General features: G+C 38.3%; 7 protein-coding genes across 10 annotated transcripts; 5 read left to right on the top strand and 2 right to left on the bottom strand.

Moving 5' to 3' along the window:
• Nucleotides 1–7,246: 7,246 nt before the first annotated feature.
• Nucleotides 7,247–26,441, bottom strand: LOC137105598 (poly(ADP-ribose) glycohydrolase). The gene is made up of 17 exons (XM_067488004.1): nt 25,918–26,441; nt 25,734–25,819; nt 24,888–25,630; nt 24,486–24,608; nt 23,900–23,986; nt 23,561–23,635; nt 20,644–20,736; nt 19,830–19,984; nt 17,672–17,751; nt 17,524–17,584; nt 17,256–17,331; nt 15,859–16,006; nt 12,002–12,080; nt 11,009–11,117; nt 9,529–9,634; nt 8,451–8,579; nt 7,247–8,176 (listed from the first exon to the last, which is right to left on the bottom strand). Exons 1-17 carry the CDS (start codon nt 26,025–26,027, stop codon nt 8,049–8,051), a joined length of 2,388 nt encoding a protein of 795 aa, XP_067344105.1. The 5' UTR covers nt 26,028–26,441; the 3' UTR covers nt 7,247–8,048.
• Nucleotides 26,442–27,113: 672 nt separating this feature from the next.
• adam9b (ADAM metallopeptidase domain 9b) lies at nt 27,114–35,442 on the top strand. Of its 2 annotated transcripts, XM_067487982.1 has the most exons (22): nt 27,114–27,300; nt 27,616–27,722; nt 27,809–27,885; nt 27,975–28,050; nt 28,133–28,209; nt 28,660–28,852; nt 28,942–29,004; nt 29,231–29,302; nt 29,400–29,569; nt 29,658–29,748; nt 31,043–31,170; nt 31,407–31,578; nt 32,125–32,214; nt 32,343–32,538; nt 32,749–32,860; nt 33,074–33,254; nt 33,435–33,521; nt 33,626–33,731; nt 34,099–34,228; nt 34,312–34,411; nt 34,578–34,615; nt 34,734–35,442. In XM_067487982.1, exons 1-22 carry the CDS (start codon nt 27,228–27,230, stop codon nt 34,855–34,857), a joined length of 2,463 nt encoding a protein of 820 aa, XP_067344083.1. In that variant the 5' UTR covers nt 27,114–27,227; the 3' UTR covers nt 34,858–35,442. The 2 variants fall into 2 exon arrangements, with proteins under 2 accessions (XP_067344083.1, XP_067344084.1); XM_067487983.1 differs by lacking the exons at nt 27,114–27,300; nt 27,616–27,722 and having other exon boundaries at nt 27,822–27,885; nt 28,133–28,186.
• Nucleotides 35,443–36,045: 603 nt separating this feature from the next.
• LOC137105585 (L-seryl-tRNA(Sec) kinase) lies at nt 36,046–38,229 on the top strand. Its single transcript, XM_067487981.1, is given in 7 exon segments — nt 36,046–36,408; nt 36,795–37,041; nt 37,369–37,570; nt 37,683–37,758; nt 37,832–37,925; nt 38,014–38,179; nt 38,181–38,229. Coding segments are annotated over 7 exon segments (1,053 nt in total). The 5' UTR covers nt 36,046–36,189.
• Nucleotides 38,230–38,344: 115 nt separating this feature from the next.
• Nucleotides 38,345–42,463, bottom strand: LOC137105583 (zinc finger protein Pegasus-like). Of its 3 annotated transcripts, none has more exons than XM_067487978.1 (4): nt 42,338–42,463; nt 41,176–41,338; nt 40,899–41,087; nt 38,345–40,649 (listed from the first exon to the last, which is right to left on the bottom strand). In XM_067487978.1, exons 1-4 carry the CDS (start codon nt 42,410–42,412, stop codon nt 39,718–39,720), a joined length of 1,359 nt encoding a protein of 452 aa, XP_067344079.1. In that variant the 5' UTR covers nt 42,413–42,463; the 3' UTR covers nt 38,345–39,717. The 3 variants fall into 3 exon arrangements, with proteins under 3 accessions (XP_067344079.1, XP_067344080.1, XP_067344078.1); XM_067487979.1 differs by lacking the exon at nt 42,338–42,463 and adding an exon at nt 41,606–41,705; XM_067487977.1 differs by lacking the exon at nt 42,338–42,463 and adding an exon at nt 41,533–41,698.
• Nucleotides 41,923–46,000, top strand: acadsb (acyl-CoA dehydrogenase short/branched chain). The gene is made up of 11 exons (XM_067487980.1): nt 41,923–42,105; nt 42,379–42,541; nt 42,632–42,732; nt 42,844–43,050; nt 43,194–43,364; nt 43,531–43,656; nt 43,739–43,831; nt 43,945–44,034; nt 44,158–44,295; nt 44,622–44,721; nt 45,180–46,000. Exons 1-11 carry the CDS (start codon nt 42,073–42,075, stop codon nt 45,254–45,256), a joined length of 1,299 nt encoding a protein of 432 aa, XP_067344081.1. The 5' UTR covers nt 41,923–42,072; the 3' UTR covers nt 45,257–46,000.
• A 2,277-nt stretch (nt 46,001–48,277) lies between these two features.
• hmx3b (H6 family homeobox 3b) lies at nt 48,278–50,512 on the top strand. Its single transcript, XM_067489368.1, has 2 exons — nt 48,278–48,849; nt 49,172–50,512. Exons 1-2 carry the CDS (start codon nt 48,570–48,572, stop codon nt 49,762–49,764), a joined length of 873 nt encoding a protein of 290 aa, XP_067345469.1. The 5' UTR covers nt 48,278–48,569; the 3' UTR covers nt 49,765–50,512.
• Nucleotides 50,513–51,353: 841 nt separating this feature from the next.
• On the top strand, nt 51,354–55,027 carry bub3 (BUB3 mitotic checkpoint protein). The gene is made up of 8 exons (XM_067488571.1): nt 51,354–51,514; nt 52,001–52,195; nt 52,286–52,355; nt 52,440–52,591; nt 53,117–53,275; nt 53,449–53,626; nt 53,844–54,060; nt 54,792–55,027. The coding sequence occupies exons 2-8, from the start codon at nt 52,001–52,003 to the stop codon at nt 54,799–54,801; spliced, it is 981 nt and encodes a 326-aa protein (XP_067344672.1). The 5' UTR covers nt 51,354–51,514; the 3' UTR covers nt 54,802–55,027.
• The last annotated feature ends 210 nt before the right edge of the window (nt 55,028–55,237 follow it).

Here is a 55,237-nt window from a genome sequence, read left to right as displayed (position 1 = left end):
CTTGTCATGGAAAGTGACCCACAAGACAGCTCGTATGGGCAGAGCAAATAGGCTTTGTCTCCGTAGGTTACAAGTACCCAACAGAGAGACCAACTATATATGTTCAGTCTCTAATCTGACTTAACTCCCTGTTGAGTTTGCTGCTGCAAAGGTAAACATTCACTAACAAAGAAAAAAACCCCAAAACAATTCTGATTTGTGAGACGTGTGGGCCAAAATTTGCCAATGTAAAACTTGTACACAAAGCAGAACATTACGTCAATGTGATTACAGAATGCAAATGAGTTATAACTGTACTGTAAAGATAAGATAAACCTTTTTTCATCCCACAGTGTTACAGCATTGTGTTTCACAGTGTTTCCATGTTACAGCAGAAGCTAAAGATGTGCAAATGTGCGGCAAGAATTTTTTGTACAGAATGAAAAACAAAAATTCAATTTAAAATAAAATGTATACAATACAAAAAGGAAATCAACTATACAAATAAGTCCAATTGTACAATCCTACAATCGAACGAACAAATATTTCCGAGCAAGTTTATCTTGCTCTGCTTTAATATATCATTATAATTACCAATGAAGTACTTGATCACGAATAAGATGTTTAACAAAATGCAAAGATAAAACAATCTATCTTTGGATTTCTCATTTCAAAGTCATAAATCCCAAGAGTTATGATACGTGCAATCACTTTAGCATGTCATGTTTTGATTAAAAAGGATGTCTCTGTAAGGACTGCAGGGCTTTCACAGATGAAGTACAATTAATATTCAGTAAAAAGCCCAGCAGGGGCTCACTTTCTAACCAGGAAATCCTCAACCCCCTGTGCAGCCTTGCTGGCAAATGTGTTTTCAAAACACTGTAATTAAAGCTTTGTCACAGAAGAACAGACGTATGATAATAGTTTGGTCCCTCAATTTATTTTCAATTAACAGTCACAGAAGCACAAGCAGAGCTCTTAAAAGAAGTCATGTTTGTATGGCTATATTTTACACTCCCCCTCATCATGTTGAATGACCGGGAAAAATAACATTTGTGTTATGTGCTACTGGCATAAATCTGAGAGGCCCTTGACAAACCCTGTGAATGGCTGAGCCAACAGGTCAGCTTTTCCAACACCAATCTCACTCTCAATTTAGCTGTTAAGAGATAATAACTGCAACATAAAGGAGGAAAACCACATATCCTTGCATTTAAGAAGCTGGAACAACCTACTGCTTTAGACTTCGGGTTAGCAAAGGATTTAAATGATTACTAGAATAGATCAAATCAGGTGTTGATTATTTGCCATCATTCCTGATTAACATCATATTAACACTACACCTGAGCAAAATAAACACACTCCACGTTTTTTGGCCTTAATTCGTTTTTTAACATTAACAACTGTTGCAATGTGTTGAAATCTAATCATGTCCTGAAAATGATCAAGGCCAAAAGCCAGTCAAATGTCTCCTTTGAAATGTGTGGGAAGCATCTGTCTCTGGCCCCATTGAAACCCAGAGAGAGTGAGACATCTGTCTAAAATGGTAACAAGTATCAAAAGATCAACATATATGCACTCAGCTATACATCTCCCTTTAACACATGGCCCTGTGAAAATAAGGTTAAATTTTAAACCATTTTGCAGCAAAATAAATGTTAACTTTTATTTCCACTAATAAGCTTCCCATTGCACTTTGAAATCTTTGCCAAGGAACAGACTATATCTTTCTTTTTGAAATGATGATTGGACATGCAGACATGGAACAGATGGTGTTATCGAACTCATGGGTGAAAGGAGGTGGAAGGAGCAACAAGTGTGCAATTAAAAGGCCTGAATAGAGAACTTCAGTTCAAAACATACCTGGAAAGCAAAGCATGGCAACCATGTACAACAAAATTAATAGTACATATCTGCCACATTTTGACATCTAGGATCCTAATATATGGTAAAACTAAGCACACATTAATGCTAATTAACATTTAAGAAATTTTAGCTGATAAGCAAGATGTCCCTTGAATGATCAGTTTCAAATACACACTTGGAGGTCATTATCCTTCCACAACTGGCCATCTGGCAGTTTATTTTTACACTAAACATGCAGAGGTTGTTAAGTTTTAGTGGAGATAAATCCATAGGCTGAAGTTTATAAGAGTTATATGAGATATGGTGCAAAACAAGTATAGGGCTAGCAAACATTATACAGGCAATGAGGGAAATAAACTAATCTTTTGTTAACTTTTAGTTAATTTTCAATTAATTATTTCAGTCTTTTGAATTGAAATAATGAGATGAATAAATAAACTTTATGAAGTGTTTATTAAGTTTTCAAGAAACAAAAAAATGGTCAGGAGTAAAAAGTTTTTGGTAGTTTGAAAAAACAAACACACAATTGAAGCTTTCTGTTGTCAAAACATTTTAAATAGTTTCTTATCATAACCTACTGCCAGATTCTTAAGGCTCAATCATACATTTTGCCTTTGTGTTTGGATACATGATGTAAATTTCAGCTACTTGTTTAAACTGTATGAACCTGAGCATGTGTCCCCATCTATGTCCGTCTATGAACAAGAGCTTGTGAAAAGCATAAATTGGCCTTAGAGATCAATCTTTAGCCATAATATATATCAAATAAAAATATCTACTATATATACTCTTGACATGTGGTTGCTCACAGTATGTGTAATGTAAATTTTTGCCTATGAGGTACAGCCCAAAAATTTATGTCACCGCTGACTGTCTGCAGAGCCAGTACACTTACTGCAAATGAGCAACAAAAATGAACTAGCTTGTAGTTTACACATTAAAAAGGTATATAATAATTATTCCAACGTCCTTGAGACTCCCCTTGTGAAGCAGTTACACATACTACATACTACACATACATCATGCTTCGTAGTGTGCATACTGAAATGCGTACGTTCGCATTCCCAATTGTAGAATGAACTAAAGCATGTGCAGGTATATACATGTTCTTCAGAGGGCAAACAAAAAGTATGAATTGGGGTTTCAAATACAACAAGGCACTGGGAGCAGCTGCAGGTTTTGCCTTTGTGCTAATTGCAATAACTTCACTCAATTAATCCTTGACCTATGTTCTTCCCATCAAGTGGGGAACTGATGAAACAGAGAAATGTAAAAGCAAACGAGGTGTAAGAGTTTTCTAAATTAGTTTTACTTATGTAAATTTTATTTTTGGAATTAATTTTGTTTTCTCAAGTTCGGTCAATTTCACAGAAATTTTTTACTATAAACTAACATTCACCCCAAATTTATTTAACTTGTGTTCTCAGGGCAGCTGGGAAATATAAGTTTCTATGTTAAACAAACATACAATGATTTACAGTGCATCAACTTTCAAGGGATTTTTTTCTACACATGTTACTGTGGCAAACGGGCTACTCCTTACTCCTGTGTGTGAGCAACGATAGCCTTGCCCCATCTTTCATTCAACCGGAGTCAGTATCAATCACATAACACTCCAAAGACAGATAGGCAATTTAATAACAGTAGGAGCAAAGATAACTTCACTCACTCAATCCTTGACCTTATGGAGCAAGAAGTCGGTTTGGTTAAAGCTACAGCTATCACATAAAAATGGATTTCTTTTGGATCAATTGCACTGGAAACATTTTAACTAAAATGGCAATAGAAAGCTGTCAGTAATAAATAATGGCTGCTGTTATGGATTTGTACACCGCCTCCACCCCCTTTGGAGGAGCCCATATTTAAGAGTGTTTGTGACTGCAGGCTATTTAGGCAAAATCAGAGACAATGCAAGCATGTTTTCGGAGCGGAAAAGGAACTGCCTCTGGATAAGGAACCATAGAGAAGAGGCACAAATCCCATGAAGCGACAGCAGAAATCCCATTGCTGAGGCACCACACAGGACGCCGAGGAAGTGGTGGAACATTTGGGTCACGCAAAGTTCAACCATAATCAGATACAGCAATGTGACTCGAGGACATCACAGATCATATCAGGTTGTTAATTGTGATGTTACAAATTAGATTAAACAGAAGAGCAGTACTTGTAATTTCAAGAACATGAGCATGCCAAGGCAAACATCCTGCCTGCAAACGAGTATGGTTGTATGATGGCTTATTAAACTTGCTGATGGCAGCAAGAAAATATGAATGTGTTCCAAGATAACAAGCAGTACTGCAGTTAGCCCACTGCCTTGTGAATGTTGCTTAAGCACAGCTTTACAATTACATATTTGGTTTAAGTGTCTTGCTGAAGTATGTAACCATAAATAACATCTCTAGATTCACTGTCTTACTCCAGTATGTTAGCTGGTGTAACAAGGTGCACCTGTGCTGAGGGTCTTGCCAATAAACATTTCTTAATAAATCCCTTTGCAAACTAGTGCACAGATTAATTAGAGTAAGAAAGGCAGTGAGCCCTTTGATGTCTAAAGCTTATTTTTATTTTAAACACTTGATTTGTATAGCAGTGTTGTCCTACTGTATACGTTTCAAAATGAACTAGCGATAAATACATTGGCTTTAGCTCAAAGTTACTCTTGAATGTAGCGTTAATCCCCCTACCCTGATATTACATTGGAGAGCCTAATCTTTATCTTTGTTTTTTGTATTGAGGTGTTAGCATTGTGCATTAGACTATCTAGGCTACTACCAATAAAGACTAAAATGGCACTAATTCATGACTACTGTTCCAAGATTTATCCCATATGTACCATGATGCCCCAGGTGTATATGCAGTATGCATCTTTTTTTATTCCTTAAATAGATTTTTATCATGTAAATGACAAAGTATGAATAATTAGCCATGGAGAGCTCATGACAACAAATTCTATTTTTCATTAGGATTTCAGTCCAAACAAACACAAGCCAATGCTTCCAGGGTTTCATCAAACATATCAATATTCAGTTGATAACGCCTTTAATCTGTGGCCAAGAGAACCCCACATTACTCCACCAAACACTACAGGGAGTTTCCACTAATGATCAAAAATTATACGAAAACATGAAGTAAATAGGTGATAATTAATTTAAACAGGTCTCTCCATTTATAATACAGCACCCTACATTACCATTACTGACCTTCTTGGATGGCATCAAAGCAAAAGCTGAAGAATTATACAGCAATGTCATTCCAACTTCAACTGTTTGATGCATTTTATTTTATCTCTGAGGTCACAAATAATCAGTAATTAAGGTGCATGAAGTGCTCTAAAATCTCCTGGTAGATGGCTTGATGAAACACAATGGACCAACACCAGCAGATGACAAAGCACCTCAAATCAACAGGACTGTGTAAACCATACACTGGACCTCTGCACTCTTCCTCCAGACTGAGGAACCTTATTTTTTATTTTTTTATTAAATGCAACATTGCTACGGCCCAGTTATTTTTAAGACACTTGCTGACATTGGCTCCCGTTCAGGGGTGGCTTGATACTAGGAATACAACAGTTGAGGCCCATTTCCTAAAGAAATCTGGGCGTTGTGGCTCTTGATGCACTGACCTGAGCCTTACTCTACTCCTCCTGAAGCTTTCCCAAGTTTTTGACAGTCTTAAGTCTTCTTAAGCCTGCGGTGATAAGTGTGGCTTGTGCACCTTTTTCTACCACTTTACCATGAATATGCTTTAATGCAGGAGTCTAAAAACACCCAGCCCGTTCAATGATGACCTTCAGTGACTTAGCCTCCTTGTGGAGAGTTTATCATTATCTTTTGGACAACTATGTGGTTACACGTACTGAACTAAACAGAGAGATACACAGTACTTATACTGTATGAATGGTATTACTTTTCTGCAACTCAAAATTAAATATTCTAATTGGAGATACTGGATTTTTGATTTTCATTAACTATAAGTTGTAATTATCAAAATTTAAAAAACAACAACTTAAAATATATAAAAATCTAGTGTTTATACAGTGTATGAGTTGCCATTTTTAAATAAAAAATGAAAGACATTTAATTTTGAGGGGAACTTTTACTCTGAGTTTTCATGGTGGTAGGGGTGAGTCTAGTGGCCAGGGGGCCTGTTAACTTGTTAGCATTTGCTAACTCATAGTAGTAAGAATAGTAGTAGAAGTAAAAGTATCTTCGGTACAGTTGAAATTGATAGGAATACAATAGGTTTGGAAAATCAAACATTTGATCTGATGACTTGACTGAATTTCACCAGATCACCAAAATTGTTACACTTTTTTTTCCTTTAAGAGGAGCGAGAATGTCTAAATGTGTTAAGTTTCATGAAACTATAGTTTTCTATAGAACTACCAAGCTGCAGCAAAGCAAATTATATTTAAAAGACTAAACACTGTCCATGTTTGTGACTTTATGACAGATAATAGCCAAAAGGTCAAAGACACAAATGGTGTTCAGTGCACAGAGATCAATTCAGTAGGATACCCCTGTGTGTCTATGGTGGATCCCCTTGGGAGGGATGTCACCAAAGGCTTTTTTTGAACTCAGCAAGCTACAAAGTGAGACCACCTACTTGTACCCTGATTCCATGAAGGCAGACAGCCCCAAGCTTAGAGACACCTACACCTCATTTACTCACTTACAGGCTCCCATGAGTCTATTCAGTGCCACGCACACTGGGGACAAAATTAATTTACATTGAACTAAAAATATTTAGTCAATACACTCTGCTACATGAGCGATGTGTGAATTGACAGATCATTAGGCATGTAGCGAGATAATCTCATAGAAAAACCATTAAAATACCAGTGCATAAATAGAAAACTGCAATAAGAGTTTAAAAACATCATCAGAATCAAAAAGGTGACATCACTTTACTTCTTTTATAAAATGTGCAGCCTAAATTGACATTTAGACATTTGGCAGTTTAGATTAAACATGTTTTGTTAAACTGTATTAGTTAATATGCCAAAATTTTAATATTGTGACCCCAGACAGGTCAAACTGGGTACCAAGAATGTGTCACCATATGGAACTCAATGTACAATCTCTGAGACCTCCATCTTCTGCTTAATGCACATAAAGTTATGTTTTGCTCCACAGACAGAGGAATCTCACAGGAGCCCCACACCCTGGCTCTCACCTCTGACTGGATTTTCTATGATCTACTTTTTACTTAATGAGGTGTCATGTACAGTTTATATAAAAGATATGACCTTATTAAACTCAGAGTGAAAGGGGGAAGCCATAGCTGGGGAAAGATAAATGGCAAGGCTGTACAGAATCTCATTTTGCCTGTAACATCAATGGGACGAGAAGCCCTCATCTGATGGTTCAGAGATCTATCAGCTGCATTTGTGACACCATTCAATTTATGGATCAAATTTATTAAGCATCTGAATATTACATTCAGTTAAAATTAATACATTTATATTAAGGGAGTTGGAACATGTATTAAAGAAATTCTACAAATAACATATTTACAGTAGCATGTTTTAAAACATAAAAACAAATCAAAAATGTTCCTGTGTTCTTTGAAATGTGCATCACATATTGCAAAGAATCCAAAACAAATTCCTGTTATTTTAACTCATATTTTGATAAAAGTTCACTTACCAAAGAGTCAAGCTGCTCTTTAAATCAAATTGCTTTCCTAAGATCACTCCAAGCTATCCAAACCACGTTCTTGTTATTTTTTAAACTTTATTTCTGACAGCCAATTCAATTAGGCTGGATGTGTGTGGGTGTAAAAAAGGCAACATGACAAACTCAGAAGATGGATGGCAACCTTTGCTTCACCATTAAAAATCACTATTGCATCGTATTAAAGAACAATCCATCGGCATTTGACCAGCAGCAGCAAAATGAACACAGCTCAGAGGGCAGCCTCAGATTGGGTCATAACTAATCACAATTTGCAGTTCAGCTGATTTTTGAAAGTGATCTGCAGGCTACATTTTCATTTGCCAGTGGTAGAGACCACATTTAACATGTCCACTACTGTTACTTAAAGGTTTACGTAGAAAAAAAAGAGAAATCAAGAAAATAATAATGTGTAGATTTGGTATGCGTTTCCTTTTCCCGAACATGAGGCACAGTGACTCATCAGCCACCTGACCTTAACAGGAGTCTGCAGGGACATATCGTCTGGCCAAGCCCCTGTCGGACTCATTTGGGCGCCAGGGAGGAGCTGACCTGTTGGTAGATGAAGGAGTAGAGGCTGACGTCAGGGCGCCGACTGAGGCAGCTCTTGCACACTGAGCTATAGTACTGCCCCAGGAGATCATACACTTCTCCTGTGATGGAGGAGAGAAGATTTGTGCGTTATGTCTAATCTCTACATTAAACTGATATCACAGCAAGGACAAACTTTCAGAATAATTAAGCAGCTATTTCACTGGATTATGATATCACAACATTAACAACAGAAGTCTGTAGATTAATGATTATCCCAAAACAATAGTTAAGTGTGTTATTATTTCAGGCATCACATTGTGGCGGAGCAATAAAAAAAAAAAACACATAAAAATAACTGCATTTAGAAGCAGGCAGGATGGCTGCTTGCCTTACCGACACTGATTTTTCTCTGAGTGAGGAAAGAGTGCATGTTGTGGACATCTGTCATGAGCTGGCTGTCACCAAAGGTGAAATAGGCCACATCTCGACCCGCCTCAGCAGCTGCCAGCATCTGGAGGAGAGCTAGAAGAGAAGAAGCTTGTGAGAGAGAGACAGAATCCAGTTCTTTTGAAATATCACGCAAATTTTTATCTTCTTAAAAAATACAACAAGAATAAATTACAGAGGTGTGAGGAGTTCGTAGTTTATGTTACCATTAAAAATGAGTCACTAACCTCTGTGGCACAAACAGCAAATGAGAATTCTGGATTAGTTACAAAGAAATAGCCGTAAATATTTGAAGAGAATGAAAAAAATGTCTGCTGTTTAATGAAGGCTGGGACATTGGCAAGTTCTGAATCAACATTTTCAGAATAGGGTCAAGATGAATTTGTCTGCACTTCAGCAGTTTCTTTCCTCGACTCTGTTTTAACTGCTTTCTGCAAAAATGATTTGACAATTAAAAAAAGGCAGATATGTGTGGCCACAGACGGTAAACAAAGGATGAGCAGAGGATCTGAAATACAAAGCACTTCCCTGAAGGCATGTCATTAAGCAGACAGAAGATGACTCTGCCTATGGAGGGCTGTACCTTAATATAGCTAATTAAAAATATACATGACTGTGTACATAGTTTGAGAACACATGGGATCAAAGTTAGATAAAAAGTGAGAAGCAGCTTGTACGGCAGGTAGCATAAACTCTCCAGAAGCTCCCTGTCAGTGATACAGGGCTCTGACAACGTGTTGTAACAGATTGATGGACTCAAGCAGGCGATCAATTTCACTATTAATGAAACATATTAACTTTGTCATTTGATCAATAGAAGGAAGCCGACGAATAGGCTTTAAGTAAATGAACGCATTCCCTGAAGACAAATGGATGCCCACACCGATCTGCGGGAGCCTTTCAATTTGATATGTATTCTGCTATATGCAGGAAGAGAGTCTGCTTAGGCTGCTAAATGCACAAAGACAATCTAGGCACAGCTCCCTGCAACATCAACTGACGGCAGCCTTTCGCAATTGCTTACCTTTCAGACGTGTGTCACCCCCAAAAACTCCACAGCCCCAGTTCCCTGTAGCCACTGCTGCAAGGTTTTGTCTTTGTTCCTCAGGGCGAGCAAAGCCACAGTAGGCCTGAAAGAAGACAGGGTAAAGAAAAGATCTAATAGCATACACTATGCTGATTTGCTGTGTCCAACATTAGTCACTACACACATAATAGTTTACTTGGATGATGTGACAAATCTCCTATTCAAAATCAGAGGATCGCACCATGGGATGTTTAGCAAAAGGTAGGCTTAAGCTTAGAACGTGGAGACTATTTAAAATAAATTTATAATGCACATGGTGGCAAACTGTGTGTTTTCAGGCGCACACATTGTCTCACCATAACCAAAGTCCTTCTCTTATTACCATCATGTGTACTTCAATCTATCCATCTATCCACGTTTGACACATGATGACAGTTTCGGTTTTAGCGATCCCTACACATTAAACATGTGAATTCATGTGAGAAAAGAATTCTGAAAGCAGGGCATGTTGAATAAAGTATCTGAATGGGGCTCTGGACATTAATTTCCACAATGGAAATGAAGTGCATATTGAGAACAAATTGTAAGAGCCCATCCTCCCTTTGACCAGTCATAAATTCTGCTTTTGAAAGGGCAGATATGACAGGTACTGTAGCTAAACAATATTCGAACAGGATTGATCTTCTTGTTTGTGCATCTTTCACATCCTTGTCAGCACTGTCAAACTCCACACTCTGACGGCAGGCTTGACAAAAATCTACATCTTGATTTTCTATTACAAACTGACATCCCTGATTAGGAAGACCGCACATACAATCTATGGATGAAAGAATCGTTTTGAACAATCATGTAAATGTAATAAGTGTAATTAATTCCACTGAGGGCAACTGAAGTTCATGGACAGTGTACTGAAAAAGATTAAGCTTATTCTCAAAATCTTTTTGACTTTCCATCAGTCTGTATTACACATGTTCCACAATTAGGATTATTCAATTGTTTACTATGGGAGAAGCAGACATGACTGAATGCCATCTCAGATGATACTGGGGTTGAGACTATTTGCCAATCATCAGACCAGAATGAAACCATGAAATATGTGTAAACAAAACATGAAGTGAAATGTCAAATGAAAATAAAATGTAACATTAATGCTGCTATACACTGTTAATGACATGACTAGGGAGGATCTAAGCATAACATCAAAGAGCAGTGGGAGATTGTCTCCCACACTTCCATAAATTATAAAACTGTTAATTTGTCTACAAAAAGTGCACTCACAATCCAGTTTCTAATACATGTTTTTCAATGAGCTAACAATGTTTTTGTTTTTGCTCTCAGGTGTTTTCATTGGAGCATGATCTAAAATGCCAAGCATAACAGCAAAAGGCAAAACCCACGCACAGTGAAAAAGCCGAACAGAATGAAAAAAGAAAGAAAACAATAAATGAAAGGAGGAAAAAAAAAAGAAAAAGATAACCTTGTTGAGCTCCCGGTTGAGTTTCTCTGGGCGAAACTGTTCAAGAAAGCTCTTAAACTGCAGTGCATCGATGGCTACAATCTCTGTGCATCTTCTGTGCCATTCGTCTCTGAAAAGAATTCAAAGAAACTGTATTGCCTCGTTTTCATGTAAAACATAACAAATGGAATTAAATCAAATAGGGCACAATTTCAAATAATAAAATTCCACATAGGAAATAAGGAAGCAGCAAAAATAGTGTAACTAAAAACCTCTTTGAACTTAGTGGAAGTTTATCATTTCTGAGTCATTATTTACATGGTACCTAAAGCATGAAGAAGACATTTAAAAAAATGCAGGGATGAGCCACAAATGCTCTTGGAACCAAGTTTACGGACTTCTGAGACTAAGATTAACCACTACCAAAATAAAGGACAGGACCAAAGCTGGATGAAGAATGATCCAAACCATCTAAGCTCATGCTTGAAGCGCAGCAGAGGTGGTGTCATATCTTGTACTTGCATGGCTGCTTCTGGTATTCATTAATGATATACAACTCATGATAGCAGCACAATAAATTCAGAGGTTTAGTGAAATAACCCTGAACTCACGGGATAAGCTGAAAGGACAAAAAAAAAAAAAAAAGTGTGGCCTCTGCATGAGGTCTTTTTCAAATGGGGGAATTAATGGCTACGCCCCTGCTCTGCGAAGGTTGTTAGTAAGGTAAATTACTGTTTTTGGGGAGTTAACAGCCCTCACAATGCCTTTATCATTAGTCTTTGTAGTTTTCCTTGCCCTACCCATTTTATATATGATGGTTAGTACACTGGGATTAAGTCCTATGTATTCATTAAAATTACTCTAGACCAAGGTGGGAACAGTCTATCTGATAATACAATGCCCACCATGACACATGGCCTCAACACAACTAAAATGTTTGAAAAAAACACAATGCAACATTTGATTATTATTTAGGAATTTTAGGGTCACAAAATATCCAGGTGCAATAAATACCTTGGAGTTGTATCCTTGTGGCTGCCACCCCACTGGTAGGTCTGAGAATAGCCTGTGTATTTACTGTACTGTTGAGTACCTGTTAATAAAACAGACAGCTAGTAAGATATTTTGTTGGTTGGTAATATCAGGTGACACTATACTGTATTAATTGGCATATAACTTTCAGTTTAGGCTTCAACAATGTTAAAATCATGGGAAAATAACAATGTTAAGGGTTTCTGCTGTGACGCCCATTTATCTAACAGTTTGTGACTCTAGGCTCTAGGCAGACCACTATATTGATATATTTTTTAATGGTGGATACATTATACTAAAAAGAAAATCCCATTCCAGAAACATGTTCTTAAATGTATTCTTAGCCCAAACAGCCATATAAATATACAGTAGGATAGCAAAAATAAAAAAAAAATAGTTTAGTGAACTCTTCGGAATTACCAATATTTTATAAATTCCATGCCTTTATTTAAACACACCCATTAAAGAATTTAAGTGCTAGTGTAAAAACAAGTTATTCCACAACACCTCAATTGGACTTTGGTCTGGACTCTCACTTGGCTACCTCAAATAGTGGAATTTTAATTTTGCACCCATTCTGTAGCAGATTTTTTTAATTTAAGATATCCTGAATAACTTGGGAATTATTTCTTCCTTCTACAAACACAAGCTGTCCAGGCCCAAATAAACTCCCTCCAGCTCACATATTCTCAATTGATGCGTAAATGAAGAAATTCAAAAGGGTTTACAAAGGAAATTAATTTTCTTGAATTAGCAACCTAATAGTTTAGTAATGTTTTTATTAATTAAACAAAATGCATTTTCAGATACTTTGCCTGATGGGATTGGATAAAAAAAGGAGCAACTGTCTTCTGAAAAGAAACAATACAAGAAGCAGTGACTGCTTAGAAGTCAACTTAGCAACACTCAACCTCCTGTAAAGGGGGATCAGGGAGTGGGTAGGCAACAGCACAGTCAAGCAAATGAGGCCACGAATTAACTTCCCATTAATTACTGCTCATTAGTACCTGGCTTTTGAGTGCACTTGCTGAGATGCTTCATGCTGGAAAATGAATAAATCAAGTGATTAGTTGTAGAGTGTTGGTCAGCAGCTATTAGGAGGGGCTTAAGAGGGCTCTCTGGAGTGTACTCTACTTGACAGACAATTCATCGGAAAGCCCAGCAAAATGACAATTTGAGAGAATACTGGTAAACTGTAACCACACTGACAACATTTTACAATTATCCAACTGACACAATCACTTGCATCCATGTGGAACCAAAGTAATGTGAATCTACTCAAAACTCAGAGCTATACAATTTTTGGTAAACATTGATAAAACTACTTTACAAGTATTTTTAAACAATAATTATGTTCAACTGCTCAATAACACAAATATTTAACTGCTGATCTGCTGGGATTCTCACACCTGTGTACCCAGCTTCTGATGGCTATTCCAAGCAGGATAACGTGCCATGTCACAAAGCTAAAATCATCTTTACTGGTTTCTTAAACATAACAACAAATACCCTGTACTCAGGTGGCCTCAATGTCACTAGTTTTCAATCCAATAGAGCATCACTGGGATGTGGTGGAATTGGATATTTGCATAATCTATGTGCAGCAGACAAATCTGCAGAAACAGTGCCATGCTATTATGTCAATATGGACCAAAACCTCTAAGGAATGTTTCCTGCACCTTGTTGAAGCTATGCTAAAACAATTAATGTAGTTCTAAAGGGTTCAACTGGGTAACAGCAAGTTGCAGCTAATAAAGTGGTCTGTGGGCGTAGAAATGTAAATCACATTCCACTAGCCAACTGCTCTCAGAGAGACTTGTGTTGACTATGCATTCACCTGGCTTTTACCACTGATCCTCCCAAAATATCTCTATAACTCTACGATCGACCATATTTGCATTTGAAAGCAACAACCTTCAAGAACAATATGAATTATAATTTTGATTTATTATTAAATCTATTTGTCATTTAAAATTGTTTGCAATAGGAAGCAGATTCATGTCGGCCAGGGAACGTATGTCTGGTTGTTCGAAGCTATTTCTAAATAACGCACCGTTTGCACAAAAAAAAAAAAAATCAGCAGGCATAACTCACAATGTTCCTGAAGGTTGTTCCATTCATGTGTAAATACATCAAAACAAAGTGTCTCATATTTCTGGTGAATGAGACACTGCAAAAAAGGTTGGAAGTGCATCTCATTGCCCTGTTGATTCAAAACTGGGCAAGTAAAGCAGTTTTCCAGTTTTAATATATTTTCAACAATAGAATACAACCGATTTTGTTTTAGGATTTCAAATACATAAATAGAAATCACTGGTTAGGCCAACACTGGTATCTTTGAAGATTTATTTAAAACATGTAAAACCTCAACGTAAACAAAGACAAGAAAAAATGTCCTTACTCTGCTGTCTACTGGTTGCATCAAGCTTGCACCATATTTTCTTGTTATTGCTGCAATCAATGAATCATGCGACTTCTCCCCGATTCTATTTATACTCTTGACCGCCCCAATGCCAGCCAGAGATCCAGCAGTCAAGGGAAATTCAATTAGGCATGGGTACTTTTGCAAATTTCAGTGCAGAGGTAAGATCCATTAGCTTCTCTACTCTATGCCAAAGGTATCACAGGAAAATATGATTTATCACATGGCTACAATGCAGCAAAGACTTTTACAACAGGGGACAAGAGATATGGGCAGGGTTTAATAAAGATGATGGAATCCAAGAGTCCATTAGTGGAGAAGGTCTTGGGCAGGTCTTCTAGCTATAATTAATTCTGGGGCTCTGTAATAAACTTAAGTAGTGTAAGTGGAGGCGAGGGAGAGATGGTTGGCAGGAAGTCTGAAGGTGACTCCACCAAAGTCAGAAGACCTACGATAAGACCAGTATTATTGCCATTTAGGGGGGCGACTGCTCTATTGCCTCACTTCCTGTTGTCATCGAAACCATTTTGTTTGCAACTAATTGTAAGGGTGGACACTGACTTATAACCAATAGTGTTTCTGTGATTACAGTGGTTCAAGTCATGGACTTGCTATTACTAAACACATATAATTTTAATATTTTATAAATAACAAGAGAATACTAATTTTTAAAACTAAACCTTTAGTACATATATCGTTGATATTGAACATTATTGTTAATTAGTCTGATATTCAGTTTTGTTGTTTACACCAGCTCAGACAGAAAATATCAGGACGGACCAATTAGCAGCTAATATTTTTAGTCGCTAACTTTTTTAATTGTTCTAAAATGACAACTGGATTTTTGCAGGCTATTCATATACTACGCAACAGTGGTTTTCAAACATATTTGTCAAACACAATCAAGCAGCAGTCTAGACAAAAGGTGCTAGACAAATAAAGACGAATAACAGACTGGAGCCATCAGCCTCCTGCTGGGATTCCCTCCGTCAAACTCTTGTTATTGCATCTGCTGGCCTGTCCCAACCATGTTTGTTGACACCATTCAATACTCAAGTACAGCAAGTGGGAATTACTCAACGGAACGACCCGACAGAGCAATCAGGAAAAAACTATCTCTAGCTCCTTGCTGATTTTCTGATGTTTCTCTTCACTTTGCAGCCAATCAAAAGTAAACATTTGACAAGGACAGATATAGAAAACAGAGCAGCTACCACAAACATCTTGTAGCCTCTGCTGTACCAGGATGGGGTAAATTGTTCACCATGCAGTGTATCCCAAGAAGTGTTCACCGTCTTTCTCAAGTGAAGTCATAGCTTAAGTGGCCCAACGCAATAATGATTTGATTAAAGGCAACAGGCTAAATCATAGGTAATTAAATTAATGTTTACCAAGTTGTAGGAGGATGTTTGCTAACCTGTAATGATCAGGCATTCATTATGACCCAGGACTTCAGTGAAGAGACGAGAAACGATAAGCTCGGGATTAATCAGAAATCGAATTTCCTCTTGAACTAGTCCAGAAGCGGTTACTCCTCCTCCCACAAACTGATTGGCAAAATCCACCTGCAAAGACAGATGACAAGAAAACACTATGGAACATTGATTGCAACTGCAAATGCATAGATAATAAGCATCTACTGAATTTCAATTATTTCTATAATAAAACAAAACAGCAAACAAATAATTAAATTGAATTATGTGAAGGTACTTATTTTATTGTGAAATGTATTTTTTCTGAAACTCAGCCAACAGGTGAAAAACAGTTCATGAAAGACTCTCAGCCCCCCCCCCCCCCCCCCTTTTTTTTTTTTTTAAATTGTATTTGTGACAGAATACCTGACAGGCTGATTTGGAAGGTGGCCTGAGGTGCTCGCATTACTCAAACATTTGAACCCCTTGCCAAAATGAGCTCTCCCCAGGCAACATCAAAACAAGAGAGCTGTCTTACAGTGAAAGTAAACATCTCCCTTCAGTCATAATATGCTGCTAAATTGACTACTGACTGATGCCTGTGATAGCTGCTACTTTTGCATGTGTTCTTTCAGGTTTGTGCAGAGCTATGGGTGGCACTGATTTACTTGTTTATTTTGGTCTGATTACGTTTCAAAAGAATATATGCATCTCATTGGTTCAGCGCAGACACGGGCGAGACAATCCATTGTTTTTATATGAAAGCAGCCATGTGGAACATGTAATCTAATTTCAAGTCTGACAGTTGTTGCTCATTGGCCTGCAGACAGCACAGAGCAGCCACGTTATAACCCCAGGAAGAGGCTGCAGCAGTCTGAGAACAGATCTCCCTAAACTGGTCACTCAACTCTGGGACAGCAAGCCAGCCTCTAAAGTCTGCTTTGACAGGCTGTCAGAACTCCACCTCCCCCCACCCCAGCAGAGCATCCATCAATCTGGGCCAAACCTTCCCCCGGAGTTGGTCATGTGTACACATCAACTGTCAGTATGTGGCAACTGGAGGCAAACAAAAGGTGAAAGGCAGAGCGGGGCATCCTGACAGTGTAGAGGAAGCATGGCCGACACAGAGAGGAGAGGAGGCTCAGGGGCCTCGACCCCAGTCCCTGCACAAACTCTCTCCAACATGTCACAGGCTCCCTCAAAGGCCTTTTCAGCAGCAGTAAGCAATCTGGGTGAAAGACTACAGAATGAGATGGCTCAGTGACTGGCTACAGCAGAGGAAAAAAAAGGCACAGGAACAAAGGATAGTACTCTGCAAATTTAAGTTACTCTGCATTACACTATCATGTTGTCTTTCCACAAGCGAACACTAATGGGGCATTTCTCCTCCTCTGTGTCTTACCTGAAGCATTCCATAACCATCGTCTTCAATGGTCCCTACACAAGTAATGTGGAGCTTTGTGAGCTGAGTCTGTGAGCTGAAACAAAAAGATTGGATTATTTTCTACGTATTGAGTATGGTTAATATAATGGATCCTCGCTTACTTTCAGACAAACAGCCTATTAAATGTAGCCAGCTGCAAGGATTTTTTTGCTAGAAAAAATTAACATACTACTACTTCTAATGGCACATAAAGTTTTATTTTAATTGTATTATCAATATACCACACCTTTTCCAATTAACAGGTTTATCCAAACTTTTCCTTGTGAAAGTTACAAGTCCAGTAGGCTCTGAAAAGTAAAATGTGTATCTTACTTCACATCCGTTACAGCACTTTACTAAAAAATTTGAAAGTACTCATTACAATTAACACCTACTTTGTTCAGTGACACTTTTAAAATAGCACATCAGGGTTTTCAGCTTCTCAACCTTCTTTGGAGAGGACCCTTCAAACAGCCTAAAGGAAAAAAAGAAATGGTTAATTTCATGGAATTCTTGTTGACAGACTATATACACTACACTAATGCAGTGATAATAAAAAGTATACTTTTTAAGTAACTGGGTTATACATGGCATGTACGTTCATAGCCAACGAAAATCTAAAGCAAAGGCCTAGATAAAGGACTTCATAAATAAATAAATTAGTCCACTCAGCTTCCCTTTCAGTCACTAGCCGATTATGTAGGAGCTCCTTCACTGTTACGACAATAGAGTTGCCCCAGGCTTTCCATCACAGAGTTCCACTCCTGTGCCCCTTCACAGCACTCACACAAACTCTCACAAAAAACGGAACAGAGATGGAACCAGAGCTTCCTCCTTGGGGATACATTAAGAATCCCTGTGTACTTTAAAGTAACAGAGTCCTCAGGAGGCTAAAGGTCAATCTCCCTAAAGAGTAACACACACACACACACACACACAAAGCTGCTGGTAGTGAGGTGCAGTGGGTGGGTTTAAATGCACTTTCAGCATTAAGTCTTCCATCTCCTTATCAAGCAAACTCTATAAAGAGCACCACAGCCTGCCTCCCAACCCACAATAAATAGAAAGAAATTTCATGTGGGTGAAATGAAATAACGACAAAAGCCTGATGCACTGGAGCCCTTCAGGGGAAAAAGTCATTCATCGAATTCAACCCCTACAGTACGATCTCTTTTTATGCCAGTGTGGCCCCTAGAAACAATTTTGTGTTGTGTAGTCCCAAGGGCAAACTGCCTTTGACATAACCAAGCCACAAGTGAGAGCAGGCTTTTAGTAACAAATCCCACTATAGTCTATAGGGAATAGCAAATTAATACACAATTATATAACACCAATACACCGCCCCCAGATGTGCAGAAAGCTACAGAATGATGTAACTCAGGAAAAGGCTATACTTGACTATTTATAATAGATAGGTGTCTCCATCAACATCACAGCACAAGAAAAAAGGAAAAAACCCAGTGTTATCAAACTTTATAAAATGCAATACAAGGATGTTAGAGCTAATGGTTAAACAAGCAAAATCTGTTTGAATGGCCAATTTATCTCAGTGCAATTAAAACTACAGAGATAAAAGAGCATCTTCAGAGAAAATGTTTTGCATTTATTTCCTTTACTTCAATCTGAAAAAAGTTGCCTCTTCCTTAATTAAAAGGTAATAAATAAAGTGTTTAAGCATTTTAAAACATTTCATATCTGGCACACAATTAATTGGGAATTCAGGAAAAGTTTTAGGTGCAGACTAACAAGATGACACTGGCTATGCAGCAAAATCTTCATGTGAATGAAAGAGTAATGTGATTGAACTCCGTTACAGCCTTCCGTAAAACAGCCAGTGGCCTTCTCCATTGTCAAAAGCAGTCATCTGAGTCAATGTTAATCTAATTTCTTCTTCCATTTAGGTAATTACACTGTGATGGCAGCAGAGAGGACATGACTGAGCAGTGATCTGCAGACTGTTTTTGCATTACAATACCCAGACAACCCAGAGATTTAAAACAAAAACAGAAAAGGATTTGATGATTTGATAACGGAGAAGGTTTGACTGTTATATACATGTAAATAAAAGGTATTAACTAAGACTTACAAGTGCTAGCAAAAGATGTGACAAACAAACATTTTCCAACAGTCCAATCAACAAATAAATTAATAAGCACCAGTATGTCGAATAAAGAGTAGACTCCTACATAACTCTCCTCTCCAGTCTCTCTTTAGCTGTCTTTATTTTTCATGTTACAGTTAGTGCAGTTCTTACTCTTTTTTAAATGTTCTTTTTCCTCCTCTATTTTTAAGTTGTAAAAATAAACACTTTTCAAGAATGCACAGTTGTGAACAGGTGACTTGACAAAAGAAAAATCTTTAAAACGATATAAAGTTCAACTCAAATGTTGTATGCTTTAACACTAAACCACAATGAACAACAATGAAATGATAAGTGAGGACTGCATATAGTGTTCCCTCATGGGAATGAAGCTAGCTGTAACAGCAGCTTCAGTTACACCTCGATTTACGTAGTTATACGTCATGATTCAAAACAACTCATCCCTGCATTACCTGAAGAAGTTGATGTCAGGGTAGTTGCAGTACTCTGTCTTTCTGGAGGTGCGTCGGGGGAAGGTACAGAAGAAGGCGTTTGCGAGCAGACATGCCACCTGCTCCTGAGACATGGTGATGGAGAGGTTCATGCCTCTTTTGAGGAGGGGTATCGGCTAGAGGAGAAAAGAAGAAGGTCAAAATCATTTGTTTTGTCAATTTGACACAATAAAGCACGCTGCACAATGGTCATGAGGATACAAACAATGCATCTGTGTAAGGACAATAATTGGGGGGGGGGCACTTCTTGCATTAAGTATAAAAATTGCTAAAAGGCTACTTTTCCATCTTTTAAAATGGCATCCTCCAAATCTATTGAATATAACTCACAATTACAGAAACATTAAAAGGAACAGCAACATTTTTTGCTAAAAATGTGTAAACTGATATTTAATGATTGACAACAGCAGTGAGTTTTCCAGATGCACAAAAAAAATAGGTTTGTTTAAGCACAAATCCGTTTGTTCAGGTAGTGCTTTTTACATGCGTGAGCATTAAATTAAATTATGAAACCATTTAACAAACTGAAATAAAATTAAAATAAAACACTACACGCTGCTATTCATCATCCACACACCAATGAACAAAAGACCAGCAGGACTATAACATGTCTGACAAATGACCATCAACAGCCACACACCTTGACCTCACAATTTTTTACTACCATTTCAAAAGATTATTTGTTATGTTGTGACCTTTAGGATCAACCTGCCGCAGTGATCTACTATGTTACAGACTAGTGAGTCAGTGTCTATTGGTTAGCGATGGCTGTTACCTTGGTACAGAGCTCAGATGCTCTCAGTGCTAATTGCACCATGTCTGGCAGCAGGGAGTCAAACAGATGTTCAGCTGCATCAGGCTCCAAGACCTTGGAGAGAGAAAGAAATGTGTTTATGTTTGCTATTTTGCCACTAACCTCAATTGTGACATTATTGGCCATTTGGGCTGCTTAGTTTGAGCTGGGATGATAAAATGAAAAGCTCGAACAATTATCAAAATGTTGAGACTTTTTGCACAATTTTTGGGAAAAATAATAAAAATAAGAAACACAAATCACGAAAGAAAGCAACACCCAGTTTTATTAATAAGTATAATTACACTATCTGACCATACAACACAAAACACCTAGTACCAGAACAAAAACAGTGTTGCTAAAAATCTAAGAAAGATCAATGAGAAAACAATATTGTCAAGGTTGCATGGCCAAGCCAGCCAATTAAACAGTCTCTCTGGAAGAGATGCAAATGACCAAGTGTTCCAAACAGAAAGGACAGTGTGTTCCCTGGACACGGAGCGACACCTTGACTGGTGATTTAGCCCAGGACATTTATATTATGGCAAAGGAGACCTGACTAAACACTGTCATAAGTAATGACTTGGTTGACATCATAAACTGCTCCAATGGGTGTAATAAATGGATGCAGTTGACAGGGTGAGATGGTGGATAGAGCTGAGGTAGTATAAGTCTAGCTCTTTAAATCAGCGGAAGACAGTGCATCAAATCAACCAAACTAAGTCTCTGTGTGACTTGATACAGGTCTGTACATCACACCAAACTGACAAAGTAATCAAGCAAGATGCAGGGGTCTGGGCAGTGAACAACCAGAGCTCTTACACAAATTTAACACAGTCCTGTTCGTATTCCCCATAGGTCCAAGCAATAAAGCAATCAGCTTGACTGCATCTGTAGATGTGTGAGCATGTAAAAATAAAACACCTGTGTGCTTATAACCATAAACAGAAACAGGGCAAAGAGAAAAGGGAACAAAACAATAGTGTTGCTGTCCATCAACATCTTTTCAGCTATTCATAAGATGTGCTTGCTGAGATGAATATTCAATGAAGGGGCTTGGCCCGTCACTCTAAGCCATTCATGTATTTTTTTCTGACACTCAAAACCATCCTGCTACAATTTCTCCAAACTGGCACATCCAAAAGAAAAGTAATGAAGTGAAAAATGGGGTATATACTTTGTGCTATTCTCCATTTTACATGTATGTTGTACTGAAAATAAAAAAAACATAATTATAAGATCTTGTCCAAATGTTTAAGTTAAATCTGTCAATGAACACTATGTTCTGTGTGCTACATGATCTATACCAATATATTTCAGACACTGTACATGTAGCCTACTGCCTCTGCCTATTCAGTAAAACAGACTAATACATATATGCTTAATGTTATTACCTACAATTTATGTGGCAATAATTTGTTTGATGGTACATGACATTTTGCAGTCTGAGAAAAAAATCAAGTTTCCCAAATCAGTGGACGTGACACACATCCAGCTAAAACACCACCAACTATGACCAATGGCCAAAGGCTCTCAATACGTTTAGATTTTATCTAGCAATACCATTCTAATATGATTTATGACACGTATAAAGCACACACTTAATTCAACAATATGAGGCTGCAGCAAAGCATTCTGTGGGTTGTAATGTCAGCTATTTTCATTTTGACAAGTTGCTAATCTTGACCTTTTGGCAAAAGATTAAATTATTTCTCTAGGGTCCCACTTTGGCTCAGAAGGGCTGCATGATTCTCTTGAGTGAAACCCATTGCTGTTATCGTGCAAAGTGACAAGTCCATTTGACATACTTGCGCTACCTACAGTTTTTTCCTGAAATGTGAGATATCAAAAGAAACATGCACTTGTCATGCAGCAGAGTGCAGATGAGTAATCCCTCACCGTAAAAAAGTAAAGCTCATTTGTTTTACAGTTTCAGGATTTTTTAAAATCTAACACTCACTTTATAAGACAGTCCATCTCTCCAGATGGAATATTCCCATCCCTTTGATGAGCCAAACAGTAGAACAGCTCTCGCTGATTCTCTACACAAGATGACGTAGAGTGCATTTAGACAACAGATGATGGATGGCCTCCAAACGAGGCTGGAGAAGTCAATGGCCACTATGAGCAATGACCAATGAACCAAGGGATTGTATCATCATGATGAAAATCCAACTATTTTCCCCTCTTCGGTAAGTAAAGAAAATTTACTTAACCAGAAACAGGTAAGAGTTATAATTACCAAATACATTTTAAAGAAATTACAATAAAAATACATCTGTGATATAGCCTTGTTCACTGAGCCTCACAGCTTCAAATAATCACACGCCCAGACACACAAAAACAAAATATGTTGCCTTTAACAGGGACTACATTTTGGGGGAATTGTAATGTATCTGTCTAAAGCAACTGAAAGGTGTTAAACACAATGCTTGAGAATGCCTTATCACAATATACAACAAACCTTATCAAAGAATCTTATTTACTGAAAAAATAAAGTTTAAAAATTAAAGTAACACTCGTCAGTTGGTGATGTCTGGTTTATACCAATCAGGTGTTAAATTCGACATCTGTATCAGTACATCATTCACCAATTAAAGACATTATCACGATTAACTAATGAGCCATCTGCACTTTTTTTGACCTCCGTTCTGCGAGAAGCACAAACACTGGTTTATGATGCCTTCTGCTGGGCCTTCATTAAGTGTCATGATTGGACAGTTGATGAATCATTAGTCTCCAGCTAATCCTTTTACATCTCTAACATGTGTGCTCAGTTGTGTTTACAAATCTGCATAACAGAAACAGCTCTTTTAAAGAGGCAATTTTTGAAAACAGAAAAGGTTCAGTGAAATTCATTAACAGATCTGGTATCATAACAGCTCTTCAGATTTCTTACCTTAGTGCAGTACAAGTGTAATGCTGTGAAGTCCCACTTCTTCGCGTGCGAGGCATTGTATTTCAGTATTGCATTCTTCAAGAAGCAAATTCATTAATTACATAAATAATTACATGAAAGTGACAACTAAAATGTGTCTGAACTGACATTTTAAGTCAGACTTACTATGTGTGTAGTAAAAAAAACCCCACAAATTTTCACAATGTAAACATTTTGAATGAATCAATTCTCAGTTTGCAGGCTCATGGTGCCATCTTATGGCACCGTCTGGTAACAGCAACTAGTGTGGACTAAGCATGCAATGAAATGCATTAGCTCTCAATACAACGTGACACTTGCCTTCAACTCAAGTGGACTTGTAAATTTGCTGTTTAAACTTTCCTCGATCAATGCCCATCGACTCTTATTTTGTACTTCTTGTGTTTCCTGTAAAAATAAAATTTTTGTCAGATCTCTGCAGGGTAAATTCAGTTCAGCTTTTAAATGCAAAGAAAATGTGCCTGATTGATTCAATAATTAATAATAAGTCTTTTTTTAATGAGAGCCTTATTATATGTGTACCATAATTTATTCCCCAGTGCATCTCATTTATGTAGATTTGCTAAAACAGCTGGTCCACCAAAATCAAAACCCCAGTTTGAATGAAATAGCACCATAACTTAAAGACTCCCCTGATAGTTTTACCTGAAGTTATATGTTAACACTTTCAAACTACTCAATAAATGTTAATATATTACTCAGTCCCATCACTCTCTTTGGTAGCAACAATAATTTTAAAATACCCTCTATTATTCATATGTGATTGCATTTTTCACTGTTTATACACCACTAGTGTACAATCCATGCAATTAAAAATAACAAATAAAACTTTGCAATTTTCAATTTGTTTGTCTTTACATCATAATTTAAACACTTGAACCATTACCTTGTCTACGACAGGAAAAAGGTTTCTAATGGACCAGGGCATTTTGACATGGACATCATCCCAGGTATCGCTGAACTTCGCAGGATATGGAACAGGAGCATTACCATTCTGAAGCCGGTCAGTCTGTCAGTGAAAGTGGTTAAAAAAACAGCATTAACTGATATGATAATTGTATGCAAATTAAAAAGCCACACTAACAATAAAAAGAATAAATAATGCGGTAGAATAATAGTTAATTTACTTATTGAGATAAAAGTGTTTACCAGAAAATTAACTGTGTGTATGATTTAGAACCCCCCCTACACACACATACACACATGTTCTGACCAATGAAAATACACTTCCTATGACATAACAACTTGAGGTGCTGTGCAGTATAAAAATTTAAGGAAAAGCTCAAACCCTTATCATCACTGTGTGCTGGTCGGGAATATCCTTCAACGGAGAAAGTGGGACACCACACTCGGGCATTCTCTTTAGTTCCCTGATTGGCGTTCCCAGCCATTTCACTTCAGGCTCGACATCTGCAGAGGTAGTTTCCCTGTCTGCGTCTTGTTTATCTGGAGGCCTATCTGGCCTTTGCCGTCTCACAGGTAAACCTGGGGATGAGGTCCCTGAAAAGAAGTCGGTTATTTTCATATTGTGTTTGACAGAGTTCTCTGAACTTGCTGAGCATGTTTCCATTTCTTGTTTTTCTAATACGTCATCAATCAGGGACACTGTCTGGATTTCACTATCTGCAGAATCTTTGGAAGCCGGTGACACAGGATTGTCGTCCTCTAGATTTTGTGGTGTCAAGGGTTGCGTTTCTTCATCCATACAAGAGGCAGTAGGTTTTTCATCAGTTTGAGAATCCAAAGACTGAATGGACGTATTCTGAAAGGCACCGTCAGTCAATTCTACATCGTGTTGGGTGTCAGTTGCACTTATGTTTTTTCTAGGTTTATTCAACCATTGTTCAAGAATATTTCTGAACTTCGGTTGCTGTCTGGGGCCAATTCTTTGATGCAAAGATTTTGTCTTTACACCTCGCAGACCACCTGCTCCAGTCCTCTGTCGCATATCCATCTGTGTTTTGGTGTTGTCTTGCCTCTTTTCTTGATTCACTGTCTCATTATTTCTGCTGTTACTGCATAAAGATGGAGCTAAAGGAAAAAGAACGTTATTTTTCAAAGATGTAGATAATAAAACAAAGCCAAAAACTGTTTGAAATATATATGGTCTGCCAGAAAAAACATTTGAAATTACCTTGAAGATAAGATCGAGACACTGGGGGACCAGTTTCAACCCTTAGTCTCTTTGCTAAGGGTTCAAATTTTGTGTTTTCAGTCATTCTACAAAAGTAGAATCAATGTGTCACGTCATATTTTTCGAAAGAGGGCTTGCGTGTTGACAATTTAAAGCATCGACACCAATTTCAAAGCATACTCACAAAACAACCGACACCAGCAACACGTTGTTAGTTGATTTTGTGCAGAGTTGTTTCTTGGGAAGTCCTTTCTTCAGTAGATGAGCAAATCTTAAAATGTGATAGGCAGCCATACAGTTCACAAAGCATTTTTAAATAACGGCAAACCACAATCCGGATCCCTAATTCGGGGGATGCCCTGAATAATAAGCTTTAGCTACGCTCCTAATAACTAAGAAATGTTTTGAATTTTGAGATTATTCAGACTTTATTCGGAGTTAGCAGTTGTCCAAATCGCTTAACAGACTGAGACAGTAGATAACTGTGTTAGCTGACATGCTAACAAGTTTGGACTACGACGGGTTGTAAAAACTACCAAAATAACCTTCTTTAAATTATCGTCAAACACAGCAAACATTGTGCAGAATGGCAGCTATCTATTACATTTAAGTACTCTATACGAGCTTTTGTTAACATTAAAACGCCCCAATAATACTTTTTGTTCTATGCCAAAACACTTCCGGGTAAGAAAGAAGTCTAGACTCATAAAATAACGCGATATTTCCTAAGCCGAGCCTAGCAAATAAAATAAAATAAAATAAAATAAAATAAAATAAAATAAGCTTTGCTGTAATAAGGAAAGTAAGGGAAAAAATGACTAGTTAGCAGTGAGTGTATCCCAACCTTAAAAAAAGCTCCGTTAAATTTAGACTTACTGTGTTAGTGAGCTGTATTACAAGAAGTTAGATACTGATATTGTTGGAAGAAGTATTATTAGTTGCCAGTCATTTAACACAGACTGTATTTCCTAAAATGTACTATTACAGTCCTAGAACTGTGTTTAAAAATGAGATGCCTGGTGGGCTTTGTCTGGGGGTGGAAGTTAATTGAGACCCAGTTCTCATTTACAATACCAACCTGGCCAAGAGGCAGCATGAAGGGCAGATACAAAGCAGGAATTTAAACAAAAGACAAGCATTTAAACAAATCAAACAAATTCAAACATTCATATATACTGTATTTACAGTGGTGTACACGTAAAAGGATTTAATTAAAACAAAGTTTGAACCAGAAAGTTGATGGAGAATGAACCCACAGGATGGCAGCAACACAACTTTCGCGATGCCGGCTGCCAAGAAAGAAAAAAGAAAAAAAAAAAAAAGCGAAGAAGAAGGACTTGACGCTCCTACTGGGCAGCTCACCTGTTGTTAACCACACCCATCTTGACGCACCTGAGACGAAAATGAAGCAAAGGTGCATTACCTGAAATCTTTATTAGCAGATCTAAGGGAGGTCTAAGAGAGGAACAAGTTGTTCTGTAATTTTTTTTACCTATGATCATGATCGGAAAATACACATTATTCGCTATTTTCTCGTTGTGTTACATTTCTGGAATCGACAGCAAAGGTGAGACACACAGCGCAGTTGGTTTGGATGTCGAAAAAGTTGTTCCACCTGTGTACACGAAGAGAGATCGATGGCCGAAGAGAATATATTGGGGTGTTTTTATTTTCCCATAAAGCCTATTTGTCGCCTACAAAATAAATGACACGTGTGTGCTTTGTATGTTTTGTTGTCTGAAATGGAAGCAGTTATCTCTTGAGACAAAAAGGCCAGACGTTTCCTCATAGTGTGTGGCTGAATTGTTTGCTACTCCATGTTCTTATAAAAGAAACCACATCTCACTATTTACCGTTTTTCGTGTACTACCCTCTCTTCCAGGCACTTTCAATGAGCTCACATCAAAACCTTCCAAGTACTCCATTGTAAATCCTATTGCGATTCACAGATGGACGAGAAACGCCAACGCACGACCTCAGTCAAAGGAGGTACAAGCCTCATGAAAGGATCAGTTTAAATTGATTTTTTTCATGTGATCATATTGAGAATGTGTATTTTAATATACTAATTTCAGAAAGCTGGAGATGAAACAATATCATATGCAGTCACTATAAAAAACAGAAAGCACATTCTTCATTTAAAGAAGAACAGGTATGCACAGTTATGTCATGCTGGTGTTATTATACAGCCTAGTTCCTGCTTCAGATTACATGTCCCATCATTACTTCTTCTTATGGCAGAGACTTTTTACACCCAAAGCTCTTTGATAATCCGTCTGACTCCACTGGCAAACACTCATCATATCTAAAACATCATGTAAGTGAACATTTGTTTATTCTGCTTGATAAGGTTGCGTTCATATCAACCGTCAAAGCACTTTTTACCTCTCTTTTCCCAGGTTCATTGCTATTACCACGGAGAGGTGGAGGGATATAAAGAGTCAGTGGTTGCAGTAAGCACATGCTCTGGCCTCAGGTTTTAACCTTTCTTCTTGTCGCTGTTTTTACTCCCTCGTTTGTGTAATAAATGCTCTGATGGAGCTCAGCTTCTCTTTAAACATTTATTGACTCTGAGCATAGTCATGCCATGGTTATTTGATCACACTGCACAACTGTTACACAATCCAAATGAATGATTCAGAGCATTGTTTTGCAGATCATTACACCAAAAATAAGTTAAGTTGTTTAGTCCGTATTAAGAAATATTATCATTAACGTACACTATGGCATTGATTTCAGTTATGTTACAACTGCTTAAATAGGGACACACGCAAAGTTCAGTTTTCTATGAATTTCTATTGCTTTACTATCGCTATTTTTACTGATTTTGCTTCTGCCTTACTGCTGAGCTAGTACATTATGCCAGCTAACACCATGACGTGGTGTTGGCACAGACTGAAAGCATTTATCCATTGCCTCACTGTAGGGGTGTGATCATTCTTGGAAATGAGACTTATGGACTGGAGCCTGTTCCACAGTCTCCCACCAATGAGCATCTTCTGTACCTATTGAAGGACGTTCAATCCGGGCCTTTCACCTGTGGGGTCGTCAATGAGGCTACGTCAACGCCAAGCCATGAACCCTTTGAGCCTGGCCAATCGCTGACTTCCCTGCTGCGGGTTAGAATTTTTCCCACATCTATTTAAAATTTGTGAACTGGGTTTAAAATGGATAGTTTCTCTGTTTTCCTTTTCTTTGGTTTCAACAGCGGAAGCGCAATTTACCTCAAACCAATTACATTGAGTTGGTGCTGGTTGTGGATAATCTAAGGGTGAGTTTGTTTTACGTTTCACTGATGTGTAACGGACAGTGATTTTTAAAATACAGGTTTGTACTTAAGGCCTGATTCATGTACATGAGCACCTTTTCTTTTTTTCAATCATCAGCTTTTAACTCAGTGCTTTTTCTATATTGTTAAATATTGTAACAATAATTTAATATTTTTGGGATAACTGGAAATTTAAAGGTTCTGTTATTGTGCTAATTGTGTCACATAGTATAATTTTAAGAAGCAAAATGAGACGGCTGTACAAGTGGAGGCGGTGGAAATAGCTAATCTAGTGGATGGGGTGAGATTTTATAACATAAATTATGTATATTAATTTCACAGTTGTTTCGTGCTGTGCCATACTTAAATTTTTTTCTTTTATTTTCTGTTTATTCTAGTATTTCAAACAGCTGAATATACGTGCCATATTAGTGGGCTTGCAGATCTTTAAGAATGGTAATCCCTTTGCTGTTACCGGCTCTGCAGGGGAAGTGTTGGATAGATTTGTAACATGGCGGAAGGCTGTTCTGGTACCAGAAATCAGGAACGATGTTGGTCATCTCATTGTGTAAGTAAATGTGTATTAAGCCACCTAACTTCTTCTTTTCTTAAATGTATTGAAATTTGTGCCTACTATTTTGTCCCATTGTTTTCAGTGGTCAGAATACATCATACCCTGGTGGCGTATTAGGAATGGCCTTCGTGGGCACTGTATGCTCCATGTCGACCTCCGGAGGAATCAGTGTGGTTAGTTCCACTCTCTTTTCTAAACCCAGTTGTTAGTTTTTCTAAAATGAGGTTTTAAAAAAACATCACCTTGTTTACAGTATCACAATATGTTGCACAATAAATTAAATGGTAACCCATGTTTTCTGATAGTTGTATTGTAATGTCTGGCCAGATTCTTGCTAATTCATAGCCCTAAGCTCATGTCTACAAACTGAGGGCTATTCATAGGAAGTCCTATGAGTGTAATATTTCATTCAGCCTTTGAATAGTAGTCAGACAGGTTAGATTGGTAATGAGTCTCACCAAGTTCCATGATAAGGCGTGTGCCTGTTTTACTGGATTCCTTGAATTTTTGTTTTTGTTATCTTTTAAAGTGTCTTTAAAGTCACACTTAAAGGGGAAATAACATATTTAGATAGTTTAAATATACCATATGTTAGTTGAGAATTTATGTTACTAGAATCTCATGTAGTTTCTTCTTCTTCAAAGAAAGTTTAGGTCTCTTTTTTGTAATTGATATAAAATGGATTCATAGTTTTGAAATACCGTTGCACCTTTCTCCAGTATCCAAATTCAGGAGGAGATTAAATAAGTAAATTAGGCAACATCCTCTCTTTTAGTGTTGTAGCAATACTCAATATGAACAGTTCTTCTGTTCAGTCTGTACCTCTTGCAACCATTTCCCCATTTTAATTTTTTAAGGCCGGTCCAAGCCCGGTAGAAATTTGGGAGGGTTGCATCAGGAAGGGCATCTGGTGTAAAAACTGTGCAAAATCAACATGCGGACAATGATCCGCTGTGGCGACCCTGAACTCACGGGATAAGCCGAAAGGAAAAAAAAAAAGTCACAGGAACATGAGGGTACTCTTAAATGGTCTTGCTAGCTTTAACCTTGACTATGCTTGACAATTATTTTTATCCATATCCGCTTAGACAACTCTCTTAGCTTTTTCTTGTCCATGTTCCGTGTAGTGCACAAGAGACTACCAAACAGTACAATGATGAATTTTTAAATAAATAGGTTGATTGACTCTAAATATCTTATTCATTTAAGAGACAGTAGACCTGTGATACTGTTTAAAGGCAATATTCCTGAAATACTACTACAGCTTACTTATTTATCACTGCTTTGAAGAGAGAACACATTTTGTTCAGGCCATTTAAGAAGATCTTTATGTGTAGTCAAATCTCATTAGTTTTTAATCCTGTTCATTAATAACTTGATTTAGGAATCTTCTTCTTCAGTCTAATGTTTAGACATAAAAACTGTGGAGAATGTTGGTACTTAATGTACTGGGTGTCTTTTTCACAGTTCAGTGACAACAGCCTGCCGTATTACTCCACTGTGGTGGCACACGAGATCGGCCATAACCTGGGCATGAATCACGATGACGGCCGCTGCAGCTGTAATAGAAGCTGCATCATGTTCAGCGCTGCTGAGTAAAACCTAAAATTCCTAAAAAATATAAAAATGTCCTAATTTCTGGATATAAAAATTTTAAAAAGCTGTAATTTCTCTCTGCAAGGTTTACATTGTGCTGAAAACCATGAATGTACACTTTGCTTTTTATAATCCCTATATAAAATAACTAACACATTTTGTTGATGTTGTTTGGAAACTTGAAGCCTGGCCAAACGGACATTAGGGGTAATGATTTTTTTCTCCTACCCTTTAGGGGTTCCACCTCTTTTAGCACCTGCAGTGCAGATGACTTTGAGTCTTTGATCCTCCGAGGAGGAGGCGTATGTCTGAGAAATCTACCCTCCCCGTCCAATGTGATGAATGTTACTGAATGCGGCAATGGCCTGCTGGAGCAAGGAGAGCAGTGTGACTGTGGCAAACCACAGGTAGCCTTCCAGAGAAACCCATCCACACAGAAAGTTACACAAATCATGCCATAATGTAACGTATACAGCATCACGATCATCAAATAATCAAAGTTTAGATAGTCTTTGGTGAGTCTTTTAGATCGACAACAAATAAATTCAAATCCCATTTTCAGAAAAGTTAAGACTGTATTGAGGAAATAAAAAGTCAATGCAAACCTCTTACACGGATTATCCTGTTTAGTTGCAGATGGCCCTTGTTGTCGAAACAATCAGATTTCCCAATGACAACATATACAATTTTTGAAACCATTTCTAATCAAACAAGGTTTTAAATGATAAGAAAATCATTGCATTCTCTTATCACTTTCAACATAGTGTCCCAACTTTTGCAGAAATAGTGTGTGTAAGAATATGAATCAGATACATAAACAATGATAAGTTGCATGCATTATTTTTTTGCGGACCCAGAACAACCTTTCATTACATGTTGGTTATGCAGACTAGAGTGCAGGTGTCATGGTACAACCTCATGGACAATTGTTTCTATGTTTCCCTTGTCTTCAGGATTGCACAAATAAATGCTGTAATGCCGCCACCTGCCAATTTACATTCGGCTCCTCTTGCGCTCAGGGTCTCTGCTGTGACAACTGTCAGGTCAGTACTGTGCTAGTTTTAGTTTGTAACTAAAGACTGGACTGAATGAAGCCAATGAACTGTAGTTCAAACATTTTGGGGAAAAAAAGTTGTTAGTTTTTATTTATTGTCTGATGTTTTTGTTTTAGATCAAAGTTTCTGGAACGCCATGCAGAGCGTCGGTCGACGCCTGTGATCTTCCTGAATATTGTGATGGCTCAAATGCATCCTGTCCTGCAGACACTTATATTATGGATGGGTTGTCTTGTGAAAACAATGCTGCATACTGCTATGACGGCCGATGCCAGACATATGATTACCAGTGCCGACAACTCTTTGCACCAGGTACATTCAATAGTGACTTATATACACCTAATTCAATTGGCTGTCATTTCTGGGCCAGTAAAACACCTAAAAGTTTGTGTTTAATGTTTGTGCAACAATCTAACTAGGGATCTTCCAGTTAGGAATACATCAGCCCAAAGTTTACCAAGAGGCACTGCTGGCAAATTAATTAATTTACTAATATTTTCAGTAATATATTATCTTGGGCAGATCCAGCAACAAAGGCAGCAGATGTTTGTTTTGTGACGGCAAATATGGCAGGAAACTTATTTGGAAATTGTGGAATGACCAGCACTGGAAATTTCATCAAATGCAGTCGAGCGTAAGTACTGCCTTTAAATCTGTGAATGATATGAACTTAACATGTGTGCCTTCGTAATGTGTAACTTTGGGAAAACCAGATCAATAGTCACACTACAGTTATGGTAAAGTTGGAATAAAAGTGTATTGCAAATTGTAAATGAGCTTCTTCTCTAGTAATTTGGCTCATTAACAAGAATGGGAACTGTGTGTTGTCTTTGAACCTGCACTGTAGAAACTCCATGTGTGGAAAGGTGCAATGCACTAATGTGAATACCAACAAGCCTCCTCCTGGTGCCCATATCAGTGTTGTACAAATTAATGGGGAAACCTGCGTAAATGCAGACTTTAATCTTGGCTCAGATGTCCTAGATCCTGGCTACGTGAAGCCTGGCAGTCCTTGTAACAGCGGAAAGGTAAGCAAACTTTGGAGACTGGACAATATTTTAAGAGGTGGAAACACCAACGAGTAGGTATGTAACCAGGAAGTCATGTGATTTGATTTGTTTCCAGACATTGTTGTCATTGTGAGAGTTGAAAAGATGTCAATGCATGACATGTTATGATTGCATCAATAAGGTAATCTTCTCTTTCAGGTCTGCATTGACTTTAAGTGTGTGAATGCCTCTGCTCTGCTGCCCAACTTGACCTGTGACGCTCAGGCCACCTGCAATGGCAGAGGGGTAAGATGGCAGTTGTTTTGGTTTTATCATTAGGTTTCCAGCCAATCATGATAGGTCTGAATTTGCTGTTGTAATGTATCTTTTTTTTCTTTTTCTTCTTACAGGTATGTAATCAAAAAGGGCACTGTCACTGTCAAAATGGGTGGGCCCCTCCCTTCTGTGACAGGGCAGGGCGAGGTGGGAGTATAGACAGTGGCCCTGCAGAGATAGGTGGGTGTAAATTTACTTTATTGGTTTACTCCAAGCTAAATTAAATCTAAATTTATCAATAGATGCACAGTAATGTAATCTGGGGATGTGTAGCCTATGTTATACTATATCAGAGCTCCATTTTACAGCTTGATTTTTCGTCTTTTGCTGAAATAACAATTAAAGTCATTAAAGTACCCATATGTGAACCTGTTTTGGTCTTAGATTATTTTAATGATATTGATCATTCCTTCAAATATAAAAATTAAAAACTACACAGAAATCTAATTGTCAAAATAACTGAAGGGAATCTGCCAAGAATACATTTGACTGTTTTGTAAAATATACTGTAATGTACCTTATTCCCATCTGTCCTTCTCTGCCTTAGATTACTCCCTCAGGAATGGCTTGTTGATCTTTTTTCTGCTGGTGGTTCCTGTTCTGGTTCTTCTCATTCTTGTGCTGCTCTATGTCTTCAAGAGAGAGTCACTGGATCCCTGCCTGAAAAGACCACGGAAGTAAGTATCAATGATTTATTAATAGCAGTTTCAAGGCTTTTTATTTTGATAAAAGATGATTGATTTTGAGCCCTTTTTCTAAGGCCACAAATCGCTAAAAATGAAAACAAAAATGGACCGTCAAACAAAAACGTTCAGACAAGTGCCACAACCCAACCTCCAACACTGGCTCCTCATGTGCAGGTAAATAGTTTTGTTTATGTTTGTTATCACTGCAGTGAAAGAAGTTTGTTTGTACAATAGGAAAACAGGTTTTGAAAAATTAAAAAAAATGCTGTTACACTAAAAGAAAGATGTAAATCAGTCAAAAGAGGGTTATTTTTTAAGTATCGTATTCATTTAATTCTAGCCTGGACATCCACCAGCTGCATCAGCTTCAGAATCTGGGTATGGACTCATTTAAATGTTGTTTTATTTGAGTTGTTTCTTCACTCATACATTAAGTATTTATTTCTTTAGCAAACCTGTGTGACTTGTTTAACTGAACTTCTACATGACTTGTCAGTTTAAGGTATGGAGAACTGGACTATTGGAATACAGAAACAAGCACTGCACCTGCGCAAACTCCCATACCTCAGCAGGGCCCAGGAGTGCCCAAACCAATCCCACCCAGGCAGCCACAATGTTGATGATTGTTTTATTTTTTTTCTAAATATTTTCAGTTGTATTGTAAAAGTATGAAAGGGGGAGCTTAGTGGCTCAGAATTGGGTTGGGATGCAGAAGGCTGTGGGTTGGAATCCCACCCCACCAGGTGTAGTGTCAGTACCAAGCCTGGATAAAATGGGAGGGTTGTGGCAGGAAAGGCATCCGGCGTATCAGCTCATGCCAAATCAACGCGCGGATCACATCCCGCTGCGGCTACTGCTGAGGGGACAAGCCGAAAGCCATTGACTATCGTAAAAGTGTGAAGTTTATTACAGCTCATCGCCACCTTGTGAATATAGCCCAACGCTACTACTAATAGTCGACACACTGTAATGTGTTTTCTTTGTAAGGTCATCTGTAGTGACATGGTGGGGGATAACACTGGCATATATGTATATATTTAGTAGAATATGTTTTTATTAGATTCCTGTATAATCTGAAAAATGTGCACATAAAATGTAGAAAAAAAAAGTAATTTAAGGTCTGTTTTAAAGGATTTGTAAATTTTGGATTAATGAATGTTAAAATTATAATTAAACAAACTCACTGATACATGTTTTGGATGCTGTTTAATGTGTCAGTGTAGATTTGTCATTTATTTACTGTAAGTGTATAAGTTGGAGTTATATTGTGTCATAATAGTACAAGAGGAACTTGGTGAAACTTGAAGGAATCAAAGACTTCAGTAGCATTTTGCATTCTAATTAAGCTATTGAAAGAATGATGGGCATGGCCCTGAAGGGGAATGCTCTTTAGTTTTCTTTATTTTCTATACAAACTAATATTTCTTGCTCTGCAGGAGTCAGTGGGGTTACTGTATAATACTTAAAACAGGCACATACAAATGCAAAAAAAGACATAAACCACACCACACTAATCCCAAATTGGGATTTGCACAATCTTAAATAATTGAACAATCCAAAGCTTTCTGTGCTACATATTCTAGACTACAATTCAGGAAAATATTGGACTGTGCAATTTTTGCATTAGGTCCTATAATCTGCAAACACTTATTTCACATGGCTCCAGTAGCCCCACAGACTCAGATCTAAAGTGCTAAAATGAGAGGATGTCTCCCTCTCGCGTTCCTTTCTTCACTTTATTGTGCATTTATCATGTTCGTCTTGCTACACTTCATGGGCTTTTATTTTGAATTTACTGTGTCCGGAAGTCACATGTTGTCGCCGTGTTTGACGTAGCATAACGCGGAAGTCAGCTGTAAACAACCTTAGATTCATAAACCGAAAATGTTAGCGTCGATGACTACAGGGCCATATTAAAAAGCGTGTTTTTTAAACCTGCTTTTTGGTAGCGCATGGCGGCAGGGGTGGATGCAGGTTTCGGACGGGCTCCGGCCTGTCTGTGCGTTTTTTGCGGGCTACCTGCTGCTGGCAAGTCGTCCCTGGCACGCAAGGTCTTCAGCACCGCTGCACATCACGGATGGAGAGCCGCGGTGGTGCCGTACGATGACTTGATCCCAGAGCATGCTTTTCAGACTAGAGTGCTGGAGGACGGTGTTAAACTACAAGAATTGGTAATGGCATGGGCTATATTAACTTTTAGTGGTGGTGTGGGAAACCGGTTACCCAAAAAGCGTCCTCTGATTAGACTGTAACCAAGATATAAAGAGTGGACTTATAATAAACGATTAACTACGAATATAGTGTCACTTGCATTGACAATAGTACTATAACAATAAGGGCCTTCTGAGCAAAAAGTACAGATATAAAAACATAAAAATATATGTAGAGATATGTAAATCTTTTTCTATATGCATTACAGGAATTATTTAAAGGGGCTATTGTGCAGGAAAGGACGAATTAACAGTACAATCTACCATCATCTGCCATAATCTGTTACTTGTTCTGTTAATCTGTATTTTGTGTTTACTCTGGTCGCCTTTCTTTGATTTCATTTTAGCACACTGAGTGGAAATTACACAGACAGGCTGTGTTGCAGTGCATTGAGCAGGTTTTAAAGAAGTCTGAAGAGCAGCCGAACAGTTGTCAGATCAACAGCTCTGCATGGGCACAATGCATTCAAGCTCTGATGCAGCCTGAAGCTTTGGACTGCTCTCAGGTTGACCAGGCACCACTTGTGTTTTTACTGGATGACAACTTCTACTATCCCAGCATGAGATATGAGGTTTATCAACTTGCAAGAAAGTGTAAGCACTGTTTTGTGTTTACAATGTTGACCAATAATTTGAGTGTTTGTGAGTGATCATATTAGTAATTTTGAACGTTTTAGCCAATTAAGTACAAATCTTTTACATTTGCTTACATTTTTCAAAAGGCATCCTATGAGCTTTTATATTAAGTCCATATCTCCAAATCTGAGCTACCTCTCAAGTATCGGAATGCACCAGGCAATATTTTGATTTCATAATATATGAAGGGAAATTTGAGTAATTTCAAGGCAACTACAAATTTAATGTGATTTAGGTTTAAACAATGTCCCTTTGGCTTAATGCATTTCTCAACTTTTAATGCAGACTCACTTGGGTTCTGCCAGGTGTATCTACACTGTGATTTGGAGTCCTGCATTGGCAGAAATGAGGGCAGGTCTCAACCCATTCCCACTGAGGTGATACTGGAGATGGTGAAGCGGTTGGAGTCTCCAAATCCACAGAAGAACCTATGGGAGAAAAACAGCATTTCACTCAACACGACAGACAGCTTATCAAAATGTGACATGTACGACAGCAGAATGAGCAGTTTGTTAATACTTACTACTAATTCTAAATTGCATAAGTCATGTCTTAATGTGTTGCCTCAGTCTATTTCTCCCCATGTTCCTTGTCCGTAGCCAGAAGGTGATAGAGTTGATCTTATTTTCACTGGGCAACCCACTGAGGCCAATTGAGGACTACACTGAACAAAAGGTGTGTTAGCAAACCTCCCGTTAAATCTGTTCATTCTGGATTTTAAATTAAGTTGTTTTCTCGTGCTGTGCAGGAGGCTGACCGGCTGAAATGTGCCACTAGTGTGGTTCATCTGGCTGACCAAGCCTGTCGACGCTTGATCTCTGAAGCCATGAAGACTGCTAGAGGTCAGTTGTGATACTGCACATTTGAAAAATTACTAACGTTGTAATTTGCAGACCTGCATACTGATAATTTTTGTCACGCCAACCTCAGAAAACCATGTGTCCCCCGATTACATGAGGTCTTTGGCCACTCAGCTGAATGAATCCAAAGCAACATTTCTTCACAACCTACGAAAACAGTTTCTTCAAGATGCGTCCTCCATTCAGGATGACGATGTGGATGTGGAACGTGTGGTGAAAAAAGCAGTAGACGTTTTTGCACGAGGAAAAGGAAGTCTTGTTGAGAATCATAAGTGACCTTAAATGAGTTTGGTTTTTTTTTTGTTTTTTTGTTTTTTACAGAGCAGGACTGAATTGTACCAAAAGTCACAAGTTAAGCTAAACTGTAAATAAATAAAACTAAAATGTACAAAGTGCCACTATTGTCCGTTATTTATAGTTTTATCTTTTATTTAAAAAGGTTTTGCCAGATAACATCACGCTTAATAAGTGGTCATGTACATATCTTCTGTGAGATAAGGTAGGAACATGTTAATTAAACATCTGAATCTTTGTCAAGATAAATATTATTAAGATTAAAGGGATGAGAGCACATTATTGTCACATTTCAATTTTTTGCCCATTATAACATGACACAAACATTTAATAAGTCTTAGCTTTGGACTACAGTTTACACAAAATCAAAATTGTTCCTTAAAACAAAGCAAAAACATCCAATATTTACACAATAAAAATATGACATCTTTACAGTGTGTCAACATCAGCTACAACCTAAATGAAATGTGGCTAGAGAGAAATTTTATTTTGCGCCAAAAAGTGGTATGTACAGTAGCATGAAAATTACTTAAGACAATTTATAGATATTTGTAGAAAAAAAGACTTAAAAAGTATAAAGTGGTAAAAAAATATTAGTGGTTAATTTGGTATGAAACTGAATGGAATGAGGTATAAAACATTTAAACAGCAAACAAGAATATACTTAATCTTGTCTTAAATTTTGATATGTGAGATGATGTGTTGAGCAAGATAACAAGTCCATCAAAATGACCAAGAGATAATAACAAATACAAAGAAGTTGAATGTTAGTTTTAAATGTTAGTTGTAAAATACTTTTAATTGGTATTTATTTAAAAATGTGTTACATAGCATACTGAATAAATCTAATTTACTAACTAATGACAGATTTGAAATCCCAAAAAAAACGTTGAGATTTTCCTGAACACAAATATCTGGTTAGCTACAGTAACACTTACTGTACAGTGCTGCATTAAAAGAAGTTTTTATGATTCTGTTAACTCAAAATGAGTATGAAAAGCTTAACATTGGGAGACATGTTGTAAGGCAGGGGTCACCAACGTGATGGCCATGGGCACCAGGTCGCCTGCAAGGACCACATGAGTATCCCGCAGGCCTGTTCTAAAAATAGTAATTTTTTTGTTGCTCCTCTTTTTTAAAATCACATTTGATTGTTATTGTGAGAAATCATTAACATGATCCGTGTTTTAACAAAGATGAATATCATTAATTTAATTAATTACTAGTAATAACAAATAATTCAAGGTAAATTGAGCAAATTTGTTTTTTCAAAAGTGTTTTAAACTGGTAGCCCTTTGCATTAATTGGTACCCAAGAAGTAGCTCTCAGTTTCAAAAAGGTTGGTGGCCCCTGTTGTAAGGCAACAATATAGTGCAGTTAGTGGGTGTAAAATAAGTAGGTAATCTGTAAACAAAATTATAAAATGTCACCATGTTAAAATGATGTACAAGGATACACAAATTTACTCTTTTGCAAGGAATCACTTCTTATGCTGGCCACGGGCAAAATGGCATGCAAAGTCATATTTGTCTATGCACATGTGTCCACAGATGTTGCACTGGAATGGATTTTCGTAGCCATGACAGCCCATGTGAATAGTGTAGAGGATGTTGTCAGAGAAGTGAACATCACAATGCTGGCATTTATGTAACACTTGATGGTCTGGTGTCGTCAAGCCAGGGTTGGGTGTGCTTGGCTGGCTGGTACTAACACTTGCAGTAAGTGCATTGATGTTGTTCTCAAAGTTAAGAGCGGTAACAGGACTGTAACTCTCGTGGCCTGAGGTGGGAGATGCTTTGTTAGTTGGTGACGTCTGCACTCCATTTGAACACAGCGCAACCTGATCACCAGAAACCTGATTTATGAGGACAGGCTTCTCATCTTTTAAGGACTCCCTGCCTGGTGATGCAGGAGTTTGAGACTCAGATTGAAGGGTGGCCAGTTGGCCAGCAAGTGTGGAGAGCTGGTCCAGTGGGTTATTAAAAGTGACACCATTAGGGCCTCTGTCACGTCTCTCATTCTCATCCACTTTGGCAAGGTTCTTGTAGTCACTACTGTTCAAATGGTGATGGATCTTGTGAGAGAACTCATTCAGATAATCTGACTTTGGAATCACCATGGAAGGAGGGCTGAAGTTGATGAGTAGTCGCCGGCTGAAGCCCAGCGAGCCCGTCCTCTTCTGGAGGGCACTCAACATTCTCTTATTGGAGAAAGGAGAGCGTACGACCCTAGTGGGCAGAAGCTTGTGGCGGCGGCGGCGGTGGTGTGACAGGTTGCTGCGGTCACTACAGCGGAAGGCGCAAAGGTCACATTTGTATGGTTTCTCGCCTGTGTGTGAACGCATGTGGGCTTCTAGGTGGCGCTCATAAGCAGATGCAAATGGGCACAATTGGCAGCGGTGAGGCTTTTCACCTAATTGACAATCAGAAGAGGAAATAATTGCAGTTACTCGACGATAAAAACCATACATGTGCTGACAAGGGGTTACACAAACAGACAACAATAAGGTCTTTGAAAATGTCATTCTTAATTTTGTAGTGCTGTGGGGCATACAGTAAACGTAAACCAAACTAGGCGGACATTTATATTTCCAAACATAATCCATAACTGGTTAGTTGGGAAGGATATTTTTGAATGGGTGAATGCAGTAGAAAAGCTGACCTGTGTGGATGCGGATGTGCTCTATCAAGCGAGCCATGCCCTTGTTGGCATAACTGCAGTAGCTGCACTTGTACTTTCCATCGCAGGTCCTCTCTAAGCCATCCACCTGCACGTCTGGCCCTTCCTCCACCGACAGGCTCCCTTCCACGGGCGGTGGGTCTAGACCGTTCTGTTCACTCCTGGGGGCAACTGAAACAAACATGCTCTTTATCCATGACACCATCTCAATCTTATCAAATAAACAGTGTTTTTGTTATAAAGTGTGCGCCTTTCCTACCAGCTTGAAATGGCTCGGCTGACTGTTTTTCTCCACAAACAGAGCCCGAGATCATGTTGACATGCTGGGTTTGTTGTGTGAGGTATTCTTGGAATTCCTTCACAAAATCCACAGGCTCCGTCTTTATTTCTTCCATGTTTTTTTCTCTGAGCCTGAAAAAGATCTAGGAGACAATTTGGATTTTTAGTAGATAGTAACAGGCGACAACTCTGCTTTCAGATTTGACAGGCGATAACCGAGTGTAGCGGAAAACGTCCAGGTTACTGTAGCTAACGCTAAATTGTTATAAACAATGCTAATGCTTCCTAGCTAGCTCGCTCCTTATAGCAATGTCCAATATAAACACTCCATATTTACTACAGTCCAAAGCGTAACTTCCCGCGTCTCAGCTACACTGTCGCCGGACAGAAATAAGTATAAAAATTGAGACCTGAAGCAGAAAAAGTCGGCTTCAGTCGTTAACAATTGAAGGCGTCCGAACCCGAGCGTTATTTCCTGTTTACCGTTGCCTTCGGAGACCATTGGAAAAATATTATTAAAAATTCGGCACATATAAACTTAAGGTTTGGAAGTTTTTCGGTTTCATCCATTTGCAGCCGCCGTCTTTGCTACCTATGTAGTGACCCCTATGCTGTGGTATAATTAAGTCTAACACGTTTTACTAGCGATAGCCATGCCTTTCTTTATTGTACATTATAAATCACTTTCAGATTTTTCTTGTCCAGATACAGGACCTACTGATGAAGATAATTATATCGGACAGCCTGATGTTGTTTTGTGCCTATGATTATATCATATGATTAATGCACACCAACTATAGAAGAAAAGTAGTCTGGGATTTGTACAGGAGTCACCTAAATGCAGCAACACCACAACGTAAACATTTAGTAACCAATCATGGCGTCGTCGTTGGTCTGGATTTTATCAAAGGTGAGACGGAATATAAAGGTCAAAATGAATAACAATTTCAGGTTTGGGCACTGATTTCAATACGCTACTTTGTTCTTTATGCTAGAACTACTAACTTAGCCTATCTCTTGCTAACGTGACGTTGTTAGCTACAGGCAGCTAACGCTAGCTAGAGCCACGTAACAAAAATTAGAGAGCAGCAAATCACAGAGAAATGTATCAACTTATCACTGAATGGTGAATCGTGACTGACTGTGAATTTACACTTTCCACTGTTCTCTGCCGTGCTTTCAGTCATGCAGACAGATCTCAAGACCGTGGATAGCATGCCAGGCTCCACGGAGAAATCTGTCCACCAGATCTGTCCCAGATGTGTCTTCACACCTGGCGCCTGGGGGAGTCTCTTTTCCTCCCCTGCAATCGTATTCCGAGGAGGAGAGCATGATGAGGGAATCAGGTGATTCTTCAGTCTGCTAACATGTCCCCCACTGATGTAGCTGAAGACCGAAATTGCTAACACACAAACATACGTTTTGCTCTTTTACAGTGAAGAAATATGCACAAGAGTGCATTGCTCCTAGGGTGTCAAAGATGGATGAATGTTCTACCATGGACCAGGAAGTGATCAAATCTCTCTTTGAACAGGGTGTATGTGATTTACTTAACTGAATTGTCCATACAGTTATGTCTACTGTGTGTAATTATTTTGTCTATACAGTGATTGGGTTGTTTCTTTCTTTTTCTTTTTTTTTTTTACAGCTCATGGGCATTGAGATCGATCCAGAATATGGTGGTACTGGCTCTTCATTCTTCTCCTCTATTTTGGTTATTGAGGAGCTGGCGAAGGTGGATGCCTCTGTGGCTGTACTCTGTGACATCCAGAACACACTCATCAACACACTGTTTGCTAAACTGGGCACTCCATCTCAAAAAGAGAAGTACCTCAGCCGACTGTCAACTGATATGGTGAGCAGTTTGACAAGGTGCAGCTTCAGTTTATTGAAAAATAAAATGTCATTTTTAATTTTGTGTGAATTGGTCCGTTTTTGCAATACATTTCCTGAAATATTTTCCTTCACTTCCTTATTAACCTCTCATATATCGCACAGATTGGAAGTTTCTGTCTCTCAGAAGCACAATCAGGGAGCGATGCCTTTGCTCTGAAGACACGTGCTGAAAAACACAAGGACTATTTCATCATCAATGGATCCAAGATGTGGATCAGTAATGCAGAGCAGGCAGGTGTATTCCTGGTAATGGCCAACGCGGACCCCAATGCTGTGAGTCACTGCTCATCTTTCTTTTGTTTTTGTCAGTTACTGACTAAAAGTGTGATTCATGACATACATTTGTCTGGGAAATGGAAAAACTACCCAACTTTATCCATTTGCTCTACTAAAATGTGTGCTTCTATAATCACAAAAGGATTTTTGTCATGACTGACAGGGATACAGAGGCATCACCTGCTTCATTGTGGACCGGGACACTGAGGGGTTTGAGATTGGCAAGAAGGAGAACAAGCTAGGCCTGCGTGCATCCTCCACCTGCCCACTCAACTTTGACAATGTCAAGGTACTAACAGTCTTGCTCTACTGTACGAGACTTGTGTCACATACATACATACTTTGACTGTTATTAACTTTCTACTAACCAGGTACCGGAAAAGAACATTTTGGGAGAGTTAGGTCATGGGTACAAATATGCTATTGGAATGTTGAATGAAGGCAGGATTGGAATTGCAGCTCAGGTAAAGCATTTATTTGTTATATGCTTAACACCAGCTAATTGTGCTGTATTCAAGATTACACCATGTACAAATAAAATGTTCCCTTTCCTAATTCTCTTTCTGTTTTACTTCAGATGCTTGGGCTGGCACAGGGTTGCTTTGACCACACAATACCTTACACCAGACAAAGGGTTCAGTTTGGGAAACGCATCTTTGACTTCCAGGTTAAGATTTACAATAGACTCTGTTCTTTTACAAGTTACAGTAAATATGTGATTAATCAGATTTATTTGGTGGCCAGTGTATTGTTCAGTGAGCTCTCGTGTTTTGTGTTCTTTGTAATGCAGGGCATGCAGCACCAAATAGCCCATGTAGCAACACAAATCGAAGCTGCACGGCTGCTCACGTACAACGCAGCTCGTCTACGGGAAGCTGGGAGACCTTTCATCAAGGAGGCCTGCATGGCGAAATACTACGCCGCAGAGGTAAGACTCCTCATTCAGTTACTACAGTTCAATTTAACGGTGGTCTTTCTAAGGTGTTTGGCAGAAGTTATGTATATTTCTAGAATATTTTGTGATTATGATTTTACATGGATTTTATTTATTTTGTATTTGTTTGTTTCAGTGTTACACTATTCCTCTGATTCCATGTATTGTTGACCCTTGACTGTGCTCATGGTTGTCGGCATTTTACATCATTGTTTAACTTTTTTAACTTTGTTTATTCTTTTTGACAGTCATGCCTGTAAAAACATCAGTGTTCTGATTTCTGAGGGTCTTAAAATAAAATTTTATTTTGTCTTCTTTAGGTTGCAACTTTAACCACATCAAAATGCATAGAATGGATGGGAGGGGTTGGCTTTACCAAGGACTACCCCATAGAGAAATACTACAGAGACTGTAAAATTGGTGAGCATGTGCACCATTGTACAAATATGTACTTGTGTAAATATTTGTGGTGACCAAACATGTAGTGTGGAAAGGAGACATTTCATGGGGCCTAAAGGAGTCAGGTGTAGCTAATATTGAACTAGAGTGGTGTGGAGAGAGTGGCGGATGGCAGTGCCTGTAATTGGAATCTTGCAGGAATCCCCCTGCCTCATCCCTCAACAGTGTCAATACACCAACACACAGCCGAGGAAGCTGCCAGGGCGAAATGTCACATTTCCTTTCACCACCTTGATTCTAGCTCCTCAATTCTGCAGTTTAAGCTCCGGCAGACTGAGCTGGATAATAATCCTCCTTGTCTCCTGATAGTGAAAGCCACTGATTGGTCTTCTGAAGTATGCAGGGGAATTTTAACCAAATTGACAATGTTTGGTACTACAGGTGTTTTTTCTAATGCTTTGTTTTGTCTTCACATGTAGGTACCATTTATGAGGGCACAACAAATATCCAGCTCAGCACAATGGCCAAGTTCATTGATAAGGAGTATGAACACTGAGATCATCTGACTTGGCATGTGGTAGATTGCACTCCATGGTTTTCCTTCATATTACTTTGGTAGGATTAATGGATTAGTTTTTTTTTTTTTTTTTTTTTGCCATTTCAGATTATTAACCTGCTGTTAACGAGCTCCCTCTTTACTGATGTTGTGGTTACATTTTCTTGTCTTTGAAGCTTTTGAAACAAGAAAGAGTAGACATTCACCACTTTCCTCATGTCGATATTGTTATGTCATTTTCAGGATACACAGTAGTAAGATTCATGTTACAGTGTGTGAATGAATTTTTGAATGAAAGGTACTGATTGGGAGTTTGCTGAATGTTTCAGTGCCTTCAGGTCTGCTATGAGTGATATCAACTTCAGAATCTGTTTTGTTTGTGGTAACAGCATACTTCTACAAACTGAGTGATTTCACATATTATCTGTGAAGAATGATCTGTCAAAACTAATGAAATAAAAATAAATGTGAAGTGTACTGTTAGTGTAATGTTTGGTCTGTCTCTAAGTGTGATAAGGTGTCAGGCGTTTGAAGATTGATAGTAAGGTGTGTCACTAGATGGCAGCATAGCCTCGAATGACAGCAGTATTCTGGGTCGAGTGCTCAGACAGCTTCTCCCTGAAAGAGCAGTCACTTAGCTTTTCTTTTAACAGCCTGTCACCTCTAATGATATTTTATATCAGTTTAATTAAGCTGGTGCTTCAGATGAGAAGAGCCTGCCTTGCATAATTGACTCACTGATGATTTTTGTGGGTGAGATTTCTTTCATTTCCATGGCCTCACATGTTTTGTGGGAAATTATGTATAGCAATCATTTTATGCAACATGGACAAACTGTGTCCAAATAAACTTATTAAAAATAGGTATTGACTAGAAATCCTTAGAGGAATGTCAGTGTGACTTACATGTTATATGTCTTAACACAAAGACAACCATTAATTTATTCACATTAAATTAACACTATTTTTTTAGCATGCCACATGGGTAGAAAGTTTCAATACTGATGTCAGATATGGAAATGTTCAAATGTATATTTATGCACTGTAACCATGCAAGATTGTTATTTTTGATTGCATTTATCAATATGTAAGAATTAGTGGAGATGCTCTGTGAAAGAAAAAAATATAAAGATATTATTTTGGCAAAGTATTCTCCAAAAAATGTTTTCATCAAGTCTAGAATATTTAATGTTTAAATGTGACTTTTGGAAGAGAGCTACCTGAAATGTAATATTTTGACACCTGTTGTCACCTATTATAACAAATGTTATTTGTAATAGGATTTTTTTTTTTTCAGGTATGTCCTCATGAAAATTGTGCAGTGCTATGCCAACCAGTCCAGTTCAAAGTTTAATTCATGACCAATAGATCTGCTATTTTTCATTAGTAGAGTTTATTCTTTTTAGAAATCTCTATTCTGGTGTTTCCTATAAATCTAAATAATAAACGATAATAACTGTGTCAATCTACCACTTAAAAGTGAATAGGACAGGTTGAAATTGAAGCTCAACGTGTTATTATTTATCAGATCAGCTCCATGTTTGTCCAAACATTTCCAAAACCACTTAAATGACCAAACTGAAAAGGAGAAACACAGGCCTACATTTGCGTCACTGATTGAGTGTACTTTGTTTTTCCCTCTGATCCACTCTGACTTGTTCTGTCTATTGAACAAGCCCCTGTTTAATGAACATAATCTGATGAAAACACAGCTATCTGCATTTCACTTAGCACTGGCAAACAGCTCAACTATCCTCTTTCTCCGCCCCCATCTTTAACACAGCTATGAGACCTCTAATTATGCAGGGATTCAAGTAGCTTTTCACAAAACACAGTGTTGTCCTTTGGAGCTGGAGAGCGCTCCATGAGCTGAAAGGACTGGCTGCATGTTTGTAGGTTGAACAAATTCAATTTGTTTGAATAGTTCTGCTTCAAGTTTGGTTTGAAAGATGAATCTTAAATCCATCCCATTTTGTACATTTAGTATTTCCATTTATATTTTTTGTATTTGCCCATATATAAAAATGTTTAAGCCAACTTTCATCTCAAGGAAAGACACAGAGGCCCCTTTTTATCGTTAACCTAAATGACAGACATATTGTTTTTGACAGAGACTATGTTTTGTTTGAGTTAGGGTTCAATCAGATTTGTGTATTGATGCAAGACATATTGCATAAATTCAAGATTCCAGGATACCTCTCTGTGATGCACTCTATGTTTTGATTTGAAAGCCGAATCAAATGCAAATCCTCCCTACTGCTCATTTTATGTATTTATTATCATCAGATCATATTTGACTATCTGAATTTCTCATCACAATATCATCCACTGCACCCAAACACCAGCATTATTGTAATAAATGACAGACACAAGACTTCTGTCATGCATTAGATCACCTGCTGCCCCTGTGGGTTTTCAGGCTTTTGCACGAAGCTGATTTGAAAACCTTTATCACAATGGTAAGCATTCAATTTGATGCCCGCCTGTAGCACTTCCTGACTAATAAAATTACACTGAAGCCAATCAGCTCTGGCTCATGTGAAATACACAGTGCACTTTGCTTTCCTGTTGCACACAGGTGGAACACAGAGTATTTGATATACAACACACGACAGACAGGTTGAGTCTGAGCAGGTCACTGTGTTCAGCACGTTCAACAAAAACGGAATTAATAAAGAATGTTGTCATGTCCTATAGCCGTGTCCTGCGCAATAATAAATAAATATAACATTGCATTTTTGTTTGTTTGTTTGTTAGATAAATGCGTAAAATCTATGCGTAATTGTCGCATTTTTGCTTAGGCCAAGCTGCCTAGCTGCACGTTTAGGTGTGATAATTTCCTGGCCATTTATTCAATTTACTGACAGTTGATTGCGGCACGTGCTCGCCCCCAAAAAACCTGGAGACATTTTCCTCTTTATTCTAATTGGATGATAAGTGGGTGCCTACTGTTGAGCCCGATGCCAAAACGCTTGCGCGGCCTTTTTCTTCTCGCCACAGCCCCTCGCGGTTTCATCTCAAATCCCATTTGCTATTGTACCTGCCCAATAGCAGAGACCGAGCGCGTTTTAACTCGGATGGCATTTTTATTTCATCATTACAATCCAGCACAAGTTTGACGGAGTGATCCCAGCGCTCTCACTCTGACCATCTCCCAGGGCTGGACGAAGCTTTGAGCGAATCTCTGTTTTACAATACGTTACGTTGCTTTCTCGTTTGATTTGAACCTAAACTAAAATCAACGAAAATCCTATTTTTAGGCGTTTTTCTTTCATACGTTTTGGATGGTGATCCACGTCGGACATTAAACGGTGATGGCAGACTCTGATGCGCAAGAGACTCGCCAACCTGCAAAAGACTCGCCATTCTCCATAAAGAACTTGCTGAACATCGAAGATGAACCCACGAAGCCGAAAGGCGTCGTTGGCTTGTCCAAGGGAGTGTTTGATGGCAGCTTCTTTTCTCGACTCGGTGACTTATCCTTTCCTCGATTTGAGTTACCCACACAGAGAATTGGACTATCAGCGCAGTATTTGGAAAGAGCTTCTACCTGGTGGTACCCATATACGCTTGGAACTCATCTGAGGACTGGAGGTGAAAACAAATATCAACTGCTTTAATTTTGGAAATGAGAAATGGCGTATTTTGTTATTTAAAAAAAGAAATTACATTAAATTAAAGCACAAGGCCTATATCAGGATGCAAAACCAGATCAGTTACAATTAAAAGCTTAAGGAAATGTATCTCACCTGTATTAAAAATAAAATGTTTAAAAAGGATAAACGCATTTTATACTAACAAACTTACACAACGAGTCTAAGTAAAATAATGACATGTTACTGTTTTTCCATAAAGCATATTTAATGGGGTAGAATCTAAGAGTTAAATGCTGTAATCCTGTAATATTTTCCTCCAGGGTCTAACAAGGCCAATCTGAGGGAAGTATCGCCGACACCGGACAGGCGCTCCCCAGATCTCCAAAAAAGTGACCAAGATGCCAAAGAGGAAAGCGCCGACGACGAGATCGCCCTGGACGAAAGTGACGCGGAAGAGCCAAAGAAAGAAATCGAGCAGGAGGATGAGTGGGGACGTAAAGCGGATGAAGCGGACTCAGAGAAGAAGCCTTGTCGGAAGAAAAAGACGCGCACCGTGTTTTCGAGGAGTCAGGTCTTTCAGCTGGAGTCCACCTTCGACATCAAGCGCTACCTGAGCAGCTCGGAGAGAGCAGGCCTGGCCGCGTCCCTGCACCTGACGGAGACGCAGGTCAAAATCTGGTTTCAGAACCGAAGGAATAAGTGGAAAAGGCAGCTGGCCGCGGAGCTCGAGGCGGCCAACCTGAGCCATGCGGCGGCGCAGAGGATTGTGAGGGTGCCCATACTTTATCACGAGAACGGAGCCCCAGAAACGACCGGGGGGCCGGCTGCAAACTCGTCGGGCAGCCAGTCACTCCTGGCTTTTCCCCATCACATGTACTATTCCCACCCGGTCCCACTGCTGAGGCCCGTTTAACACTGACTGTCATAATGCTGTGTATATATATTTTTAAATGAGAGTGATCTTCGTTGAAAAAATGTTACAATTTTATATATTTTGTAGATTAAACGGACACAATGTTAGTCTTATTATTATTATTATTATTATTATTATTATTATTGTTATTGTTATTATTATTATACTGCTGAGAAAGACAAAGAGTCCCTATTCAGCCCCCCAAGGTTGCAAAGGGACAATCAAAAATGACTATAATGATTATTATGTTATTATACGCTCCAAAGTGGGTGAAGAAATTTTATTGTAGGCCTATTTAGTTTGAAAAAAACACTTGTTTTGAACAGGGTTGACTGTATGTACTACTTGACAGAGTTTTGTGTCAGTGTTTCTAGATAAAAAATGTGGAATTTAATATTTTGATATTTTCCAATATGTGCAATACTGTTGACTTCCCGTTAGGCTTCCAGCCTTTGTCACTTATAGTACACTTTTACAGAAAAAACAACTTTCCTTTTCTCTTTGTAATAGTGAGGACAATCATGTGATCCTTAAAAAACAAATCCCCGAAAAACTGCAGGTGACAAGAAGTGGTAAAACAGGTGAATTGTAGGCTATTCGTGACGCAATGTTTTGCCGGTAATTTAAAAGCCATGAAAGAGCCAAAAACACCCTCTGTTTTTAATGTGTGTTTTCTCTTTGATGTTGTTATTGATATTCTGTATATAAGGTCTTACACTAAGTAAAGATTTTGTTCCAAAGTAATGCAGGCTATGTATCCTTAATAGGCTGGTTTAATGTGCCTGGAAAAAATAAGCGTTTTTTATTCACGCATGGTTGAAAAGATTGCTTTTCAAACATGGATGAGGATGTACTTTCAAGTATATAATACAAGATTTTAAAGCACACTGAGCAAAAAATGTATGTTGTTCTCCCAAAATTATCAAAATTGGGTCAATTTAACAGTTAAATAATGGCATATGTCTTCTGACGTCTGATTAGCTTGGTCAACGGTTGCTTAATTTTAAACAACATATGAGGAATCGCTGGATAATGCCAATGACTGAAGACAACGGACTATTAAATTAATTATCTGGAAATAAAAAAAGACAATTCAGATGATTGAATTGGCTTTATGTAAGAGCCAGTTTTTACTTTTACTCCACAAACCACAAATGCAATATGAAGGCTACATGCAAATACAGTATCTCCAGTAGCCTAATGAATTATTTATGCCTATGCAACCTTGCAGAAAGCCCTATTGTATTGTTACTACTTTGGCTTTTAAATTCAAAATGTCAGACTTTGTATTTTTTCACCATGGTACGTTACAGTATTTTTTGATACTTACATTATAAATTTTGGCAATGTTAAATGAAAGACATAAAACCTCGCATATTACGAGAATTATTTAGAAAATAAAATAAAGAGAGATAGAGACCGAGAGAGAGAGAGAGAGAGAGAGAGAGAGAGAGAGCGCAGTCCTGTGTCATGTGACGTGTTCTGAGACAACGGAAATATTACGTCACATTACCCAAGCCAATCAAATCGCAGGCACGAACTTGAATTTTGGTCTCAACCAATCAACATCCTCATAAGCCTTTAGTGCGGCTTTATGGCAGTGGCGTTAGCTTCACGCAGCCACCTGGCTTTCTAGCGCTGTCCGGTTAGGTGTTTTTAAATTTGTAAACCAATAGTTCTAGTAATAGATCATTTCATTAAACAATAAAGAAAATAATCACTTCTCTCTGATCGACACCAAACTGAAGCGGTAAGTAAAGTGCAATGGCTCATATAACCGAATGTAGCCTATGTTGTGTCTACCGTAAGAGGCTAGCTGTTAGCTAGCAAACACTGGTGGCAGCAAAAGTGGTCTCGGTCTAATTGCTGGATTAAATTAAACAGGTAGCATTGCTATTTTAAGATATGGAGTATGTGTGATTGAAAATGCACCGAGTAAAGTTATTGTTCTACCACATCTCGACATAAAAAAAAAAGGTATTAACAGCAGGTTACGTGCTTAGTGGGGCTAACGTTATTACTAATTCCAGCCCGAAGTTAACGGCAAGCAAGAAGGCTATAACGCTATAACTGTGAGTCAGAGTGACAATTAAAACCCATACTCCAGTTTTAAGCTTCAGTTTACAACGTTATTGAATTCAATTGAACTGTAATGATGCTGTTTGTCGTCACATGCTTCCTCTATCTGGTCTTCAGTCTTAAATTCAAAGTTCGGGGTTGTTTATGTCTTCTGCAGATGACAGGCTCAAATGAGTACAAGCTGAACCAGGGACCAGAGGACAGCATCTCTGCTGTCAAGTTCAGCCCCAGCACAGCTCAGTTTCTGCTAGTTTCCTCTTGGGACTGCACTGTTCGTCTTTATGATGTTGGGGGCAACACCATGCGGATGAAGTACCAGCACACAGCTCCAGTTCTTGACTGTGCTTTTTTTGTAGGTCACCGATTTTTATAATTGTCTAGGGTTCCTTATTTAGATGTCAAAGCCTAGTCTGACACACTGATGATCCTCTTTTACTTGCAGGACCCAACACATTCTTGGAGTGGAGGTTTAGATGCACAACTAAAAACCCATGATTTAAACACAGACCAAGGTATGTTGCAAAGCTGTTAATCACGAGTTCTCGAAGCTTCAGTCGGCATATTTGATTATTAATGTGCTTAATTTCCTAAAACAGATACAATAGTTGGAACACATGATGCCCCTATCCGTTGTGTGGAGTATTGCCCAGAGGTTAATGTCATGGTAACGGGGAGCTGGGACAGATCAGTTCGACTGTGGGACCCAAGGACGCCCTGCAATGCTGGCACCTTTACTCAGCCTGACAAGGTAAGGCAAACGACACAATACCACATTGTTTTTAGGACATTTATTTAAGGACTGTATAATTAAAGTGAGCGTGTCATCCTGGAAGCTGTTGAAACATGTTAGACAAACTATAGTATAACAAGTACTGTGATAATTTATGTTTGATTTTCTTACAGGGACATACAAACAGCCTACTAGATGTTTGTCCTGATGTTTTTCTTTCTTAACCTAAATAAGATGGTATTGAAGTCCCAAAAATGTGGCCTTTTCAAAGTTTCATCAAGACGTGATATACTAAATATTTAACCTATAGCCATCTTTAATACTTTTTCTGGCTTAAGGAGAACTTTTCCCAAACAGATTTGTTCTAATGAAATAACTAACTTATAGTGAACCATGTTGCGCAATAGTGCGTTTTAGGCATCTTTTGATCTTACAGCTTGTACAGTGAACACGCTATTAGTGGTTTATCCACTTAGATATTGGTTTTAAAACATAATTTTATAGTACAATGTAGTGTTGTCTCAGACCTTGTCAATATTACAGGTGTATACCCTCTCTGTGGCTGGAGATAGGCTGATTGTTGGGACAGCTGGAAGACGAGTTCTGGTGTGGGATTTGAGGAACATGGGCTATGTTCAGCAAAGAAGAGAGTCCAGTCTTAAGTATCAAACTCGCTGCATTAGAGCCTTCCCCAACAAACAGGTACACTTTCAATTGCTTCGATTTTAAGAGTTGTTTGATCAAATTAAATGAAGATACAGACAAGTTTAAAATTGACTGGTAATTTGCTATTAATTGCACATCATATTACAAATGCAGATTCCTGTGTTTTGTTGTGAATAATTTCTGTGGTAACATTTCTGTCCTGGCACCAGGGCTACGTGTTGAGTTCAATCGAGGGACGTGTAGCTGTTGAGTACCTGGACCCAAGCCAGGAAGTTCAAAAGAAGAAGTATGCCTTCAAATGCCACAGGCTGAAAGAGGATGGAATTGAGCATGTTTACCCTGTCAATGCCATCTCGTTTCACAGTGTTCATAACACTTTTGCCACAGGTACAGTTGGCTAGTTTGTATCTGATTAAAGCAAGTATTTGTGTCTTGTGCCTGGTTTGTTCCCATAATACGGTTAATTAGTTTTTACAAGGCTCATATGTTTTTCTGTGACCTTTAGCGTGAGCTGGCAAAGTCAAATGTGAACAACAGTTATTATAGATCGATATCTCAACACTACTGTCTTTTAAGTTTGACCTTGACTCTCTCCTCCTACCAGGTGGCTCAGACGGTTTTGTGAACATCTGGGACCCATTCAACAAGAAGCGCCTGTGTCAGTTCCACCGATATCCTACCAGCATCGCATCGCTTGCTTTCAATAACGACGGGACCATGCTTGCCATTGCCTCCTCCTACATGCATGAGAAGGGAGACATCAGCCACCCAGAAGACGCTGTATTTATTCGCCAAGTCACAGATGCCGAGACCAAGCCCAAGTGAGTCTTCACCGCCTCTTGTGTTCTCAGCATGCAAGTTTGATACTCATGGAATCTGTGAGCAGCTGCATTTACAAGGAGCAGGTCCAGCTGCAGCATATGCTGATCTGTATCTCTCTTCATCCACTTTCCAATATCCGACAGTTGAAAGATGAGACAGATGAGAACTTGAAAATCCTCCCACCAGTTTGTGTATCTGTACTGTCATGAATATACACTCAAAGACAGAAAAATATAAACCTGCTGTACAATGTAATGCAATTTATTGTGTATAGTAATATCCATGCAGCAAGAGTATACAGACTTTTGTATAACAAGGGGATCTTAACATCTTCAAGACTGAAAGATACAAAGTGTAACCTGGAGACGCGTGTGTGCTGGTAGCGTTGTTAGCGAAAAAGAGTGAGGGTGACTTTTGTTGTACTAACACAACGAAGTAGCTGCAATGTTACTTAACTATATTTTTAAATATGAAACATTTTGTAATTGTTTCAAATATTTGAGCTTGTTCAGAGGTTATTTTTTTTTAGATAGTTTCCTTGTAGTCTGTAGATCAGTTTTTTACATGTTGGTTGTACTTCACTTTATTGATGATCAAAAATGTGGTTGGGTTGTGTTTAACATTGGAATTAACGCTATGAAACACTAAGCATATCATATCACCATGCCTTGGCTTAGTGGTGGCTTGTTGGAATTGATCAGATCTGTTCTCTTCTGTTTTTCATTTACAGATCAACCTAAGTTCACCTCACCATGGGTCTCTCTGAGCATGAAGCCTTTATCACATTTGGGTTATCTGCTGGCATCCAGTTTACCATAAGCAATTAGTTTCCTGTCTTTTGTTTCCTTTCTTGTAAGTAATGTTTGTTAGCATCCTTTCTCTTCTGGCTCTTGTTAAATATTTCATTGTTTATGTATTTTCTGCCAACAAACTGTTATTTACTAAAAAAAGCAATTTATATACTCATTTTTTGAAATTTTTTGCTTAGTAATTTTGGAGTCGGTGAAACGATACATTGAGTTTTGTAGATTTTTAAAATGGAGACATTTAATATGACTTAGCTGTCTTTTTCACTCAGTTTTTTTTTACAGACAAGTTTGAGACAATAAAACTTTTTTAACTAAGCAAAAAGTAATTTCATACTTTTAACATAACATTTATCACATGCACCACCTG

The sequence above is a fragment of the Channa argus genome, chromosome 20, assembly GCF_033026475.1.
Source record: "Channa argus isolate prfri chromosome 20, Channa argus male v1.0, whole genome shotgun sequence".
In the NCBI taxonomy this organism is placed as follows: domain Eukaryota; kingdom Metazoa; phylum Chordata; class Actinopteri; order Anabantiformes; family Channidae; genus Channa; species Channa argus.
This window is presented reverse-complemented; position numbering and strand designations above follow the sequence as displayed.

Excerpts from the sequence above, each read along its gene's own strand:
- LOC137105598 (XM_067488004.1), bottom strand. The coding sequence starts at position 26,027 with ATGGCTGCCTATCACATTTTAAGATTTGCTCATCTACTGAAGAAAGGA. Across the intron at positions 20,737-23,560 it reads TACACTTGTACTGCACTAAG|GTCTTGGAGCCTGATGCAGC; the intron begins GTAAGAAATCTG and ends TCTCTCTCCAAG. Across the intron at positions 17,585-17,671 it reads TAAAAGTGTCACTGAACAAA|AGCCTACTGGACTTGTAACT; the intron begins GTAGGTGTTAAT and ends TTTACTTTTCAG.
- adam9b (XM_067487982.1), top strand. The coding sequence starts at position 27,228 with ATGATCATGATCGGAAAATACACATTATTCGCTATTTTCTCGTTGTGT. Across the intron at positions 32,215-32,342 it reads TCTGCTGTGACAACTGTCAG|ATCAAAGTTTCTGGAACGCC; the intron begins GTCAGTACTGTG and ends TTTTTGTTTTAG. Across the intron at positions 33,255-33,434 it reads GTCCTTGTAACAGCGGAAAG|GTCTGCATTGACTTTAAGTG; the intron begins GTAAGCAAACTT and ends CTTCTCTTTCAG.
- LOC137105583 (XM_067487977.1), bottom strand. The coding sequence starts at position 41,697 with ATGGTCTCCGAAGGCAACGGTAAACAGGAAATAACGCTCGGGTTCGGA. Across the intron at positions 41,339-41,532 it reads AAGTTACGCTTTGGACTGTA|ATCTTTTTCAGGCTCAGAGA; the intron begins GTAAATATGGAG and ends ATTGTCTCCTAG. Across the intron at positions 40,650-40,898 it reads GCACATCCGCATCCACACAG|GTGAAAAGCCTCACCGCTGC; the intron begins GTCAGCTTTTCT and ends ATTGTCAATTAG.
- acadsb (XM_067487980.1), top strand. The coding sequence starts at position 42,073 with ATGGCGTCGTCGTTGGTCTGGATTTTATCAAAG. Across the intron at positions 43,657-43,738 it reads TCAACTTTGACAATGTCAAG|GTACCGGAAAAGAACATTTT; the intron begins GTACTAACAGTC and ends TCTACTAACCAG. Across the intron at positions 44,035-44,157 it reads AACGCATCTTTGACTTCCAG|GGCATGCAGCACCAAATAGC; the intron begins GTTAAGATTTAC and ends TTTGTAATGCAG.
- hmx3b (XM_067489368.1), top strand. The coding sequence starts at position 48,570 with ATGGCAGACTCTGATGCGCAAGAGACTCGCCAACCTGCAAAAGACTCG. Across the intron at positions 48,850-49,171 it reads AACTCATCTGAGGACTGGAG|GGTCTAACAAGGCCAATCTG; the intron begins GTGAAAACAAAT and ends ATTTTCCTCCAG.
- bub3 (XM_067488571.1), top strand. The coding sequence starts at position 52,001 with ATGACAGGCTCAAATGAGTACAAGCTGAACCAGGGACCAGAGGACAGC. Across the intron at positions 52,196-52,285 it reads TTCTTGACTGTGCTTTTTTT|GACCCAACACATTCTTGGAG; the intron begins GTAGGTCACCGA and ends TTTTACTTGCAG. Across the intron at positions 53,276-53,448 it reads GAGCCTTCCCCAACAAACAG|GGCTACGTGTTGAGTTCAAT; the intron begins GTACACTTTCAA and ends TCCTGGCACCAG.